Genomic DNA, 67,735 nt, shown 5'->3' on the forward strand with positions numbered 1-67,735 from the left:
CGGCGCCGGGCCCCGGCGGGCAGGATCAGGCAGGAACATGTGTTCGGATGCGTTCGGGGCGGGAGGCTGCAATTTGTTACGCGGGGAGGGGCCCTTGCGCAAGCGGCACGGCCGGGAGGGAGCCGGGCTCCGCGCCCAGGGGCCGTGGGAAGGGCAGCCCCGGGTGCTCCTGGAGCCCACGGAGGAGCTGCCGGGCTGCTCCCGCCCCCGGGCATCGCCGTGCCCCTCCGGTGCCACCCAGGCGCCGGGGCGCGGCCGCGTTCGGGGTTTGGCGGCTCGAGGTTTTGGCCGGAGCGTGAGGTTTACCGAGGGGGTTGGAGGCAGGAGAATAAGCGGGAAGATAAAAGTCCGCTGCACCCGAGCGCGGTGCGCGGACAAATCTCTCCCAGGATGTGAGAAGGGAGGAGAACCAACAGCGCTCCGGGCTGGTTTTTTTCTCTCCCGGGGATCTGGGGCGACGGAGAGGACGACAGGCAGCCGGAGCAGCGCCGCGCGCGCCGGGGGCGTTGGAAATTCGGGGTGGGAACGGCACTTGGGCTCCGTCCATAAAGCCTCCAGCTCCTCACCCTGCGCCCCTGGGCTCCGAGTTGAGCCCGACCTGCTGGAGGTGGCACCGGTGCAGCCCGGGAGGGGACACGGCGAGGTCCAAGGCTCAGTGTGGTGGCACAGCCCTGCTGATTGTCCCAAACAGAGCCCTCAGAGACACCCAGGCCACCCCCCCCCCCGGGCTCCTTTCAGCCCAAAAACGACACAGGAGGTGAGAAAACCTCACCTGAGGTGGGGACAATCTCACACTTTCCATCCAGGAGGCCGCACGTGTCCAGCAGGACACACCTGCCAGCTATGGCCAGGAGGACCAGGAGGAGGAGGAGGAGGAGGGTGGCCGAGGAAGGACACGGACCACTGCGAGTACTGCCTCCCTGCCCCTCCTGGTCTCCTCCCTTCCCAATCCATCCCCAGAACGCTCCGCTCTGCCTGGGGGAAGGTCGCGCTCCGTAACCCCACACCCAGGCACGTCCCCAGCCGCGGAGTTTATCCTTCTCCCTGCGAAGCTGTGATCCCTTGAAGACACTTCCCCGTACCCTCCCATCCTACACAGCTCTTCGCTGCCAGCCCGGGAGGTGCTTTGGGCCGGTTTGAGCGGAGGATCAGCGGCGCGGGCGGGAGCGCCGCGGTGGGGAAGTGACAAACCTCCCGTTTTTCCCGGGAGCAGGAGCCTCAGAGCGAAGCTCCTCTCCCCGGAAAAGGGAGAGAAGGAAAAGAGCAGCGCTTCAAAAATCAGAGCTGCCTTCGCAGGGGCTTAAAAGGGAAGAGATGCAGAAGACGCCGCAAATCCCCCGCTGTGCGAGGCAGAGCTGCGGAGGCGAGAGCCCAGGAGCAAGCGACAAGGGCAGCACGGCACAGTCCCCCCCTCTGGAACAGGAGCCTGCAGATCCGCTCATCTCCACGCTGGAGACAGGAATTCTCTGAGAGCGTTGAGGGGATGACATCGGCTCCATCCAAAACCCCTGGATCCCTCCGGAGCTGCCGGGAGCGCTCAGCACGGCCTCCCCTCAGCGCGGCGCCCGGGGCAGCAGCAGCGGCTCCAGGCTGTGAGGAAGGAGCCAAGGGGCTGGAGGGGTTGGGAAGTGCGACTGGGATATGCAAAGCAATCACACCAGAGACGAGAGATTTCACAGGGCAGAGTTGTTCCTCCGAGAGAGCCCAAGGCGGAGAACCAAGGCCGAGAACCCTCTGCCTGTTTATTTCGTACTTTTTATACATTTGTGGGTCTGGCTGTGGATTGGCTTCTGGAGTTATCACCTCCCAGCCCAATGGCCAGAGCAGCTGTCAGTTACAGTTGTTTTCAGGTTAGAAATATGCAAACAAAGGACAGAGAATGAAAAACAAAGGGTTTGTTTATGTTACATCTGTGAGAAAAAGGTAGAAACTGCTCCTAATATTGTGCAGTAGCTAAAAAGTCTGACTCCATCTTATGAACAATCAAAAGGCTTTAAAAAACTCAGAAAGACCCAGGGCGACAGGGCAGAGCTGCTGGGATGGGCTGGAGCACCCCCGGCCCCCAGCTGAGCTCTGCCGCCCGTCACACCCGGGGGTGACACCCAGGGACAGTCCCGGGGGTGGGGACACAGGGAAGAGTCACCTGGAGACCCCAGAAGCCACCCTGAGGGTGGGGCTGCAAGGGGCCTCGCTGCCCCTCTTCAGTTTTGCATCCCGAGCCAGCCCAAGCCACGCTCCCGGCGGGAATGGGGCTGCCCCACATCCCCGTCAGCCACCCCTCTGCAGGGGAGGAAAGGATTTACAGAAATCAGGAATTCCAGCCCGGGAATAATGTATCAATCAACAGCCTCTTCTTTTGGGCTCGCCGAGAGCCATTCAAAGCGCTCAGGGAAAAAAAAAAAAAAAAAAAAAAAAAAAAGCAGTGATTCATCTGCGGCGTTATTGTTAAAAATCCACACCAAGGTGCTTTTAACAAATATCAAGTGCTCCGAGGAAGAGCATTGGGAATAAAGACCTTAAAAAAAAAATTTAGTATTTCTTTCAAAGGAGAGCTGATTTCTCACATTTGAATCCTAACAATCCATAGCCAGAGAATCCAGAGGAGGCCGTGGGCGGGCCCTGGCACAGAGTCTGGATCCCTGGAATGTCCAAGGCCAGGCTGGACGGGGCTTGGAGCAGCCTGGGACAGTGGGAGGTGGCACTGGGTGGGATTCCAGGAGTCCCTGCCATGACAGGGATGGCACTGGATGGGATTTCAGCAGTCCCTGCTGTGGCAGGGGTGGCACTGGGTGGGATTTCAGCAGTCCCTGCCATGACAGAGATGGCACTGGGTGGGATTTCAGGAGTTCCTGCCGTGGCAGGGGTGGCACTGGGTGGGATTCCAGGAATCCTTGCCGTGGCAGGAGTGGCACTGGGTGGGATTTCAGCAGTCCCTGCTGTGGCAGGGGTGGCACTGGGTGGGATTCCAGGAGTCCCTGCCACGACAGGAGTGGCACTGGATGGGATTTCAGCAGTCCCTGCCGTGGCAGGGGTGGCACTGGGTGGGATTTCAGGACCCCAACCCACTGCAGGATCCCGGGGGCTCCTGTGAGCGCTGCCCGGCTGGCAGCAGCAGGGGAGGGATGCAGGGATTGCTCCTGCGCCTCGGGAGCTGCTGCTGAGCCCTTGGCACAGCCAGGAACACCCAGGCTCTGGGATCAGGCCCAGAACCCGGCGCTGCAGGAGCCTTTCGTCACCCCTCCCTGGGGCCCTGGGGGATCCTGGAGCCGCTCGGGGCGGGCACAGGAGGGGAGCCGCGGGCAGAATCCAGAGGGGCTCCAGGATCCTTCCCCCATCCCCTCCCCAGCAGGAGCGGCCCCAAAAGCTAACGCAGACGCCAAACCCTTGCAAAACGCCCGCTGAATTCTGGGGAATTAGGAAATTTCCATTTCAATTCAAATACAAATTAAACTCCAAGTTGTCATCAAAGAAAAGAAGAAGATGAGGATCAAAGTGATGCAACACTCTGGGAAAGGAAAAGATTAAAGAAAGTAAATTGAACAAGATTTTAAAGAGATATTAAAAGGTGTTAATGCAAGCTAATGCGGCTAATGAAGAGAAAGGGAGGCAATTCAATTAACATTTGCAGCAAGGAGAGGAGAGCTTTCTACACCTCCGCTACAACATCAAAGGCTGGATGCTACCTCTTATTAAAAGGGAACATGGAATATTTAAAAGGCAGAATAGATTAAAATAGATTTCAGATAATTACGTCTACCTCCATAATGGCAACAGTTTATCATTATATTCCAAAAACAAATCTAATAATACGTGCCACATACTGCGGTTAGAAACGTTCTTTGAAGTGTTCCAGGGAAGCGGCAATTACCGCCGAGCACAGGCGGGCCTGCGGTTTCTCGGGGCACTGGGAACCTCGGGATGTCCAGCCGGAGCTGGGAACGGTGCCGGGCGGGATGCTCCGCTGCGGGACGGGGCCGGCCCGGCCTCACTCCGCTGGAATCGGGGCTGCCTGCTGTTCTGGAGAAAAAGAGAGTCAGCGACAGAGACTTGCTTTTTGGTATGTTTCTTCATTACCAAGCCTGGCCTTGGGGGAGAGCTTGCTTGCTCTCTTGGCAACGCGGAGGAGGAGGTACACACAGCTTCGCTTCACAGCAAAGCTGGGGACTCCCACCCCCCCTCACGGGCTTTTTCCCCTTGCCGGGGAGTCCGTTTCGCTTGGCTGATGAGGGGTCATCCAGCGATGGGGGACTCCTTCTCAGGTCACGGCGACTAAATAAAGCTGCTTCGGCGGACCCCCGTACCTTTTGCACTAGTCTAAAGTGAGACTTCAGTCCTGGATTTTACTTTAGTTTTCTGCTTTTCAGAGTCTCTTGTTCTTGAGTTGTTCCCAGAATCCCAGTGTTCTTTTTATTGGCATATTCAGACACCATCCGGTGAATGGGAGCAGAGATACAGGTAATAAGGTGAATTCTTAATTAACAAACAAGTAAATAAGGTGATGAATCAATATTAAAACAGGAATAAGGCAAATTCTTTATACAGAACTAGCATTAACAATCTTAATGGAATTACCTAACAATTAAGCAACTAAAACATGGATTATTTGAATAGAATTTATTTATAACACCTGCAATCCCAAAAACACCGTCCCGCGCATCCCGCTGCCCTCCTGCTGCGGCAGGGCGTGGGAAGGGGGAGAACCCTTGGAGAGCGCCCACAGCCGGGGCCGAGCAGCCAAAACCTCCTCGGGACGGTGCTGCCGGCAGCGGGAAGCGCCCCTGGCCCGCAGGGCAGCGCTGGCTGACCCGGGAGAGGCGGGCTGGGCGGCTTCCAGCAGTAATTAGCCATAATTGGGGTGTTCGCAGACACCGCCAAAGCCAAAGGGCGCGGCCCCAGCGCGGCCCTGTGGCGGGCGGGCGCTCCCAGGGTTGGGGTTTCACCTGCAGGCATCTCCTGCTCGCATTCCTGCAGGGATCCCCGTCCCACAGCACGGCCAGGGAGAGAAATGGCAGAGCCGGGTGCTGGGAAGAGCAGGGAGCCGCTGACGGGGGGAAGAGAGCCCCGAACGCGGCCGGGAGCAGCCAGGGCAGGGCTGGAGAGCACACGGGGGTCTGGGGCCTGTCCTGGAACCAGCTCCGAACCGGAACCTCCTGGAGAGGATACAGGTGTGGGCTGGGCAGAGGACAGGCCCTGAAGCCGTGCCTTGTCCCCCCCCGTCCCCGTGTGTCTGTGCTCTCCATGCCGGCTGTTACCCTGGTATTTCTGAGCCTTTTGATTTTCTTAAATGGAGTCAGATCTTTTTAGTTATTGTACAATATTAAGAGCGGTTTTCTACCTTTCTCACAGATGTAACATAAACAAATCCTTTGTTTTTCCATTCTCTGTCCTTTGTTTGCATATTTCTAACCTGAAAACAATTGTAACTGACAATTGGTCTGGCCACTGAGGCTGAGGGGTGGAAACCCCAAAAAGCCAATCTTCTGCTAGACCCACAAATGTATAAAAAGTAAGAATAAACAAAGGGCTCTCTTCTCTCGGCTCTCTCAGCTGGGAGCTGGATCGGAAGGACCTCTGCCTTGTGAAATCTCGTCTGCATGTGACTGCTTTGCGTGTCTCGGTGACAACCGGGCCGCAGCCAGGAGGAGGCAGGGGGATGCCAGGATCCCATTGATCCCACTGATCCCATTGATCCCACTGATCCCATTGATCCCATTGATCTGATCCCATTGATCCCATTGATCCCATTGATCCCATTGTTCCCATTGATCCCATTGTTCCCACCCCATTGATCCCATCCCATTGATCCCATTGATCCCATTGATCCCACCCTATTGATCCCATCCCATTGATCCCATTGATCCCATTGATCCCATTGATCCCATTGATCCCACCCTATTGATCCCATCCCATTGATCCCATTGATCCCATTGTTCCCACCCCATTGATCCCATCCCATTGATCCCACTGATCCCTTTGATCCCATCCCATTGATCCCACTGATCCCATCCCATCCCACCCCACCCCATCCCACCTGCCCTTGAGCACCTCCAGCTCATCGATCTTGCCATGGAGAGGATTTATTTTGTCAAAATCTCCTTCCCAGGTAACTCTCCTGGCTCACACCGCTGTCCATCTTGGAGCCTCCATCCAACGGGTGTGATGCCTTCAGTTTTAATTTCGTGTATTTCGTGTTCTGCGCTGCCCAGGGGCACAGCTCTGAGCTCACACTCGGTGTCACTCAGCTCTCTGCACACAGCAGGGACACAGAACAAATCCTTCTGCTGAGGGACAACTTTCAGCCCAAAAGCACAAACAAGGGCGGATGGAGGGAGGAACGGGAAGGATGGGGCCTCACAGCCTGGGGATGGAATGGGACAATTAAACCCCAAGGTGCAAATGGACCAAAACTTATCAAAGTGTGAGACCTCGTGACCGGGCAGCCATTTTGTGACCATTTTGTGTCCATTCTGTGACCATTTTGTGACCATTCTGTGACCATTTTGTGACCATTTTGTGTCTTTTGTGTCCATTTTGTGACCATTTTGTGACCATTCTGTGACCATTTTGTGACCATTCTGTGACCATTTTGTGACCATTTTGTGTCCATTTTGTGTCCATTTTGTGACCATTCTGTGACCATTTTGTGACCATTCTGTGACCATTTTGTGACCATTCTGCGACCATTTTGTGTCCATTCTGTGTCCATTTTGTGACCATTTTGTGGCCATTTTGTGGCCATTTTGAGGCCATTTTGTGGCCTTTGTGTCCATTTTGTGACCATTCTCTGTCCATTCTGTGACCATTCTGTGCCCATTTTGTGACCATTTTGTGTCCATTTTGTGACCATTCTGTGTCCATTTTGTGACCATTCTCTGTCCATTTTGGGTCCATTTTGTTCCCATTTTGTGTCCACTCTGTGACCATTCTGTGACCATTTTGTGCCCATTCTGTGACCATTTTGTGCCCATTCTGTGCCCATTTTGGGTCCAGCCCTGGCCAGGCCCTATCCTGCCCAAGGTGAATCCTGGAGACCTCTCAATGAACCCCTCCTTTATTCTCCAGCCCTGCCTGGTCTCTGTTCCAGCCCAGCCCTCCCAAGGCCTCGGGTGCAGCAGTGGGTCCAGACCCAAGGGGATCCCCCAGGGCAGGGACACCGAGGACCGTGCAGGGATCTCTGGGAATCTCCTGCTCCGATCTCTGCACGGAGAGGGAGGAGGCGAAGTCACGGAGCTCCCCCGGCGCTCCGCTCGCTGCCGGCACCCCGAGCAGGAGGGAAGCGCTCCCGCCCGCGCCGGCTGGAGGTGTCAGTGCCCATCTCATCCGCTCCCTCGCCCTTCCAGGACCTGCTCCTGCCCGTCGCAGCCGCTCAGCCTCAGCCGCGGCGCTGGCCCCGGAGCGGGAGCAGAGTGTGCCACGGGAGCGTGGGGGGCCGGGGAACCCGGCACGGGGGTGAGAAATGCTCCTGGCACCGGGGTGAGAAATGCTCCTGGCACTGGGGAGCTGCTGCTCCTGGCACCGGGGTGAGAAATGCTCCTGGCACCGGGGAGCTGCTGCTCCCTGCTCCTGGAACCGCCAGAGCCCGGCTGGAGCCCGGAGAGAGGGAGGGAGGGAGGGAGGGAGGGAGAGAGGGAGGGAGGGACATCCTGCTGCTGCACGGGTGTCCTGCACTGCACAGGTGCTCTGTACTGCACTGCACGGGTGCTCTGTCCTGCACAGGTGCTCTGTCCTGCACTGCACAGGTGCTCTGTCCTGCACAGGTGTCATGTACTGCACGGGTGTCCTGCACTGCACAGGTGCTCTGTCCTGCACTGCACGGGTGCCCTGCACTGCACAGGTGCTCTGTCCTGCACTGCACAGGTGCTCTGTCCTGCACAGGTGTCATGTACTGCACGGGTGTCCTGCACTGCACAGGTGCTCTGTCCTGCACAGGTGCTCTGTCCTGCACTGTACAAGTACCACGCACTGCACAGGTGCCCTGCACTGCTCAGGTGCCCTGCACAGCTCAGGTGCTCTGTCCTGCACAGGTGCCCTGCACCAAAGCTCACCTGCGCTCCGCAGGACCCGAGCGTTCCCCTGAGCTGGAACCAGCCATCCCCGGGGCCGGAGGAAAGGCGGGAGCTCTCCCTGCCAGCCGGGGCGCGTGAGGCGCTCAGCAGAGCTCCTTCTGCCACACGCCAGAGGGTTTGGAGATGCGGCAGGAGCTCAGCATCACCCCGTGACCGGCCCAGCCCCATGGGAGCCTCATCCCACAGCGCCAGCACCCCCAAGGATGCCCCTGCAAACCCCACCATCACCCGCAGAGCCTGCGCAGACCCCACGCCGGAAACCCCTCTCACCCCTGCTTGGAGAAACCCCCCGCTTCGGGGAATCGCTCACAGGCAAATGTCAGCTCTGCTGAAACGTTTTAATTTTCCCATGGGAGACGTCTAAACAAAACATTAACATTTTGACTTAAAATGTCATTTCATTCTGGTTCTTCAATTAAAAACAAAATGACATTTCAAGTCAAAACGCTGATTTGAAACGGATTTTTTATTTTTTTTTTCCTGTTGTTTTACTTCAGACACCAAAATTCTGTTTCAAGTGAGAGAGACAAGAAAGGCTTGTTCAGAGCTGGTTCCTCCCAGGTCTGCTGAACAAACGCCCCAGGAAACCCAGATTCTGGGAACAACCTGTTTTAAGGTTTGGGCTTTTTTTTTTTTTTTTTCTTCATTTAAAAAAGATCTGACAGGAAGAGGCTGGTTCCTGGGCTAATTCATCCCACGGAGGAAAGCTCAGCGAGGGGGGTTGGGATTGTCCCCGTGTCCCCAGGGATTGAGGCACCACCTGAGCTCCAGGAGAACCGGAGAACCCCTCACCTCCCGCAGCCCCCGCTGCGCCACTTGTCACTCGTGTCACCCTGGGACCGCGGGCAGCCTTGGTTCGTTTCCTTGGCGCTCAACATCACCACCACGGCAAGATTTTCCCTCTGGTAAAATCCGAGTCCAGCAAAAAAAAAAATCCCCTGAGCAATTTACTGCAGGAATTCAACATCCATTCCCTGCCTGTTTTCTTCTCTCTTGCACACGAAATGTTCTTTTCCGCGCTACAAAAATGCTTTGAAACCTCTTTATCCTTAAGTGCTACAAGGGCTTTTTTTCTTCCAGCTGCGAAAACATCGCGGAGCAGGTCGGGCTGTCCCCCAGAGGCCGTGGCCCGGCTCCGTGGCAGCTCGTGGCACACTTGGAGAGCCGAGGGAAGGCTGTGGCAGCGTCCCAGGGAGTACCCAGTGCTGTCGTTTGGACACGGAATGAGCAGTTTCCAGAAGAGCGGCTCCGCCTTGGAACCGGGTGAAGTGTTCACGGCCAGCCCCAAACCCGCCCAGAGCCCCTCGGTTTTGGGGCTGGGGGCAGATCCCAGCTCGGGGTCTGCCCAGGGACCATCTGAGAGCCACCCCAGCCACGGGGGGGGGGTTGGAATTCTTGGCTCAAGGGGGTTTCACTGCGGGGGGAAAAAGGGGAGGAATTCAGTTTTCACCTGAAATTCAGCCACCTGCAGCCACTGGGGCTTCGGGGCAGAGCCAGAGCGGTGACCCCACAGTCCCCTGGCAGGGACACGGGGCTGGGGACGGCCCTGGGGAGGGACAGGGGTGGAGGATGCTGAAGGTCGTGAGTCCCATCCTCACACGGGGTGTGTGAGGTGTTTGTGACAGTTCCGGCCTCTTTTCCTCCGCCAGGGTCGGGATTAACACACGGGAGTCGCCGTTCGTGTTCGGAGCCGGACGTTTTTTATTTCTTATCTATTTACAGACTCACCAGCCGTGAGCTCTAACTAGCAAGCTTGAGAAATGAGCTGAAATGGAGCGCCTCTGACTCTTTCCAAGGTTATTTAAGCGCTAATCACCCAATAACGAGGTGACACCGGGATTATTTATATTTCTGACCCAATAATGACCACCCAAGGCCCGCAGTGCAAACCCTTTTCACCCAATTACAGAAAACCAGCTGAAACCAGGAAGCAGAAGGAAGAAGGAGGAAGAAGGAGGAAGAAGGAAGAAGAAGGAAGAAGGAAGAAGGAAGGAAGAAGGAAGAAGAAGGAGGAATAAAGAAGAAGAAGGAAGAAGAAGGAAGAAGAAGGTGAAGAAGAAGGACTCAGACAACACCCAAAGTCCTCCACCTTAACTCACACGTATTGCCGCATACTAAAATCCAAGTTTCCGGAATTCCAGCGGAGGATGGCCTTTGGGAGCACCTCTGGCTCCCGCCGGGCCGTGGGTTTGGTGAGAAGCCCACGGGGCTGTGCCCCACGGCGGCACCGCCCTGTGTGAGCTCTGCACAGCCAAACCTCCCCAGGCAGGGCACTGAGGCACCTCAGGCTGGACCAGTGAGCCCCGTGGGTCCATCCCAGCTCGGGATACCCCGGCTCCAGCCGCTCCAGGGGTGTGTTCCAACCTCTGTAAGGGGGGACTCTCCACCTTCATCTCTCCTGGAAGCTGCTCCAGGGGCTGCTCTGGCCCCCGCGGGTCTGGAGATGAACACGTGGAGGGTGGGATCCCACGTGGGCCAGGACCTGCCTTTCCCATCTGGACGCTCACAGGAATAGCAGGGCCGGATTTAGATGGCCGAGTCATTTTGGGAGGGAGCCGACGTGGCTCCCAGCAGGACCCAGGCCTGTTACGGGCACACAGACGTGGTTCCGCTCCAAGGAGGTCACTCACAAGGCGAGGCTGGCAGAGAGGAGGAAAAGCAGCCCAGGGCTGAGCAGAAATCCGCTGGAGGCCACTCCAAAGCGGTGCCAGAGCAGGGAACAGCATCCAGGGCTCAGCTCCCAGCCCGGGCCCTCGACACACAAACCACATCCAAGGGCTTCCCGGAGAGGAGCCAAACCCAACCACAGACCCGGGCAGCGCTCTCAGCTCCCTTTGTCTGAGGCGAACAAAGAGACGGGGAAAGTAAAATCCACCCTTTCCCTCTGATCCCTCCCAAAGCTTTCTCCCGACAAGAGCCAGCGCAGCCAAGCCCAGAGGAAAGGGAGGATGAGGTTTTATGGATTCACCACCCCTGGCAGCGTCCAAGGCCAGGTTGGATGGGGTTGGAGCGGCCTGGGACAGCGGGAGGTGTCCCTGCCCGTGGCAGGGGTGGCACTGGAAGGGCTCTAAGGTCCCTTCCCACCCAAACCATTCCGTGACCCCCTGGGCTCCAGCCCCCAGCCCAGGGCCGTGCTCCAGGCGCTGCCTCCGGGAGCCTCTGGAGGTTGTTGGCACCGATCTCCTGCTTCCCACAAGACTTCCAGCCCCGGTCCAACACCCACAGCCCCGTTCCCACATTCCCACATTCCCAGAGCCTCCTGCAGCCCGAGTCCCTGCAGCCGGGGCTGAGGAAGGACAGGGCCCTGTCACCCCCTGTCCCCTGCACGGTGGGCGCTGGCAGCCGGGAGCTCTGCGCTCACACCGTGTTCCTTCTCTGTCACTTGGCTCTAATTAGCCAATTAGGCCCCTAATTAGCTGATGTAATTGCTCGGAGGAAGTGATTTCATGTAAGAAAAACCTCGTTCCCGAAAGCAGACGGAGCCAACCCGGCACCAGCAGGAGCAGTGGGGGACAGGATGGGGACAGGGATAGGGACAGGGATGGGGACAGGACAGGGATGGGGACAGGACAGACATGGGGACAGGATGGGGACAAGATGGGGATGGGGATGGGGACAGGACAGGGATGGAGATGGGGACAGGATGGGGACAGGATGGGGACAGGGATAGGGACAGGGATGGGGACAGGACAGGGATGGGGACAGGATAGGGATGGGGATGGGGACAGGATGGGGACAGGGATGGGGACAGGACAGGGATGGGGATGGGGACAGGATGGGGATGGGGACAAGATGGGGATGGGGACAGGATGGGGACAGGGATGGGGACAGGACAGGGATGGGGATGGGGACAAGATGGGGGAGGGGGACAGGATGGGGATGGGGACAGGATGGGGATGGGGATGGGGACAGGATGGGGACAGGGATAGGGACAGGGATGTGGACAGGACAGGGATGGGGATGGGGATGGGGATGGGGACAAGATGGGGATGGGGACAGGATGGGGATGGGGATAGGACAGGGATGGGGACAGAATGGTGTGGAGACAGGACAGGGATGGGGATGGGGACAGGATGGGGATGGGGACAGGATGGGGACAGGGATAGGGACAGGGATGTGGACAGGATGGGGAGAGGACAGGGACAGGGACAGGGACAGTGTAGGGACAGTACAGGGATGGGGACAGGACAGGGATAGGGATAGGGAGAGGGATGGGGACAGGACCGGGGTGGGGACAGGATGGGGACAGGATGGGGACAGGGATAGGGACAGGGATGGGGACAGGACAGGGATGGGGATGGGGACAGGATGGGGATGGGGACAGGATGGGGAGAGGACAGGGATAGGGACAGTGTGGGGACAGGACAGGGATGGGGACAGGATGGGGATGGGGATGGGGACAGGATGGGGATGGGGACAGGACGGGGATGGGGACAGGATGGGGAGAGGACAGGGATAGGGACAGTGTGGGGACAGGACAGGGATGGGGACAGGATGGGGATGGGGATGGGGACAGGATGGGGACAGGGATGGGGACAGGATGGGGAGAGGACAGGGATAGGGACAGTGTGGGGACAGTACAGGGATGGGGACAGGATGGTGTGGGGATGGTGGCCAGGGGGACAGGACAGGGATGGGGATGGTGGACAAAGGGGACAGGACAGTGTAGGGACAGGACAGTGTGGGGACAGGGCCAGGATGGGGATGGTGGACAAAGGGGACAGGACAGCGTGGGGACAGGACAGCGTGGGGACAGGGCCAGGCTGCCCCAGCTGCCTGCAGGGCCGGCGGAAGCGGCTCCGCGTGCGGGAACGAGCCCGGCGTCATCGCCGCCATCCCCCAGCCCGAGCGGAGTCAGAACCCACAAAGCGCTTCCCACCAACAATTTGTTCTCTCACAGGAGATCAGATAAGCTAATCAGCGCGGCTCCATCTGCCGAGAGCACGGGGGGAGGGGGGAAATAATACTGCTTATTTACATTTTTTTTCCTTTTCTTGATGTAACTCCTAGATCTAATCAGCGCCAAGCTGCGCTTTAATTGGAATTATGGAGCAGACGTGCGTTTCTCCACAGCTCGTTTGTGTCTCCTCAGCACAAAAAGATCCTCAGCCCCGTGCCCAAGGTGGCTCTGGGCATCCTCCTACCTGGCCTGGGACAGGTGTGGTGGGAGCTGAGGGAAATCCCTGCCTGGCTCCTTCCGGCTCCTTCCACAGCCTGCGGGAGGCAGGGGATGGATGGATGAGGGATGGATGGATGGATGGATGGATGGATGGATGGATGGATGGATGAGGGATGGATGGAGGGATGGATGGATGGATGGATGGATGGATGAGGGATGGATGGATGGAGGGATGAATGGATGGATGGATGGATGGATGGATGGATGATGGATGGATGGATGATGGATGGATGGATGATGGATGGATGAGGGATGGATGGATGGATGATGGATGGATGGATGATGGATGGATGGATGATGGATGGATGAGGGATGGAGGGATGGATGAGGGATGGATGGATGGATGGATGGATGGATGGATGGATGGATGGATGGATGGATGATGGATGGATGGATGATGGATGGATGGATGATGGATGGATGAGGGATGGAGGGATGGATGAGGGATGGATGAGGGATGGATGGATGGATGGATGATGGATGGATGGATGATGGATGGATGAGGGATGGAGGGATGGATGAGGGATGGATGAGGGATGGATGGATGGATGGATGGATGGATGGATGGAGGGATGGATAAGGGATGGATGATGGATGGATGAGGGATGGATGATGGATGGATGGATGGATGGATGGATGGATGGAGGGATGGATGAGGGATGGATGATGGATGGATGGATGGATGGATGGATGGATGGAGGGATGGATGAGGGATGGATGATGGATGGATGGATGGATGAAGGATGGATGAGGGATGGATGGATGGATGAGGGATGGATGATGGATGGATGGATGGATGGATGATGGATGGATGGATGGATGGATGGATGGATGGATGGATGGATGGATGGATGGAGGGATGGATGAGGGATGGATGAGGGATGGATGGGACAGGACGGGACGGGGATGCTGGAGGGGACTCCGTCACTCGGACAAACCCTCCCCGAACGGGAAGAGCTCTTTCGGTGCGACGCCGCCACCAGCCCGGCTCTGCTCTCCCGAGTGCGACCCGACACGCACAGCATCTCCCGCAGCCCTGCAGCAGCCCGAGCTGTAAAAGTCGCTGCAGATATCGTGACCTTTTGAAGGAGGCTCGGATCGCGCACGGCGGCGGCTCCCGGCAGCCGCGCAGCTCCAACGCCACCATTTCCAGGTCAGCAGAGACGGAGCAGCCCCGTGTCCCCCCCCCGGCTCCCCGGGCACCCCGTGCTGGAGGAGCCGCCCCCGGAACGGCCCCAGCCCGGGTTGTCACCGCCACACGAACGTGGCACCGCCCCGTTCGCCGCCGCCGGTTTTTGAGCTGCAAATTAGCCGTCAAAAAGTGTTAAGCGCTTCAATTGAAGCAGGTTAATCAGAAAGGGATGGGGACAGGGACGAGACGCCCCGTCTGCTCCCCAAAGCGCCCCATTAAGGCGGAATTAAAGCGTGCGTGCCAGGCGGGTCATTAGAGGACGGGGATGTTTGCACTCCTCCTTTCCCACAGCCCGGCTGGTGGCTAAGCTGGAAAAAATCCCCGAGATGGGCAAACGCCAGCAACGCTAAACCGCGGTTTGTGTCACCTAGAGCGTTCCGCAAAGTCTGGGTGATCCGCAAATAATTACAGGAGAAAGCAATCAATCTTGTTGTTCAAAACAGCGATTAGCCCGGCAGAGCCCGGCGCTGTAATTGCGCCGGCACCCGGGGGGAGGATGCCGCACGCAGAACGAGAGCTGCGAGTCCTCACAAGCTCCGGGGCCGCGGGGCGTTCTCCGCTCCTGACGGGAATTTCCTGCGCCTCTCCGCCGCTGTGTCACGCGTGTTCCACAAGGCCTTGAGCCGCAGGAGCAGGGGAGCAGCTCTGCCCTTTTCCCAGGATGGATGCGGGTGGGATGCAGGAAAGGCGCGGGGCCACCCTGAGGTGTCCCCGAGTGGGGGACAGAGCCCTGGGAGAGGCCGGGAGGCTTCACCTGGACAGCTCTGTCCCTTTTTAGCTCGGAAACCCCCCTAAGGTCAAACGCAGCTGTTCCCCCAGCGCCGCCGAGGCCGCCACTCATCCGTGTCGCATCCACGGGGCAGTGAAATCCCCGCGGGGACTCCAGCGCTGCCCGGGGCCGCTCCAACGAGGGCATTTCCCCCAGCCCTGCCCTGGCACAGCCTCTCTCAGGGCTCACAGAGCCGCGCCCTGCCCTGCCCTGCCCTTGTCCCCACGCGTGACCGAGGCAGAGCCGGGGCAGAGCCAGGCTGCATCCAGCCTGAGAGCCGGCGGACGCGGGCAGGGACACGGCTCTTCCCCGTCCCGGACACGGTGACACAGGCTCCTCCTGCGCCGCGTTCCAGGCAGGCCGGGAGGGCTCTGCCCGCCCGGGGCTCTGCCCGCCCGGGGCTGCGCTGAGCTGAGCCGTTCCGTTCCGTTCCGTTCCGGTGGTTTCGCAGCTCCCACCCCGCCTCACCACCGCAAGGCCAAGAGGAAATTGCAATTACTTTGCCGATGGTTTTTCGGAGCCCTCATCCAAGCAGGCTGCACGCAGCAGCCGCCCCGAGCCCGGCGTTTTCCCCCGGGGCTGCCACAGGAGCCGACCTGCTTCCCCCCGGCGCGGGGAGCTCCTCTGCCAAGCAGCTCCCGGGGCGGCTGTGGGAAACCTTGGCTTGGGGAAGAAGTAATCTTTCACAGCCTAAAAGGGAGAAAAGCAGAAAACTTTCCCCTCAGCACCCCCCTCCACACTCCAGAGCCGCTGTGGCCAGGAGGAGACCCCGGCTCGGAGCAAGGAGGCTTTCCCTGCTGGGATGAACCTCTTTGTGCCCAGATCTGGCCTCTGTGGAAGTCAGAAGAATTCCCGGCAGCTTTTCCATGCAGAGCCCCGAGTTCCTGCGTCCCCAGCAGCCCACGGTGCTGCCCCAGGAGCAGGGCACTGATGGGACATGGGGATAATTGCTGTGAGCTTGGGTCTGGTCTGCCACGTCCCTCTGGGGAGTTTCCTCACGGAGCTGCAGCGTTTGCTGCTGCTGGATTGTCCCTGCCAGGGCAGGGCACGGAGCCAGAGAGTGGAAAAAACCCCTCAGATCATCCAGTCCGGCCATAACTACGGACCCAGCACAGGCAGGGCTGTCTTTGGGACGAGGGTCTGCCCACAAAGGGTTCCTTCCTTCTGCTGCACGAGGAGCCATGAGAGAGGTCCAGAACTGATTTTACCTCCCAAACACCCAGGCCCAGATCAAATAAAGGTTTGGACGGGCTGACGCTCAGCTCCAGGCGGCCTCTGGAAGCACCTGCGGGTTGCTGGAGGTGACATGAGCAGGAGGTGGAAGCAAAGGCAGAGCAGCGGTTTGGACTGGAGCTCGGTGGCTGAAGCGCCTGAGCCCATCGCGTGCTCGGGGCTGCTGACACAGAGCCAGAGCCGGCGCAGGAAATGCTCTGGGCAGCAGAGCTCCTGCTCCCTGCAGATCTGAGCCAGCCCAGGGCCCAGCTCAGAACCGCTCGGGGCGCTCAGCACGTTCACCACGCGCGGCCTCTCGCTTCGGGGTGGACAGCAGCAGGAATCTGCCCATGGAAAGGGTGCTCAGGCCTCGGCAGGGGCTGCCCAGGGAGGCCTGGAGGTGTCCCAGGAAGGGCTGGGGACAAGGTGGGCACCGCTGGGACTGAGAGGGATTTTCCATCCTGGGTGACCCCGGGGTGCTGCAGCAGCCCCGAGGCCTGGTTGCAGGGGTGCAGGCACTGCTGGCTCTGGGGAACATCCCCAGCTCTGCCCAGACCCAGCTCTGCTCCCGGGCAGGGCCCGGCCCTGCGGGAGAAACGGCAGGGAACTGCAGGAGAATGAGGAGGGACGTGTAGGAGAACCAGCAGGGATCTGCAGAAGGAGCAGGGATGTGCGGGAGATGCAGCGGGGATCTGCAGAACCAGCAGGGATCTGCAGGAGAATGAGTTGGGATCTGCAGAAGGAACAGGGATGTGCAGGAGATCCAGCAGGGATCTGCAGGAGATCCAGCAGGGACCTGCAGGAGATCCAGCAGGGATTTGCTGAAGGAGCAGGGATGCGCAGGAGATCCCGCAGGGACCTGCAGGAGATCCCACAGGGACCTGCAGGAGATCCAGCAGGGATTTGCAGAAGGAGCAGGGACATGCAGGAGATCCAGCACGGATTTGCAGAAGGAGCAGGGATGTGCAGGAAATCCAGCAGGGATCTGCAGGAGATCCCACAGGGACCTGCAGGAGATCCCACAGGGACGTGCAGGAGATCCAGCAGGGATTTGCAGGAGATCCAGCAGGGATTTGCAGACGGAGCAGGGACGTGCAGGAGATCCCACAGGGACCTGCAGGAGATCCAGCAGGGATTTGCAGACGGAGCAGGGATCTGCAGGAGATCCAGCAGGGATGCGCAGGAGATCCAGCAGGGATTTGCAGAAGGAGCAGGGACGTGCAGGAGATCCAGCAGGGATTTGCAGACGGAGCAGGGACGCGCAGGAGATCCAGCAGAACGAGCAGGGATTTCCATCTGCGGCTGAAACCTGTGGGAGCGGCGCTGGAGCCCCGCGGGCGGCGAGCGGGGCCGTCCCGGCCAGAGAGGCCGGGCTGCAATTAGGGAGGCAATTTGGGTAATGTTTAGCTTGGGAGGGGTTCACATGCCGGTGGTCTCCGGAGGCAGAGCTCCTGCCTGGGGGGGTTTGCCGCCCGGCCCATCCCTTTGTGCGGCGCTCAGCCCGAGCCGCATCTGAGAGAACCGGCCTCGCTCATTATCAAAGCCGCAAGAGCATCTGGTTCCACTTGGCCGGGGAAAGGCAGCGAGTGGAAATCTGGTTTCACTTGGGTTTTCCTTCCCGGGGTTATGGTTTTGCTCCGTGTTTAATGTTGTTTCTGCAATTCGATAGCTGGGCAGTGGGTGGCCCGGTTCCCCCATTTGAAACTAATTTACAGCTTTGTCTGGCAGGATTGTTGCTTCCAATCAATTAGCGCTGACACCGAAATTAAACCGTCCCGGGGTCTCGGCGCGCGAGGAAGCGGGTCCTCGGGGTTATTTTTTGGGAGAAATTTGCTCTTCGGAGGGGAATCTGGCGGCTCCCCCTTCCCCCACGCCGAGCTGGGTTTTTATTTTTGAAGATCCAGCCCGCGTTTCTTTCCAGGAGGTTTAATAGGGCAGGCTGAGATCCCCGGTGGATGCTATTTTTGTTTTACAGCCGTGACCTTGTTAAGGAGATGGACAAACAAGCCAGAAAAGGAACATTAATAAATAAAGCCCGAATCCATCAAAACCTCCGTCAGCCCTGCAGAAACGCTCCGAGCGCTCCCCGGCCCCTTCCCCTGCTTCCCCCCCAGCTCCTGCCCCTCACACCCCACACCCAGGCTCTCTGCAGGGTTTTATTGTCCCCAGAGCCCCCCGAGGGTGGGGACACCTCAGCGCCGCTGAGCCGCGGCCGAAGCTCGGCCTAAGCCCACCCAGGCGAGGTTTAACCCACGGCCCAGGCAGCGGTCCCAGCTCGGGGGGGCTGGCTGCGAACAGCGGGGTTTCAGAGTCCCCAGAGGGGAGGACAAAGCCAGGGACAGGGGCGAGGCTGCACGGGGTGCCCGGGAGCCGCAGGATTTGGGACACTGCGAGTGGTGGTTTCTGCAGCCAGAAGCCCGGAATTCCCTTGGGAGGGGGATTTGGGAATCCCCAGGGCGGGGATGCGCAGGGCCTGAGCGCAGAGCAGCGCTCCAGAGCCCCACATGGGGCCTGTGCCGGCCCCACAGCCGAACGAGGGCTGGCACCAGCCACAGCCGGGCACAATCTGTGCTCTGCCCTCGGCTCCGGGGTCACAGGCGGGGCAGGGACAGGTGAGCCCGGCCCGAGTCCCTCTGCCGTCCCTTCCGCGGGGGCTGTGACCGCCCAGCTGTGCCTCCCTCCTGCCTGAGGGCTCCTGGGACCCTCCCGACGCGGGGACGAGGACGGAGGATCCGTGCCGCAGGAAATGCAGCCCTGGCACAGCAGCAGCAGCACGGGCCCACGGGACGGGCAGAACCTGCCCAGGGCTGCTCGCTGCCGGCACAGGCACCGAGCCCCATTTCCTGCAGCCCTGTCGGGGCAGAGCTGGGCTTTGCTGAGCCCCGGCCTTGCTCTGAGCCCTTTGCTCCCCGACCCTTCCCCTGGCTCCCGCCAGAGCTCAGCCAAAACCTTCCCAAAGCTTCCCCCAGCGCGAGGACCCTCAGCAGAGCTGGGCTCTTCAGAACGAGCAAACGCCACTGAAACACAAAAAAAAAAAAGGAAAAAAAAAATGGAACCTCTCTCTCTCTCCCCCAACAGGAAGAAAAAAATTTTTTAAAGCCTTGAAGTTTTTACAGCTGGTGAGAGGCAGCACGGGGAAGGCTGGAGGGCAGCCCTGGCCAGCGAATTCCAGCCAAAGCAGGAGCATGGGAGAACACGGAACCAGACGGGAAGAAAGAGATGGAGAAGAAGAAAGGAGATGAAGCAGCTGAGATAAAAACGAGCTCGCTGACAGGCTGGTGCCCACGGAGCAGGGCACCGGAGCCTCGCCTCTGAAGATGCACCAGCTAGAGCTGGGAAAATTCCCTGGCTTTGAAGACCGGGTCTTCCTGGAGACAAACAGCTCTAATCCACACTCCTGAGTAATTCTCTCTTTGGCAGCACATCATACCAGCATCGATTTAAACCTCGGGGCAGCCGCGCTGGCTTTAATCTGGGTTTTATTTTTGTAAACTCCAGTTTCAAGGAGCTGCTCACGGAGCGGAGCGGGGCTGGGTGGCAGGAGCGGAGCCAGAATCACTCAGGGCTGCAGTGGAAAACACTTGAGCTCCTTCAGGAACAGCGACCAAATGTGCAAAGCTTTGATCCTAAAAAGGTAACAGCCCCTTCAGGGAGGGGGGGGGAAAAGGTCAAACCTGCTCCACTTGTGCTGGGGCAGCTCCCTCTGCTGCCCGGCTGCTCCCGGGGAGGCAGGAACAGCCCCCGACGGGCTCCCGGCAGGGCAGGACAGCCCCCGATGGGCTCCCAGCAGCGCAGGAACAGCCCCCGATGGGCTCCCAGCAGTGCAGAGCAGCCCCCGATGGGCTCCCAGCAGGGCAGGGCAGCTCCCGATGGGCTCCCAGCAGTGCGGGACAGCTCCCGATGGGCTCCCAGCAGGGCAGGGCAGCTCCCGATGGGCTCCCAGCAGTGCCCCGGAGGCAGGGCAGCCCTCGATGGGCTCCCAGCAGTGCCCCGGAGGCAGGGCAGCTCCCGATGGGCTCCCAGCAGTGCCCCGGAGGCAGGGCAGCTCCCGACGGGCTCCCAGCAGTGCCTCGGTCACACGTGCTCGTTACCCTCCCTGTAAAGTTCTCACCTCCCAGCAACCAGAGCCCCAAGCTGGAAGGGCCCACGCCACCCCCCGAGCTGCCCCGCTCGGGAACCGGCTGGGGAATAAATCACATCCCCAGCTGCTGCCGCAGAGCGGGGCCAGCCCTGCCCCAACGGCCCGGGGCTCCCCCCAGTTCCCCCAGTGCCAAACCGGAGCTCCCCAGGGAGAGGGGCCGGCCCTGGGGGACGGCCAGGAGACCTCACCCGTGTCGGGAGAGGAGGGCACGGGCCGGCAATCCTAATTAGAGCCCCCAATTAACGCCTCCCGAGGCTGTGCCCAGCTCAGCAGGAGCTCCGGGGCCAGCGCAGCCCGAGCCAGGGGGGAGCAGGAGGATGGGAGAGGAGCAGGGGAGCGCAGAGGGGAGCAGGGGGTGCTTTTATCAGGACCCGGGCTGGCCCCAGCTGCGAGCAGCTCCCGGTGCCTGCAGCGGGGAGAGGAGGAGCAGCGCTGGGGATGAAGAGCTCAGCACTGAGCCCTGGCAGGCTGCGGGGCTCGGCTCTGCCCCCCAGAGCAGTGGGATCCCCGTCCCCGCCTGCCTGCCCCGGGCGGTTTCAGCCCGTGCGGAGACGGATGGAAGCGCCTCCGAGGGTGTTCCAAAGCAGGGGAGACGCTGTGGGACAGCAGAATGGCTGGAGGGGCGACCCTGGCCCAGCCGACGGAGACGGGGTGGAGCCGGGACCTGGCGCGACCCCTCCGGGCACAGATTTGCTCCCCGATTCCCGGCGTTACCCCCGGATTCCCCCGGAGCTGCAGCTCCGCGGCTCTGCAGAGCGTTGTCCCCGTCTCTGGCACCATCTGCAGGAGGCAGCGCAATTCCCTCCCGAAGGATGGAGGCGTGGGGAGCAGCGGGATCTGCATCTCCCAGGATCTCCCAGGATCTCCCAGGATCTCCCAGGATCTCCCAGGATCTCCCAGGCCCGAATTCCAGCTCGGCTGAGCCCTCCCAGCCCAGCATTTCCCGGGAATGGTCCCTGCACTCCCCGGGGAACCCCCGGGGAACAAGGGAGAGCCTCGGGAAGGGCAGTGGGTTTTTTTGGGGGGGGTCAGCACAGAGCTGTCGCTCAGCCTGGGCCAGCCCAAAGCTCCAGCACAGCCCAGGGTGCACAGTTTATCCTCCTGAGAGCCCCGGCTCTCATGGGGAGCTCCGAGAGACCCCGGCACCGACCCAAACCCCTCGTGCAGCCAGGCCAGGAATGTCCCTCCCAGAAACCCTTCGGGAGAGAGCCACGGGAGCCCCGCAGCTCCTTCAGCCGGCAGCAAATGAAGGGTTTGAAAGCCCCTGAGCTGGAGGGGAGGTGCAGGAGCCGCCCAGGACGGGGGATGTGACCCCAGACAGCTGCCAGCAGGGCTGGGCAGGAATGGGCACAGCCCTGGAGAGATCCAGGAGGGAGGGACGGGGGGACAGAGCCTCAGCTCCCAAATCCAGCCAGTGGGGCTCTTCCCCTGCCCCAGAACCGCCCTGTTCTCATCTGGGAAAGGAAAGGAAAGGGAATTTCAGGGAGAAGGTGCCCGCCCAGAGCCGGGCTCAGATCCCATGAGCTGTGCCCGGCCTGGAGTCTCCCCCGCTCCCTCCGGGGCAGGTGCAGGGCTCAGCCTCTCCCAGGAACGAGGGCTGAACAAGGTGGGAAGCCCCTCCCGAAGCCCCTTCCCCTGGCTGCCCCTCGCCTGCCGCAGCCCCTGCTGTCGGCGCTTCCAGCGCTGCTCAGGTCGTGGCCGCAGCTCGGGGAGTTTATTTCTCTTTCTTTGCAGCAGGAAACAGCTGGGAGAGCTCTGGGGAAGGAGCTGCGGTGGAAAGGAAGCGCGGGCACAGGGCTGGAGGGTTCAGGGGGCTGGGAGAGCCGCTGAGCTGGGTTTTTCGGGAGGGTGCTGGGCTCCACCTCGCACGGGCAGGGAGCAGCCCAAGGATCCCAGCTGCAGGCACGGATCCAAGCCCTCTGCGGCAGGAGCATTGTTCAGAGCCCCTGGAGCCGGGCCCAGCTCCCCTTCCACGCTCCGGGGTGGGAGCGGGGAATTCTTGCCCTGGCAGCGGGGCTGGCGGCGCTCCCAGCCCCGTGTCGGCCAGCCAGCACCTCCCACCGGGAAAAACAAACAGCCGGGCAGCTTTTGGCTCCGGATGGATCCCGGAATGTGCCGCGGGTTGAACGCTCCTCCTTCCTCTGCTCTGAACACCTGGAAGCGTTTCCTCAGGTATCCACCCGGCAGAGCTTGGCTCTGAGGAAATTCCGTGCCCCTGAGCCGCCCGTGTCCCTCAGAGTGCCCAGCACTGGTCCCTGAAATCAGCAATCACCCCCGGCAGAACCCAGGCAAGGAAATGGAGAAAGCCTTCATTCCACAGCCTTTATCACCAGAGAGATTCCAAACACGGCGTTCCCAGCACGATGAGAGATGCCGCGGGACTGGCATGCTTCCTTCCTGAAGAATTTGCAAAATATCCTTTTTCTTTCTTTCTTTTCTTTTTTTTTTTTTTTTTTTTTCCTGCAGCGAAATGAAAGCCAGACTCAGCCTCAAATGATTAAAGGTTAACGAAGACTTCAAACAATCTCACGCGATGGGTCGTTCTCCCAGGAATGATGGGACATAAACTGGGCTGGGCTTTAATATCTGCCTTTAATTAGGGCCGTGTCAGAGGGCGATGAGCAGGAAGAGAGGCTCTGGCACAGATGGGAGGTTCGGCTGCTCTGGAAATTCTTCGGAAAGAAAAACATCGCTGCACCTGTTCGGGGCAAAACCCTGCCCCGGGGAAAGCGTCCCGGGCTCGGGGTGAAGGGGAACCGGAGCTGGTTTAAAACGAGATTCCACTGAAACACGCCGCGGTTTTGTTCTCTGGAAAACAAGGTGAGCTGGCTGGGGATGTGAGGAGGCAAAGGCAGCGCGGGCTGGAGCCAGCTCCGGGAACTGGTCACGTTCCCAAGGAATTGGTCACGTTCCCAAGGAATTGGTCACGTTCCCAAGGAATTGGTCACGTTCCCAGGGCTGCCAGAGCTCCAGCAGCGCCTGGACAGCGCAGGCACAGGGATTTTGGGGGCCCTGCGCAGGGCCAGGGGCTGGATCAGTGATCCCTGGGGGTCCCTTCCAGCCCTGAGGTGGATTCTCCTCCAGGAATCGGCCGCTGGAGCGCTGGAGCAGCGCACAGAGGGACACGAACCCCGCACTGGGAACCAGCTCCAGGCACCACCTCCTCTCACTCCTCGCCGCAGCCCAGTCCCAGCAGCGTTTTAATTAAAAGAGGTGGCTCCGTGCACCTTTTTCCTATTGATCTGCACTCAACAAGAGCCCATAAACCAAGAAATTAAAGCCATAATTTACAGCCCTTGGCCGGGGCTGCCTGCAAGCTCTGGTTGCCACATTGTACACGATGGTTTCCTGCCTCTGCCAGGACATCAACAGCTCCAAAAAGAGAGAGAGAAAAAAAAACCAACCCCAAAACCCTGCCCCTAACCCCCCCAGCCTTCCAGGGCTTCCTCCAGGAGCCAGCTCCGAGGATGGTTTTCAGCTCCCCGTGTCTGATCTGGGGCCAAGCCGTGGTTCCAATCAGAGCAGGGAGCTGGAGATGAAAGGCCAGCCCGTGGTTCTCCAGGTGTGCAGCTGGCACCCGCAGCCTCCCGGGGCGCTGCTCCAGCGCAGACATGTTAAAGCAATAAAAGGGAAACGAGGAACATGTGGCCAAAAACGGCGACTCGTTTGGCGGATTTTCTGCGAATGAGTTTTCCCAGGGCGAGGTCCGGGGTTTCTTCCACACGAGCGTGACGGGGGCTGCGGCGCTGCCGGCCCTGGGAGAGGCTGGGAAGGCGCTGGAGCGGCTCTCCGCCCGGCAGCCTCTTGTTTCCAGCTGTGAGGGCTCCAAGAGCTGCCTCACACCTCCAGGTGACGCCGATTCCTCGGAGGCAGGGTGCCGGAGCGGAGCCGGCGGTTTGCAGGGAACGTTGAGCGCGGGGGAAGCCTGGTGCTGGTGCTGGAGCCGCCGCGGTGTTTCCAGCAGGGTTCCTGGGTTCCAGGGCTGCCGAGGGATCCGACAAACCGCGGCCAGGGGAGCAGGGCTGGGCTGAAATCCCCTTTGCTGTGGCTCGTTGGACAGCTGCTGCCTGGTGCTGCTGGCAGAGAGCACAGGAGCAGCTGCTGCTCCGCTCCTTCCAGAGCAGAACCCGGAGCCCAGGAGTTCTGAGGGCTGAAGAAATGGGTTTGAAATGAAATCTCTTCACTTTATGGCACTTTAGGAGGCACAGGACGAGGGAATGGCCTCAGGCTGAAGGGAAGGAGGTTTGGGTTGGACATCAGGGAGGCACAGACGGAGATGAGGCTGCTCCAAGCTCCATCCAGCCTGGCCTGGGACACTTGCAGGGATCCGGGGGCAGCCAGGGCCTCCCAGGGAAGCGATTCCTTCCCCAAACCCCACCCGTCGCTGCCCTCGGGCAGTGGGAAACCATTCCCTGTGTCCTGGCACTCCGCGCTCCACACTTTGCCCCCGGAGGCATCCACCTCACACAGGTAAAGCTGCACCTTCCTGTAGCCCAGGGAAAACCCCTGAGCAGTTTGTAACCTCTCCTGGGCATCTCGATCTCACCGGGAACACGAGGCTCCCGCCCCAGCTGGGAGCACAGCGGATAAACTTCCTGGGGAGGGCTTTGGGGGCAGAACCAGAGCCCGGCGCTGCCTCCCCTGCCCTGGTGCAGTCCCTGACTCGCTGCAGGGCGAGCTCGGCACTCAGGGATGGGAGCTGGGGGAGGCACAGGACAGAGCAGCAGCTCTGGAACTCAGGGATGGGAGCTGGGGGAGGCACGGGGCAGAGCAGCAGCTCTGGAGCTCAGGGATGGGAGCTGGGGGAGGAACAGGACAGAGCAGCAGCTCTGGAGCTCAGGGATGGGAGCTGGGGGAGGAACAGGACAGAGCAGCAGCTCTGGAGCTCAGGGATGGGAGCTGGAGGAGGCACGGGGCAGAGCAGCAGCTCTGGAGCTCAGGGATGGCAGCTGGAGGAGGAACAGGACAGAGCAGCAGCTCTGGAGCTCAGGGATGGCAGCTGGAGGAGGAACAGGACAGAGCAGCAGCTCTGGAGCTCAGGGATGGCAGCTGGAGGAGCTGGAGGAGACATGGGACAGAGCAGCAGCTCTGGAGCTCAGGGATGGGAGCTGGGGGAGGCACGGGGCAGAGCAGCAGCTCTGGAGCCCAGGGATGGCAGCTGGAGGAGGCACAGGGCAGAGCAGCAGCTCTGGAACTCAGGGATGGGAGCTGGGGGAGGAACAGGACAGAGCAGCAGCTCTGGAACTCAGGGATGGCAGCTGGAGGAGCTGGAGGAGGCACGGGACAGAGCAGCAGCTCTGGAACTCAGGGATGGGAGCTGGAGGAGCTGGAGGAGGCACGGGGCAGAGCAGCAGCTCTGGCAGAGCCTGCAGGCAGGAGCCAGGGGGTAACAAAACAATTAAATGCCTCTGAAACCACTCAAGGAACCTGCAGCTGCCAGAGGAGGATCTGACAGGAGCTGGGAAGAGCCAGACCCTTTTCCCCCGCTGCTGGAAGAGCAGCTTTGCTAGGTCGGGTCTAGCCCCCTCTAGTTCTGATCTTTCCTAGAAGATCACAGAGCCCCTCCTGGCCCCAAAAAGGATCTGGAGACAATGGGCACCTGAACAGCCCAAACCTGCACAGAAACGTCACCTCAGAGGGCTGAGAGCAGAAATCAGAGCGGATTGTGACACAACAGCCAGAGAGGGACGAGCCTGGAGTGCCCTTGTCAGTGTTTTCATCGCCTTTGTGCCAGGAGGTGTCTGACCCAGGATGGAAATGCTGGAAGTGGAGCCCAGAAGCGCTGATCAAACTCCCCGAGCCAGATCAAACACATTCCCAAGGCTTGGCACATCAACTTTGCCCAGGCAGGCCCCGTGCCAGGGCAGTGACCTCTGTCCTCACTTCTGTCCTCACCCTGCTCCAGACAAGCAGGGACCTCCTCTGCCCCCACGGGCACTGCCCCTGGCAGCTGCTCCAGCGAGGCACCGACGGGATCCTGCGGGAGAGACGGATTGGACCCAGGTGATCCCAAACACAGAGCCAGAAATACCTGGAACAGGGCCCCAAACACACCTGGGACAGCCCCAAACACACCTGGAACACAGCCCCAGACACACCAGGGACAGGGCCCCAAACACACCGGGAACAGAGCCCCAAACACACTGGGAACAGAGCCCCAGACACACCTGGAACAGCCCCAAACACACCTGGAACACAGCCCCAGACACACCAGGGACAGGGCCCCAAACACACCTGGAACAGAGCCCCAGACACACCTGGAACACAGCCCCAAACACACCGGGAACAGAGCCCCAAACACACTGGGAACACAGCCCCAAACACACCGGGAATAGAGCCACAAACACACCGAGAACAGCCCCAAACACACCGGGAACAGAGCCACAAACACACCTGGAACAGCCCCAGACACACCGAGAACACAGCCCCAAACACACCTGGAACAGCCCCAAACACACCTGGAACAGAGCCCCAAACACACCGGGGACAGAGCCCCAAACACACCGGGAACAGAGCCCCAAACACACCTGGAACAGCCCCAAACACACCTGGAACAGCCCCAAACACACCTGGAACAGCCCCAGACACACCGAGAACACAGCCCCAAACACACCGAGAACACAGCCCCAAACACACCTGGAACAGCCCCAAACACACCTGGAACACAGCCCCAAACACACCGGGAACAGGGCCCCAAACACACCTGGAACACAGCCCCAAACACACCGGGAACAGAGCCCCAAACACACCTGGAACACAGCCCCACACACACCAGGGACAGGGCCCCAAACACACCGGGAACAGAACCCCAGACACACCAGGGACAGAGCCTCAAACACACCTGGAACAGGGCCCCAAACACACCTGGAACAGAGCCCCAGACACACCTGGAACAGAGCCCCAAACACACCTGGAACACAGCCCCAAACACACCTGGAACAGCCCCAGACACACCGAGAACACAGCCCCAAACACACCGAGAACACAGCCCCAAACACACCTGGAACAGCCCCAAACACACCTGGAACACAGCCCCAAACACACCGGGAACAGGGCCCCAAACACACCTGGAACACAGCCCCAAACACACCGAGAACACAGCCCCAAACACACCGGGAACACAGCCCCAAACACACCTGGGACAGAGCCCCAGACACACCGGGAACACAGCCCCAAACACACCTGGAACAGAGCCACAAACACACCTGGAACACAGCCCCAAACACACCAGGGACAGAGCTCCAGACACACCAGGGACTGGGCCCCAAACACACCGGGAACACAGCCCCAAACACACCTGGAACACAGCCCCAAACACACCTGGAACAGGGCCCCAAACACACCAGGGACAGCCCCAAACACACCTGGAACACAGCCCCAAACACACCTGGAACACAGCCCCAAACACACCTGGAACAGCCCCAAACACACCGGGAACACAGCCCCAAACACACCTGGAACAGGGCCCCAAACACACCTGGAACACAGCCCCAAACACACCTGGAACAGCCCCAGACACACTGGGGACAGAGCCCCAAACACACCTGGAACAGAGCCTCAAACACACCTGGAACACAGCCCCAAACACACCAGGGACAGAGCCCCAAACACACCGGGAACAGAGCCCCAAACACACCTGGAACAGGGCCCCAAATACTCCTCCAGGGCAAGGGATGGAGGGACAGGACACAGGGAATGGCTCCCAGTGCCAGAGGGCAGGGATGGATGGGATTTTGGGCAGGAATTGTTCCCTGGGAGGAGGTCAGACCCTGGCACAGGGTGCCCAGAGCAGCTGTGGCTGCCCCTGGATCCCTGGCAGTGCCCAAGGCCAGGCTGGGTGGGGACAGGAGAAGGGGACAACTGCCCAAAGTGGCTCCAAAGTGACCTTTCCTTGCTCTGGGCCAGGGCCCAGCTCCAGGTGCCCCCAGGGCTCAGGTTTGGGGCCAGCAGAGCCTTCTCCAAGGGGTATTTGGAATGCAGGGATTGAGCACAGACTGCCCCAGGCAGCCCCCGGTGCTGGGTGGGGTTTGTTCAGTCGACCTTAAGGAAAGAAAGACAATGGGATGGATTAAAATATAAAATACCCTTAAAGATCCCCAGCAGTCGGTGAGTGTGGGTCTTTTCAAAGGCACAGGAGCGCTTTGGGAACAGATTGGTTTATTTGTTCCATGTAATTTACTTCCCAATGTGTCCCTGGAGTCCCCATCCACTGCACTGGAGATACTGCAAAGGTGACAGGGGAGGTTTTGTCCCTCCCCAACCTCCCATCCAACCCCGTCCTCTGGCCCCAGGGTGTGTCCTTGCCCCTCTCTGCTTGTGCATTCCCCTGTGGATGCGCCCCAGGGAATCTCCAGAGCCCTCCCCCTGCATCCTCTCCCTCAGGCTCTCCTGTCCTCACTCAGGAGAGGAAAAAGCAAAAGGCAAGCTGCCTGAATTCTTCAAAGCTGCCAAATTACTGCATCTTCACACCCTTCCCTGTCTCCAGGTGAATCCTGCCAGCCTTTCCTGCCCTCCCTCCCCTGCCAGGCTCTGCTGCTTGCCAAGGAACTCCCTCTCATCCCAGCGAGGCCCTGCTGCGGTGCCCACTGATTCCTCTCCCTTTTCCACCTTTTAGCAGGAGTGGGATGTGAGAGATGTCACAGGCACAGGGGATTGCTGTGGATGTCGTCAGGAGCACGGGGGAGCAGCAAGGTCCCAGGGCCCCGTCCCACTCGGGCTCTGTGTGGAGGATCCAGCACAGCACCTCCAAAACCTCCGACAGCTCGAGGCTGGAGCCTGACGGGCTGAGATCCACACCCAGAGCTGACTGGATCCGGATTTGGGGGAATCTGACAGCTCCAAGGAGCTGCAGCTCAGAGCAGCTGCCCACAGCCCAGGAGAGGAGACGGGGACATTCCCTTCCAGGCAAGGAAAACATGGATCTCACCCCTGGGAATTCCAGGAAAACACGATCTCACCCCTGGGAACTCCAGGAAAACACAATCTCACCCCTGGGAACTCCAGGAAAACACGGATCTCACCCCTGGGAATTCCAGGAAAACGTGGATCTCACCCCTAGGAACTCCAGGAAAACACGGATCTCAGCCCTGGGAGCTCCAGGAAAACGTGGATCTCACCCCTGGGAATCCCAGGAAAACACAGATCTCAGCCCTGGGAATGCCAGGGTCCCTGCTGTCAAATTCCAGGTCCTGGCTCCTGTAAGAGGAGCTCTTGAAGGCCCTGCAGGATCTGCTGCACTTGAACTGCAGCCAAACCCTTCCCTGCAAGCCCCTGCCAGAGCCTCCCGCGCCCCACTTCTCCCCCCAGCACCCCGAGGTGCTGCCTGGGCTGGGCTGGAGCTCTTCCCAACCCCAGCAGGAGAAACCACTCCCGAATGTCCGAGTTCTGTCCCTCCCCCGGGATCCTGCAGCACTTCTCACCTGTTCATCCGCAGGTGTTACCCTGGTTTCTCTGAGCCTTTTGATTTTCTTAAATGGAGTCAGATCATTTTAGTTATTGTACAATATTAAGAGCAGCTTTCTACCTTTTTCCCCACAGATGTAACATGAACAAATCCTTTGTTTTTCATTCTCTGTCCTTTGTTTGCATATTTCTAACCTGAAAACAACTGTAACTGACAATCGGTCTGGCCACTTGGCTGAGGGGTGAAAAACCCCAGAAGCCAATCTTCTGCTAGACCCACAAATGTATAAAAAGTAAGAAATAAAACAAAGAGGCTCTCTCTCCGCCGGGATTTCAGCTTTTGGGCTGGACGGAGAAACCTCTGCTCTGCAAAACCTCCTGACTGTGTGTGGCTGCTTTGTGTGTCTCGGTGACGCCCGGGGACAGAAGTCAAAACCTCCCAAACCCCAGCGAGCTGCACGGTGAGACAAGGACAGCCAGAGGTGCCTCTGGACTCACACTGATTCTTATCCCGGTCCTGATTCCTCCTCAGATCCCAGCTCCCTCTGAAATTCCTCATTACATTACAAAACCGTAACTCGATGCCCTGCTGAGAATTCTTAAATCTTCTCTGCTGTATTCTTAAAGTACATAAGCAAACCCCCCCCCCCATCACTTAATGAAGTGTAAAACTAATTATTATGAAATAAAACTAGCTGCTCACCGAGTGGAAAACCAGCCCATTTCCATGCCCTATTTTCCTCGGCAGCCCATTCCCTCCCCTGCTCCGCAAATGTAAAAATAAATATCCCCGCCGGCGCGGCGCTGCCTCGGAGGCTGCAGCCCACCAATGAAACCCCGCGCAGTTTAATGGCCCTTAAACGCTCACCATCTTTTTCTCTTCCTGTAAAATCCATCTGACCTAATGGCCGTGACAATTACATGCACGGCCCTCCTATTAAAAGGTAATTTTCTGAGCTGGCAGAGCAACACAGGCACGAGATGACAAAAGCAGTAAACTCCAGCTTCCCAGCATTCCCAGCCAGCTCCTGGAGACAAAAAAAAAAAAAAAAAAAAAAGAAAAAAGGCAGAATTCCCTTTCCAGAGAGCTGTTACACAAGAGGAGCCCGTGCCAGCAGCAGCTCCAGGCTCCATTACCTCGTTAATGCGGCGCTGCTGCTGCTGCTGCAGGCGCTGCTCTGGTGGCATTTGACATTCTGGTGACCTCCCCTCGCTGCTGGCCCTGGGTGCGTGCTCACGCCACGAGCATCAGCCCCACGCCTGCTGGGGAGGATGAAGCCAGAAAGCCCTATAAATATGACTGCTTTTATATTCTGAGAATGTGAGTCCTGTAAGCGAGATGGAATCGAAAGCGAGTTTTGATGTTTGAGATGCCCTAGCTACTGGGTGTCTGGGAAAACAGCGATGTGAGCAGCTGAAGGTCACCTGCAGCCAGACCCAGAGGTCAAAGGGAATGTTCTGTCTCACCCACAATGTATGGTTCATCCCACACCTGTGACCCTCCCCTGAAGCATCAGGTATCTGTGACCCCATTGGCACAAGCCCTGTCCCAGCCCACCTCGAGAGCCCTTATCAGGGGGCTGCGAGGATGGGCTGGTCTCTTTGCTCTTTGCTTTTTGCTCTTTGCTTTTTGCTCTCCCCCACTCCCAACCTCTCCCTGGGCCTTGCCACGAGCTGCAGTCTGGCAGCTCAGAGCAGGGCCTCACATCCCTGACAATAAACCTCATCTTCCAAAACCCAGCTTCAGAGACCTCTCGTCTACATTCATCCACGCCGTCCTGGAGTCCACTCACGCCACGAGCATCACCCCCACACCTCCCCAGGACCGACACAACCCACACCCAGCAAAAGCTCAGAACTCTACACCCCCTTGTTTCTCGACCCTAGAAAGAACTGACCACTACAACGCAAATAAAAAAAAAAGAAAAAAAAATAATAAGAAGAAAGCGTTTTATTGGTGTTGTAATACGGGAGAGATTTAGGGAGAAAAAAAAAAAAAAAACCATACCTAGAACTCGCTGGGTGAGGAAATATGGTATCAAAATAGGCCAGTTAGTACAACAAAACAAATCCTCTCCAGTGAGCTTCAAGTAATGCAACCCTAAAAGAATTTGGCTAAAAAGTAACCCTTCACTCTGAGATGCTTTCTGTAATAGTCCTCTAAGAAACTAAAGGAGAGCAGCAGCAGATCTGTTTTACTACAGACACGTTATTTAGTAAATATATTAAGGGTATTTCTATATAAAACCCGCCCTGCACATCCATCACTGTCTGGAGCCTCCACGTGGCCTCTCCAACCCTACAAGACTCTGCCCAAAAAGGGAGAGAAAAGGGAGATAAACACAACTCTGCCGTAAGAAAAGGAGCCCAAAGAACACAAAGCAGGGAACTCTGACTTCAGCCCTCATTTTTCAGGGGTATGGAGAGGAAGTTTGGCTTTTCTGCATCAGGATGCCACATTCGCCCTTGGTGGTTATCAGCAAAGGCTTTTAAAAAGCAGACTGAGGTCAGCACTCAACTCAAACAGCCCCATTCGTTAACAGGCTCGTTTTTCAAAGACTTCCCTTGAACGCTAAAAACACTAAAAGATTTCATGGGTTTGTTGTTTTTTGGGGGTTTTTCTTTTCTTCATAAAACTTCTTTATGGAAACCATCCTTCAGTTAAAAAAATGAAGCCTCGTGTTTCACGGGGAGACCGCAGCAATTAAAAAATTCCCCTCTCATTAATCCTCGCTACCGCCATCTCCCCACCATAAATTAGATTAAAGCACATCATTGGCAGCTCAGGCTTCCATCAGCTGCTGTTTGAAAATCAGGCAGCTCCCAAAGTGCCTCGGTGGGCTGCTCAGTCCCACCCTGATGAGGGAGAAGGGAATTCCGCAGCAGCAGGACCTCGGATCCGGCTGCTGCTCCCCAAACCAGGCCACCCCAGCCTGCAGGAGTCGGGGCTGACGCACCCAGGAGCAGTCCGGGGCGAGGGAGTGTTAGTGTTCGGATGGAGAAATCCTGATTTTCTCAAGTCTTGTAGAAGCAAAGGCACTAAATCTTAAGCTTATATATTAAATAAAGGCTGTAACTCGGCCAGCCAAGTTACGAGAGACAGGGAAACTCCTTCCGGTGTGTTGTATTACACCTATGTGTGACAGCACATCCTGCTCAGGCCGTGTGACAAACGAGCCACTTTCTCTTAATCGTTACGGGACATGCACAGCTACAGCGCTCAGCCACACTCCTCTGCACAGTTTATTTTTAACCACCCCGTGAGAGTTCAAGTTCAAGGATCAACTGGAGCTCCTGGGTACGGGCCCTGCTTTAATAAGTGGTCAATCAGACATTGAAATAATTCACCTAACCTCCGTGCCATCACTTTTGACAGATGTTCTGCGCCTTTTCCCCACCTCACAAAAAGAGCGTCAGGCCCCGAACGCCGCAGGCCTGATTTAGTGTTTGAGGAGAAGAAAATGCTTCAGCTTTGAGGGGTGTTTCGTGCGGCTGCAGCCGTGTCAGCATCACCCGTGCAGCACCCACGCCGGGGTCCCGCCAGCGGCACGCGTCAGCAGACCAGGCCCTGCCTCATGCGGATGATCTGCAGCAGGGCAGCCTGCACGTCCTCGTCCATGTGGCCCTGGGGGAGCAAAGAGCCGTCACGAACGCGGAGAATCCACCCCGGCACCGCCCAGCCCCTCCCGGCACCGGGGCGCCGCCCCACTTCACCTGGACCGCGCTGAGCAGGTGCGTGCGGTACACAGACACAACCTCCTGGTGCTGCCTCTTGGCGTCCTAGGAGACACAACAGGGACACCCGCTGAGGTCCTGCTCCTGCCCCGAGCTTCAGCTTCCACACCTGCAGGTTCTGCGCCGCCCAGGGCGCAGCTCTGAGCTCACAGTCAGGGTCACTCAGCTCTCTGCACGCAGCAGGGACACAGAACAAATCCTTCTGCTGCACACCAAGGAGAATTTTCGGCCCAAAAGTATAAACAGCGGTGGATTGAAGAGAGAAAATGAGAAGGATGGGACCTCACAACCTGGAGCTGGAATTGGACAATTAAACACCAACGTGCAAATGGACCAAAACTTATAAAAAGGTGAGATCTCGTAGCCAGTCAGCCATTTTGTGCCCATTCTGTGCCCATTTTCTGCCCATTCTTGGTCCACCCTGGGTGCAGCCCTGGCCACGCTCCTGTCCTGCCCACGGTGTACCCTAAAGGTCTTCCAATAAGCAGCTGCTTTATTCTCCAGCTCTGTTTCAGGTCAGCCTTCTTAGGCATCACTCACATCTAGAACCTCTGCTCCTTCCCCTCCCAGCCCTCTGCCCCTGGTTTTGGGCACTGCCAGACCAACCACAGCTGAATTTCCAGGTTAAAGTTTTACACCCTCCGCTAATCAAGGAAAAAAAAAAAAAAGTCCCTGTTCTTTTTGCTGGGAGGCAGCCAGAGCCAGGCAGGAGCTGAGACGACAGAATCACAGAATATCCTCAGCTGGAAGGGACCAGCAGAGCCCAGCTCCTGGCCCTGCACACTTGTTCCATCACCAGCATCAGCTACTTGGTTAAAACCAAGTGTTTTAGAACACTTTGCCTTCTAAGAACCAACCCTGCAAAGTCTTGGTGAATCTGAGCAGGAGCAGAAGAACTCACTTTGCTCAGACACAGCTTTAATAACGAGCTTTGCCGAAGCCACAGAATCCCAGCACTCAGGACGTGTCCCCTGCTCTGTCAGTGCCTCGTGACAAACAGCACACTCAGGGCTTGCAGGCACAGGAACACGAGCCCAGGCCACAACAAATCACCACCTCAGCCTTTCGAGGTGAGCAAAAACACAGGGCTGGAAGGACTGACTGAGCCTGCACTCAGAAATGGTCTTGGCAGGACTACAGCAGAGTGTCCCACAAACACAAATTCTCCTAACTCTGCTCACATTCTTTTTTCATCTGGAAAAGCTGCCAAAGCGTTGCAACTCAAAACGAAGAGGAAAGCAGGAAAAAAAATCACAGAGCAGCAACAACCCAATTAAAGAAACCCCAACAAAATGCTGCAGTTGTGAAGTGGAGCTGCAGCCCCAGCCCCTGCTGCAGCGGGCACACGCAGATTTCCCTGTTTACACAAGCAATTAAGCAATGCTACCGCACGTCAGACAACACCTTGTGCGAGCACTTACAGCCAGCTGCTGCTGGAGTGCTTTCACTTGGCTCTGGAGCAGTTCCACCTGCTGGTTGTGCCTCTTGGAGGGGATCCCAGTGGTGTATGTCAGCTGGGACAAGCCGTTGAGAGCCTGCTTTAACCGCTCCACGTCGTTCAGCAGCTCTGTTATCTTTAAAAAAAACAACAAAAAAAAGCCCCACCCCACAGAAAACACCATTTAAGGATGTCTCACTGCAAACTGCTCTTCTGACGTTCTTTCAAGTCTGATGAAGCCCAACAAGCGCTGCGGGGTCTTTGTCCCAGCTTGCTAAGAGAGGGTTTTACCTCCCTGACGCGCTGGTTCCCACTGTGCTCCCTGGGGCGTGCCGGGCACAGACCCTGCAGGTCGGCAGGGACACGAGGGACTGAGAAAAGGGAGGATCTAAGGATATTCCAGGCCTAACTTCTAGGAAGAGCCTTCAGAAGGCGAGTCAGAGATGCCCAACAAGCACAGCTCTGGTGCAAGGAGGAGCTGATACCCCCAGAAACCTGAAGCTTTAACTGAATTTAAATACTGCACAACGCCCAGACCGTGTAAGGGACTGGAAAAACTTGGTACAGTGTAAAATCAGGACTTGAGCTGCTTTGGGCCATCCCTGGGCACCTAATGCTCAGCACGGCGTGGTGCTGGAACACCTCAGGAGCTGCAGCCCGGGCCCCGAGCGCGTCGGGAGCGCGAACCCCGGGTCTCACCTTGTTGTCCTTGGCTTCCACCTGCTTAGCAGACTCCTGGATCCTCTTCTGCAGGTCAATAATGGTCGTCAGCGACTTGTCGCACCTCTCCTTCTGCTCCTTGATCTCCTGCTCGATGCTGCAGCTCCGCAGCTGGAGCAGCTCCTTCTCGTCCTTGAGGGACAGCTCGCTCCTCCTGGCCTGCAGAGCCTCCTGGCAGGCCTGCTCGTACTTGTGGCTCATGCTGGCCAGGCTGGCAGCCATGCTGCTGACCTGGGCCTCCAGGGCGCTCCTCACGGAGCCGTACTCCTCCAGGGCCGCCGCCTCCCTGCTCTGCAGCTCGGCCAGGCTCTGCCGGCTCAGCCGCAGCTCCTCCTGCAGCCTCAGCACCTCCCGGCCCTTGGCTTGGGCTTCCTCCTCCTTCTCCTCCAGGCTGGCCTTGACGGCCGCCACCTCTCCTTCCAGCGCTTCCTTCAGCTGGGTGTACTCCGCCCGAGGCACCGAGGAGCCCTTCAGCTCGGCCAGCTCCCGCTGCAGCTCCCCGACTCGGAGCCTCTCCCGGCCGTAGCGCTCCTCCTTCCCGCTCAGGGCTTGGCGCAGCTCCTGCACGGTGCGGCCCAGGGCCTCCCTCAGCGCCCGCGCGGGCTCCGCCGGGAGCGGCTGGGGCTGGCGCTGCTCCTCCTGCCCCGCCGCGTGCTCGCCGAGCAGAGCCCTGAGCTGCAGGAGGACGTCCTGCACGCCGCCGGCGCACGGCCGCTCCAGCTCGCGGCCCTGCTCGGCCGGGACGTGGCCGTGCTGCAGGTCGTCCCGGACGGACGCCGCCCCGCCCCTGAGCCGCTCGTTCTCCTCTCGGCACCTCCGCGCCTCCTCCTCGCTCTCTCTGCACCTCTGCTCCTGCTCCTGCAGCCGGGCCCTCAGCTCCTTCACCGTGGCTTCGAAGCTCTGCTCCCTGTCCTCGAAGGAGGCCACTGGGGCGTACGTGGACTTGATGCACTCCTGAATCGTGTCCAGCTCCTTCTTCTGGGCCTCGATTTCTGCGTGCAGCTGTGAGATCTCGTCTTGCCCCCTCTGACGCTCGGCCCTCAGGGCGGCATTGTTCTCCTGCAGCTCTTGCACGCTTTTATTTAAAGTACTTACCGCGCCTTCGTGATCTTTTAAACTTATGTACTCGGTTTTCAGTTGGTTCTGTAAGAGCTTCACCTTGCTTTTCAAAGCTCCATTTTCTTCGTTCACCCTCACGAACTCTTGCTTTATCTCTCCGATTTTGCCCTTCAGATCTGCCAGCTCCCCGTTGGTCTTTTCCAGGGTGCTGTTCAGGGCAGTTTTAACCTCCTCGTGCGTGGTGGCCAGCACGTACTGATCCCTCAGAGTCTCCCTCAGGCCCGTGTTCTCAGCCGCCAGCTTGCCCACTTTCTCCTGCTCCTCCTCGTACCTCTTCTGAAGCTCAGCAAGCTGCTTTTCGAGCTCGATCCCATTAGATTTTAAAGCTTCCACCTCTTCCTTGTGCTGCTCTGGAGACAGGTACACAGCTTGCAAGCGGCTGATGTTCTCACTCAAGTCATTCTTCTCCGCCAGCAACTTCTCAGCTTCTGCTTTGCTTTCGTTGTACTTCTTTGTTATTTCAAAAAGCTTTTTTGTCAGGTCACCCACCGCCAGATCGTTTGTTTTCTTCAACTCCTCATGAATTTTTAAAGGCACATTCTGGCTTTTAATTTCCGTTTTCAGCACTTGGACTTGCTGCTTCAGCACCTTGTTATCAGCCTGCCATCTTTCAAGTTCCTTCTGCAGAGCCTCGTTCTTCTGCGACAGCTCAGAAATCGCCTTCCCCAGCTCCTCTTTCCTCTGCTCAAACCCGCTCCTCATTTGCTCGTGCTCCTCCGGCTTCACCCTCTGTGCCAGCTGAGCTCTCTGGCTCTCAGACTCCCTCTGTAAAAGCACCACCTCCGCCCGCAGCTTCTCGCTCTCCCCTTCCAGCTCTGCCAGCCTCCTCGCTTTCTCGTTCACCTCGTTCGCCAGCGAGCTCTTCACCTTCTCAAACTCCTCGGCGCTCACGGACTGGGCCAGTTTGGCCGCTGCCTCTCCGAGCTGCCCTTCCAGCTCCGCGACGCTCCTGCCCCTTTCCTCTCTCTCCGTCTCCGACCTCGCCAGCTCCTTCCGCAACGTTTTGTTCTCCTCCAGCAGCCTGCCCTCGTCCCTCCGGAACTCTGCCACCAGCAGCTCATTCTGCTTGATCTGGTTCCTCAGTTTCCCCACCTCGGCAGAGGCCCCCTCGTACTTGGCTTTCATCTCCCGGAGCTGCTCCTTGAGCTCCTCCGTCACCTTGGCGCTGCCCTCGTTGCTCAGGTGGTCCTTCAGGGCCAGGAAGTGGCTCTGCATCTGCTTCACTTTGCCCTCCGAGTCGAACATTCTCTTCTGCACGTCCTTCAGGGCGTCCTCCAGCTGCCTGACCTGCCCGTCCGACTCCGCCTTGGTCCTCTCGCACTCCGAGGCCAGAGCTCGGCACTCGGAGGCCTTCAGGGACAGCTCCCTCTGCAGCTTGCTGATCTCCTCCTTGGCCGCACCAAAGCAGCTCCTCAGGCTGTCCAGCTCCTTCTTCAAAGCTTCCTTCTCTGAGCTGGGTGACTGGGAGGGCAGGGAGAGCTCCAGGGGCCTCAGCATGGACCTGGACTGAAGGGAAATGGGCACAAAAAGAAATAAAAGTTCACAGCCCTGACAGGTCACGTGCAGGTGTTTGTTACTTATTAAATAATACGGGAACTGCCACTGTTTAATATGGGACCTGTCTAAAATCCAGCTGATCCGAGCATAACACACGTAAGAGATTCATTTTTCTTAAAATCACACGAAGTTATTCTCGCCCCTATTAGAGAACGGATATTTCAGCTTTTAACAGCAAAAATCTTGAATTTAGCTCCACATTACTGCTTCCCAGTCATGGAATGGTTTGGGTTGGAAGGGACACCTCCCACTGTCCCAGGCTGCTCCAAGCCCTGTCCAACCTGGCCTGGGACATTCCAGGGATCCAGGGGCAGCCAGAGCTGCTCTGGGAATTCCAGACCAGCCCCTCCCCACCCTCCCAGGGCACAATCCCTTCCCAATATCCCACCTAAACCTAGAGGGGCAGGTCTAATGCATTAATTCCACTGCCCTCGCTCTGCATTCATATTTAATCACTCATCTGCTAGAACAAATTTAATTTATTAAGATATTGCTCCCATCCCTCGAGTGTGTGAAAAGAATTTTATAAGGAATCGGAGCAGGGAATGCCACGGTTAACAAACCCTTCCTGCTGAGAAGGCTGAGGAATGCAGTCACTTGGAATTCTAGGAGGGTTTGGGTGGGAAGGGACCTTCAAGACCACCTCATTCCACCCCCAGGGGTCTGCTGGACCTTGTTTATTATACCCAAATTGTTGCTTTTAAAAGGCTGATAGCTGTCAAACAGGACTGTCAGGGAATTATCACCTAAGCAGGCAGGAAAATGAAATCTTCAAATATTGGCTGAATTTAAATTAGAAAAATATGATGGAGACGAATCCCCAGTTTAGAGAGCGAGAGCCCATGACAGAACCCAGCAGCTCCCAGCATTTACAGCCCTGCCACAGACAGGACTCTAGAGGGCACCCACAGTTAAAAATAAACACGGAAAAGCAAGGATTTCTCAAAACTGTGTGTTCAGAAGCAATAAACACACATTTATAAGCACGTTTGGCTTTCCCAGCACGACCATCTCAGAGTTCTTCCAGTGGTAAAATATTTATTACCTGAGATTCCACTGCAAACGCTTGGCCTTGCTTAAGTAATAAATCTTCTTTTCCTGGATTTACAAAGCAAACAGTGTTTAGGCTCTGGTTAAAAACAGTAACACAATCACAAGAACACTGATTTTCCTGCCCAGCTTTATTCTGGTCACTGGGGTCACGCCAGGCTGAAGGGCTGGTGTTTAAGTACTCGTTATTAAAACAACTTCTCCTTAATTAATCCCCACAGGAAGGCTGGCCAAAGCCCTCCTAAGGAGGAGCAGAGGAGTGCTTTGCCAGGCTGGGTTCTGGCCCTGCAGAAGGGTCAGAGCTGGCAGCTTGCCCAGCTCACGTCTGCACGTGGCCGCAGCAGGGAAAGCATCCCCTGCTCTCCACACCCCACTCCTCCTGCCAGGCAGCCAGACACTCCAAACAGCGTCTAACCTGTCAAGAGCCCTCGTGTCACACAAGTGCCAGGCAGGGCTGCAGCTGGGCTGCGCGCAGGAGGGCTCCAGGGAACGGGAACGGGTTTGCTCCTCACACAGCCCGGGGCTCAGGTCGAGTGCTGGAGGTCAAAGCTGCTGCACTGCAGCTCTGACACTGCCACAGCCCCTCACAGCCAGGCAGGGGCAGCTCCACGGGAGCTGGAGCCCGCCCAGCTCGGTTCTCACGTGAGCAGAGCACGCAGCTGAGTCCCCAGGAACACTTCCCAAGGCCAGGCACCCCTGGGAGATCCTGCAAACGCAGCTCTGCTCGGGGGGCTCAGGGCTGGGCACCAGGCCCGGCTGCATTTCACACCAGCGGTGGGGAGAGATGATAAAAAACCCCTTCCTCCCCCTAACACCCATCACCGACAGCAGGCTCTAACAATTCACTGTACTTACTGCTCCCAAGGTTACCTCCAGACCCCGCGGAGTCACCCTGAAATCAAAGAGCAAGAAACAAAAGCAAAGCTGAAAATTCATTCCAGATTTCTGCTCTGTGGTTAACCAGGGGCGAAGGGGCAGGGAAAGCTTTTGCAATGAGATAACCATTCAACAGCTTCAGCAATTTAAAATGCTGAAGTATTTCCTACTGCAAATATCAATTGCTATCTCCCATTTCAAATTACTCAACGTACTTCATAATACTTGAGTTTAGCTTTGAGAGCTTCAATAGTCCTTAAACTTTCTTCCTGCTGCTTTTCCTTGGTAGTCAGGATTTTCTTCAACTCATCTTTCTGAAAGAGAAGGAGTGCCACATAGCCACAGCCACAAGAATGGAGAGGTTTGTAAAACCTCAGGTAACGTTTTAAGGGGTTTAGACAGAACTTCAACCAAGATCAGCACCGAAAGAATCCCTAATTCTTTTGCTTCTGGAGTTCTTCTTCAAGACTGCTCCTCTACAGGAGGAGTCTTGAAGAGTGAGCCAAGAACAGGCACCAACACAAGCTGCTACTGTTTAATTAATTCACATTTGTTAGTCTTGAATTACTGAAAGTCACTACAGAGAGATGCTCGATATTACAGTGTGCTGAATATCCTGAGTGTGCCTTGAAGGAGCCAATGGAACGGTAATTATTTGTGGTCACAGCAGTGCTGTGGAGCTGCAGATAACTCAGAGCAGCAGATAACTCACTCAGCTTTCAAGTGACGTATTTTAAAGTGCAGAGGAAATAAAAGAAAAGAGAGAGTTGCTCCCCCTGCTCCCCAGTCCTGGCACACCTGCAGGCAACCATTCCTACCTCATTCTCAAGACCATCTGCAAACATTTGCTCCTGCAAAAATAACACAGAAATCCCCCCCCCAAATCATTTTCTCAATGATGTTCAAGGGGCTCCCACGGAGTTCATCAGCTGACAAATCCACCCCAGTTCCTACTGCTCCCCCTTCCAATTTCCATCCAGCCTTATTGCTCTGTTTTCTGTTTCTCTGGCCAGGAGTTAAGGATGTCTGACAGAGCAAATGTCTCTGGGAACTAGAATATCTCCAGTTTTCCAGCTCAGACACTGCTGAGGCAGCAGACTGCAGCCTTTCAGAAGAGTTTTGCTGACTTTGGGGAAGTGGCTATGAAGAATTTTGTTTTATAAAGGCAGTGCTTGAAACAGGAGATCAGACAAGCCAGTGACTGCACTAAGAAATATTCTTTCTATCCACAGGCTACATTTAGGAGAATCTGTGTAAACGTACCTCTACAAAAATACAGCAAAGAAACAGCCTCCACAAAGCAAAAAAAAACAACAAAAAAATCCTCTTTATGTTTTCTTTCTACTGGTCACACACCTCCAAAAAGAGGGATTTTTTTTTTTTTTTTTAAATCAGCATTTCAAATTTGGGTGTGAAACTCCTGCTGAAAACCTTTGGCTCTGTTTTCCCGCCAATTGAAGATTTTTATTATTTTTCCCCTCCGTGCTTCCACTTCCAGTAACAGCTGGAAAAATCAGCTGCTGACAAAGCCCTGCCACACACCAGCTACAGTTAACGGAGAGATGGAGTCCAGCAAATCCCAAATCCCAGCCCTCCAGAGCAGCCCCTGGCTCAGCTGCACCGGGAGGCAGAGCCACGGATGCTGCTGCTCAAACGTCTGGGTGCCAGGGGAGGACAGAGCACCAGTGCCCTCCCAGTTCCAGTGTGCTACAAGAACAAAGGCTTTCCCAGCAGGAGATGAGTGACACACGTGGCAGTGATTCCCAGGAAAGCACTGGACACCACAGCCCAGCTCCACGAGCTTTTCCTGGCAGCACCAGGTGTGGTCGTGCCCCACTTCCAGCCAGGTGTTCCAAGCCTTGGTTTACCTCACTCAGCTGCAGCTGTAAGCCACTGATCCTGTCCAGCAGCATCCTCTGCTCCTCCTGCACTTCTCTCATTCGATCCTTCAGGTCTCGGTTTTCCAGCTCCAAGTCCTTCAAAGTGAAATATGAAATTTAAAAAAAAATAAAATAAAATAAACACCTCCCCACGCTACACACACATTGGGAAAGGTAAAGACTCCGAAGCAACAGATTTAACAGCTAACTGAGGACTCCAAGCCCTGCCCAGCCTTTTGAAAGCTGCAAGGACATGTGAAAATTAATGCTGGTTACTAGAACAATTATGACACTGATTACTTTTAGTATGACACAAACGTACATCGCTTGAGAACGTTAAAAAAAAGACATTTCCCTCATTTGTGACTGATTTTACTGCAGAGGCAGAAGGTTAAGAGGTAGGAAAGGTTAAGACAGGGACAATTCCCAGCTATTTATTACCCAAAAAACCTGCAGTTTTTTTCCCTGAAAAAGTTTACAGCTCATCTGCATAATTGCCACACTCCACGTCAAGCAATTAGGCTTTAAGTAAACAGCAATACACGACCTTTGTCGATGGGATCATTAGTGCTCACTTCAGCAGCTCAGCTCTAGTGCCCCTGGCTCATTATCCCTGTGGGAAGCCACAGGATCCTCCCCACGCACCTGAGTGCTGGGCTCCTTCTGGAACACTCTGAGCTCCTCCTGTGCTCCACAGCCCCGGCCCCACTTCTGGGACACGCTGGCGACCTGTCAGGGCAGCAGGAGAAGGTTCCTTCACACCCCTGTGCCCATCCCAGCCTCCCCAGAGCCCAGCCCTCCCGAATTCCCACTGGGACGGGGGTCACCTGCACCCCAGCCCCACACCAACCATCGCCCCGGGAACAAAGGGCCCCAGCCAGTACCTTCTGCTCAGCCTGCCCTCTCTTGATGCTGTCTCTCCCTAAAAAAAAAGGCACCACAAAAGCAGGGAGTTACAAAAGGCATTTCATTCAGACCAGTGCCGGGACGCCAGGCGTTCAGCTAGCCCTGTCCCCTTCCCAAACAGCTCACCACAGCCCCAATTAATCCAGCATGGAGACAGCCACACGCTTTTCTATAAAATACAGGTTATTTCTATAAATAAGGGTAAATAACCCCCCTGATCAATGCTGTTAAGCCCTCGAGGCATCACAGCTTGCAACTCCCTTAAAAGCTTCGCTACAACCACACAACCCCAAAAGCTTTTCCCTCCCAAAGAGGCAGTTTGTGACCTTTGTGGTCAAAGGACCACAGCTGCCCTCCAAAACAGCTCCTGGGGACACAGCTCCACCCAAAGGAAGGTGCTGTAGCTCCCTCCTACCTCTGCCGGAGTCCTCAACGGCAGCTTTAATCAAAGCCAAAATGTCAATATTGTCCCCAATCCTGGCATAGTAAGCGCAGTCGTGGCCAAGGCCATCGGTCAAAGCAACGTCAGCCCCGTTCCTGAGCAGCACCTCCACGGCATCCTTGCAGCCATATTCACAGCCCAGCATCAGGGCAGTCCTGGGATGGGGAGAGAGGCGGGATGGAGAGATCGGGGATCCCGCAGAGCACCCTCCACAGAGCTCACCCCTACACCCGTGTCCAACCACAGAAACTCCAGCTGAAGCACTTCCCTCTGCCCACAGAGGAAACAGCTCCCAAAAGTCACCCCGGCAATGTTTAAACGTTTGGGGAAAAGCGAACAAACCCACCATAATAACAGTATTTCCATGAGACCAGCACAGACGTGCTGCCTTTGGAAGCCACCCCGTGTCCGGAGAACTCCCGTGACTTTGGTTTCCTCTACCAGATACAAATGTCAACAGACACAACAAACGCCAGGCAAGGAGTTCGGAGGAGCTTTGCAGAGGGGGGAGCCTGGGAGCCCCGGCAGAGCTTCCCCAAACACTGCCCAGCTGCAGGACGTGCAGTGTGAGCAGCCAGGCTTTGTCCCACGGCAGCCTGGAGGAATTCTCCAAGAAATAACTGGCAAAAGCAGCAGCTCCAAATAGAATCCTCTCTCCTGACCCCAGGAATAAACAGCTCAAGCTCCCTTGGGATCTCCAATGGACTCTTGCCAGAGCACCACTTTTGCCACGGCCCACTGTGCACGTTGATCCCAAAGGCTGCTTTGGACCTTCAAACAACCAAGTGCAGGTCCAAGAGCGAGCCTGGGAATATTTTGGCCGCGAGCAGGAGCAGGAAAAGAGGCCGGGTTTATCTGCGGCGTTGAATCGGCCGATCCTCTTCCGAGCCAGAGCCCGGGCTCTCCTCCCGCAGACGTGGCACGTCTATTCTGCCAAGGGGGGCAGCTTTCCCTCCCGCCCCAGCTCCTGCAGGAGCTCCAGGCCCAGCAAATTGTGCCTCTGACCTGCTCTGCTTGTCCCTGGCGTTGACATCGGCGCCCCTGTCTATGAGCAGCTGGCACACGGCGGGGCGGCACATCTGGGTGGCCAGCACCAGCGGCGTCCTGCCGTCCTGGGGGACAAAGGGACACTGTTACCCTGGTTTTTCTGAGCCTTTTTGAATTTCATAAATAGAGTCAGATCTTTTAGTTACTGTAGAATATCAGAGCAGTTCTCTACCTTTTCCCACATATGTAACATAAACAAATCCTTTGTTTTTCATTCTCTGTCCTTTGTTTGCATATTTCTAACCTGAAAACAATTGTAACTGACAACTGGTCTGGCCACTGAGGCTGAGGGGTGGAAACCCCAAAAAGCCAATCTTCTGCTAGACCCACAAATGTATAAAAAGTAAGAAATAAACAAAGGGGTTTCTTCTCTCGGCTCTCTCAGCTGGAATCGGAAGGACCTCTGTGAAAATCTCTTGTCTGCGTGTGACTGCTTTGTGTGTCTCGGTGACAGACACGGGCACAGCGTGAGCGGGCAGGGGGAGCCCAGCAGGGAGGAGGAGGAGAAGGAGGAGGAGGAGGAGGAGGATGGGGGCAGCCCCTTACCCCGTCCTTGGAGTTGACGGCGGCGCCGTGGTCGCAGAGCAGCTGGATGCTGGCGGAGCAGTCGGACATGGCTGGGGAGAGAGCAGGGAGGGAGCTGTGCTGGGACAGCAGCCTGGGGGGCTGCAGGCACATCCCCGGGGTGTTATCTGCGCCACCAAAACGCCCACAGCCCAGCGAAAGGCTGGCGAGGCTGCAGGGCTCAGCTCTCACAGCACCCGAGGGAAATCAAACCCGCCCGTGGCAGACACTGCGGCACAGGGAGGGTGCAGAAAACCCAGAGTAAAGGGGTCTTAACCCGCTCTCAGCACTGCCCCAAAACTCTGCTGGTGATACTTGAAGATTTCACTCAATTTCATCTCAGACCTCCAAGCTCCGTAACTGTTTAAGTTCATTATTGAGGGCAAACATCACGTAACAATGTAAAACACCCTCTCCTGCTACAGTCACCAAAATTACAAGAGAAGCGTTCAGCCCATCTGGAAATGAATCCCCTGATTAAACCTTCATTTCCATACAGTTACCAGCAAAGCAAACCCCTTCACCTGCATCATGGAGAGCAGTTCTTCCCTGGAGATCCACATTCTCTGTTGGACAATTGTACTGTTAAAATAAATAATCCCAGTTATCAACCAGAATCCAGACTCCATTTACAGCTTTAGGTATTTCAAGGTTTGAATTAAAGCAATAAAATACTATTTAAGTAAAAAAAATGCAAGTTTGGAGCTACAAATATAGGGACTGACACGAAAGAAAGAGCTCTGGGTCTGTGCACTTTAGGGCTCTAAACATCCACATTTGTGTAAAACAAATGTAAGGCTGTGCACAGAAATTGCACAATTCATTAGACCTTTCACAGTTAATGGGCCATTTATATCTGCACGGACACATGCATCAAATAAAAGTTTAAAAGAACCCATTAAAAAAAAAAATTCAAATGAGCATACACTGACCAGGAACAAATGAAGAAAAAATAAACGTCACACAAACCTAAGACAACCCTCATGTTTCATTAATGAGAGTTTGTGGCTTTAAATGCCCAGCTTTTGATGCAAAGGCTCCTCTGGAGCAGCCAGTGTTATCACTCCTAAACTGCATTCAGACAGGGAACAGCAGTCTTTAAAAGACACTCAGCCCCATTTTCTTCAAGAAGCACAAACTACAGCTTGATTTGACGGTCTTTGAAAAAAATTAAAGAAAGAAAAATAAGTTTATTTTCTTTATTTTAGCCCTCCTTCGGCACCTATGTGGTATTTAACATGAAAAGGTCTTTTCCCCATGACTCAATTATTTTTACAAAAGAGTCTGATTGGTTAAGAAAGAAATCACATATCCCAGTTTTGAATCAGAGCATTTAAAGCCACCTTTCCCCCCTCAGTGTAAGAGCTGTAAGACACAAAGCTGTATTTTCAGTACCTGCAAGAGCTTCTGCAAGCACAAAGCATGGCCATACTTTGCAGCCAAATGCAGGGCGTTCCTGCCTGAAAAACAGAGAACAGCAGCTCAGCCCTGGGGGTGAGCGAATTCCTGATGAATATTCCCATTTGAGGCACCACAATCCCCGTGTGCCACAGAGGACTGCGCTGTGAGTGACACCTCCTGTCGACATCTCACTTTGTTACTGCCTTTTCCTCTTCTGGTCAATCTTCAGTCGAGGATGCGAGTTCATTTGTGAAATTAATCTCAAAATACTGCCTCCACGCAAGGATTTAATAAATAAACTCTCCCGTAAGAGGAGGAGGCCAGGTTATTCTCTGTAAATTGTCTTGTTTTCAGCTTCGTGTAAAACCTATTAAATTCTGAAAATTAGCACCTGTTTTTAACTGTCTCTTCCATAAGACTTTCCACAAACTCTGCAACCACACAAGGCTACCTGGAAGGCACAGATGAGCTCTGAGTTCCTGAGCTGGGCACACAAACACCTCCCGCTTGAATCCTCACCTGGAGTTCCTTTTAAACAGTTCTTACCCCACTGTTCTCACCACCGAGTCTGGGGCACGTTACAAACACAATCACAGCAGCACAAACCCACATTCCTCAGGTTCTGCTGCATTCACCAATTCCACGGCAAGGCCACTTTCCTCAAGACCAGCAACAAGTCACACAAATAATTGGTATTTTGCCATCCTGTGGTTCAGCTTAACTTTATTCCAGAGTGAAACCCAGCTTTTTCAGGTGGGCCTGTGAGGAAACCCACCTGCAGCATCAGTGGCCGTGATATCAACTCCGTGCACCAGGATGGTGTTCAAGCAGTCCAGGTTTCCCTTCGATGCTACAACATGGAATCTAAAAAACAAAAAAACAAAGAGAGAAAAGCCCTTGCTTAGGCACAGCTGGTTTGTACAGGAAAATGGCAATATTGGCCAGGAAAGCCAACAGCTGTGTAAGGGAAGCGTTACAGGGGCCAGCATCCAAAGTTAAGGGCTCTGCAGATACTACCAGAAGGAACAAGGTTACTTGCTTGAGAAACAATCATTATTTACCTGGATCGGCAAACCAGGTGAAATACCAGTGTGGTCTCAGTTTCTCCTTAATATTCAAACCTGGCAAGAGCGAGTCTTTACACACTTGGAAGGGAAGAATTGTTTGAGGCTTTCCCATTCCAGCTTAGTGAAGCTAGATTTAGATGAGGCATTACACAGATTTCTGTACTCAAAAAGGCCTCTAGAGCAGCAGGAATGTGATTTTCAGCAGCTTCCCAGCACCATTCCCAGAGGGCTGGAAGTCACTTACGCGGATCTCCCTTCCACATCCAGCTTCGTGGGACTGACCCCTTTCTTGGCCAGGATGGACGAAACCTTCTCCACATCTCCCCTTTCAGCTGCCTTCATTAACCTGTCATCGTACTTGCTCCAGTCTGGGTTCACCTGGGAGACGGAATCCGAGATGTGAGTTTGTGGATCCCCAAAAACGGGACACAACAAAATCCACCTTGGCTCACGAACAGGATGTTTGGGGTTTCTGTGCAACATCCCCGTGACACTGTTGTTGGTGTTGAACGTGCAGACAGCCTGGGACAGCCTGGTTAAGACACTTTGGTCCTAAAGGAGACCTTGAGGATCAAACTCCTTTGGGTTTTCTCATTCTGTTTCGCTTTGTCTTCGCTCAGTTTTCCTGCTCTGACAACAAATGGATGCTCTAAAAATACGCTCCAGGAGATGGCTTTTCCTGGCTGTGCCAGACTGTCCAGTGGGCCATAAATTAGCTAAGTGTGATACTCGAGGGAAGGACAGCTACTGCAGGAGGAGAGAAATTCAAAGTTGCTAGTTTTGAAATGCCTGCAATTCCCAAAGCACTGCGGAGGGCAGAGAAAGCCCGAGCCAGTTATAATTAGATCAGCACCCATCCGGCCCCAGACAGCCAACACCCCCCACTCCTCTCTTGTTTACTTCAGACTTGGAATTTCAGGCCCCAGGCCAAGCCTCCCACCCCAAATGCGGAGTTTGCTCTCTTCCCTGCCAAAGCATCCCTCTGAATGGCCCAGGGCTTTTCAGGAAACTGGTCTGGGACAGAAACCTCACATGCAAGCTGGACACTGATGGCTTGACATTCAAGGAGCTTTTGACAGAAGAACAACGCTTCCAAAGGTGTATTACACTCAAAATAGGAGTAGTGCATTCAAATCTAACTCTGCACAGCAAAAGAATTTGCTGGCAAGGGTGAGACACAAGCAGCCTGTTGAAGTTACTTTTCACTGTGGGTCAGAAATTCCTCAGATTAAGAACATTAAACCAGGTAACCCCAGCCCAGGGTTTGTTCAAGCAAAAGAGGGTACACAAAAAAGAACAACCCCAAAAATCCACTGCCACCACCTGCATCTGCAGTGGTTTGTAAAAGGGAGCCGCACTGATGATCTGAGGGGATCCCATCAATCCATACACCTCCAAGGGGTGTCAGAGGATGACCCCACACTGTTCAGCGGTACCCAGGACAAGAAGCAATGGCCAGAAACTAAAATACCAGAACTTCCACCTCAACATGAGGAAGAACTCCTTTGCACAGAGGGAGCAGAGCCCTGGCACAGCTGCCCAGGGAGGGCTGGATTGTCCCTCCCTGGAGACATCCCGAGCACACCTGGCCACGCTCCTGTGCCACCTGCTCCAGGTGACCCTGATCCAGGTGCAGGGGGCTGGCCCGGAGGATCTCCAGAGGGCCCTTCCAGCCCTAAGGACTCCGGGTGATTATCTTCACTCCGCTTTCCCACAATAAACGAGATTACGGTAATCACGAAGGCTTAGCAGCAGCTAACCCCATCCAACGCTGCTAGAAGTGACAGGAGTAATAAAAATAGAGCACTAATGCAATTAGCACCAGCGCTGGCCGGCTGAGGTGCAGCACTGACTCATCAATCAATTAACACATCCATTAGCCTGAAAGCCAAGGCCTGAGGAGTCACTGCACGGGTGACATCACCGGTGCCATGTCCCTGCCCAGCAAATCCACCTCCTCATGCAGGGCTCAGCTTTTCATGTCAAACACCTCAGGGACTGTCACATACTCAGCATCGAGCTCTGCGCTGCCTCAATCCTCCCGGCTCCTTCCCATCCCTACGGGACAGAGATCTCACCCCGGGGTGGGATTGCTGGGCTGCACCTCTGCAGCTGATACCTGCCAGCACAGCCCGCCCAAACGCACAGAAAATCCTCCCAAATCCTCCCCAGCCCGTCCTCGCTCCCGTTTCACAAAAGTTCTGATTAACAGAAGCATTGCTTCCAAAAAAACCAACACTTCAGTAACTTGTACCCATGGCCGACGGTGTACTAAGGGACAGGACACAGGGAATGGCTTCACACTGCCAGAGGATTTGGTGGGATATTGGGAAGGAATTCCTGGCTGGGAGGGGCTGGGAGGGAATTCCCAGGGAAGATGTGGCTGCCCCTGGATCGCTGGCAGTGTCCAAGGCCAGGCTGGACACTGGAGCTTGGAGCAGCCCAGGATGGTGGAAACGTCCCTGCCATGGCAGGGGTGGGATGGGATGAGCTATAAGAACCTTCCCAACCCAAACCATTCCGTGATTAAATAATTACATATTTAACAAGAGCATTTCACATCGCGGGAACATTCCCCACAGGAGGAGTTGCTAAGGAGATACAACGCTCGCTAATTAAGCAGAAGTACTACACGACGTTGGCACAACCCCAGCTCTCGCATTTTTGCCGTAAATTACTGCCAGGCCGTGAAAGCTCAGCTAGAGCTGCCAGACCCGCGATACCTACCGCGTCTCTGGCTGCACAAGAGAACCAACAAATCATGCTGAACTCGCGGCGCCAGCAGCGACCGGTTCCCGGCGCATCCGCGCCCGAGCTCACAGCGAGGAACAGGAACGGCTGCTCTGCACGGCCCGCGCCTCCTCCTGCTCCATCCTTCACTTAGCTCGGCTCCCCGAGGGTCTTCTCCCCATCTTCAGCATCATCCTCAGCCTTCATAACTCCGGGAACGGCGGCGGGCCGGAGGGGCCGCGCGCGCGGCCGGAGCCCGGCCAGAGCCGCGGTCGGTGCCGGACAGACGGACTGCGCCCCGGGAAATAGCGCCCAGACCCCCGGGATGCCGTAAGCGATCCGCAGGCGGCCTCACGGGCCCGATCTATTTTCTGATAAGGCAGTGCTCGATAGAAAGCGATGGCTATTAATACATTCCCGGCGTGGCCGCGCCCCGAGCCGCGGTGCGGCGTGTGAACTCAGGGCACAGGCACGTCCCGGCCCCGCAGACGGGCACACGCTCCTTTAAAATAACAAACACGCTCCCCGCGCACCCACACACGCAGGAAGGGCACGCTCAGCACCACTAATAAAACTCCGGGACTGAAATACTCCCAGCAGTAATTTTTCCCCCTCCCCGTTCCGCAGAGCTGGGCTCAGACTTCAGACAGCTACAACCGCGGAGCAGATGGAATGCGTGATCCTATTTTGACAGAAATGTAACCCATTTTAAATTAGAAAACACACATGCCTCTGCTTTTAAAAAAATAAAAAAAAAAATTCTCCTTTCACAGCGCTGAAACCCTTCCTGAATAAAAACCTGGTTTCAGCTTACTGCTGCTGCCAGTCTGTCTCCCAACATGTGAAACGAGAGGAGTCACAGAGGCTGTGAAAACATTAAATAGACAGCGCAGTGATTAACAGGAGGGAGATGGAGAATCCCCTTTCGCAAGTTTTAAATTTAAATGGAGATCTCCCAAGTGCCATATTTAGAGGAGTAGGTCAACAAGACAAGCAATGCGCTGTTTTGTCTGCAGGAGAGAAACCTGGTCCAGGGCCAGGAAAACCACTTACACACACCCTGGAGGACACACAGCAGAGGCTGCAAATAACCTAATAAATGGATCCTCTCAGCAGGGAATTTCAAAACCACTCGCTCAGATTTGGGCAAATTCTCTCTTTCCCGGTGAGTTCTGAACTGTGCCCCGTCCCCTGCGTGAGCACCAGCCTTTGCCCCACAGCACCAACACTCCCCAAAGAATGTTCCAAGACCTCTCTGCAATTAGCATCCATGTGACGAAGCCAAAAAAGCGCAGCGACTGTGTTGTCTTCTGACCACGACCAAGTCTGTCTCCTCAAGCTAAAAATGGCTATTTTTTGGGAGGGGGAATAAATACACCTCCCAAGCGGCAGCAGCAGCAAAGCCCCGCTTCACCAAAATCAGTCTGGTGAGAAATGTAGGTAAGGCCGTGGCTTCCAGGTGTACAGCCTTCTCCTCCAGAGTATTCATCCCAAAGGTTTTCCTTGTGTCCCTTTCATCTGCCTGCAAACATTCCCTGTGCCTCGTGAGCTGCACTCATCCCGCAGCCCCTCCGCGCAGCGCATCCTCCTGAGACAGCCCTGACCACGAGCGTTAGGGTTGCTGAACCACATTCCCCAGCCCTGCCCGGCTCCAGCCGGGCACAGAGCAGCTTCAGGAAACACGGCCCGGCTACAAACCCCACGGATCAATCCTGAATCCCGAGAGGACACCAACTTCAACACGCTCCTCAGAGCAACCAAAGCCTACAGCCCAATTCGGACATTTTTTTCCAAAATTAAGACCAGAAACACCATCAGACCCCAGCAGGGCAGATCTCTGGAGGCGCTGCACCACAGATGGGGGCCAAGGCTGATATTGCCCACTCCGTGTTTTCCCCAGCTCAGCCTGCCAGGAATCCTTCCCAGCTCCGTGTCTCCAGAGGTAAGGAGCGTCCCAGCTCCGCGCTGGGCTAGCAGCAGGAGCAGCCTGGGCGCCAGCAGCCTGTGTGCGGTGTGAGGCCGGGGCTGTGCAGGCTCTGCGCATCCAGCTGGGATCTCCAGAAGGATGCAGAGACATTCCCAGCAGCCTGCTCAGGGGCAGAACACAAACCCACTGCTCCGCGGGAGTGACAAACTTCCTGCGCTGAAAGAACTGATTCCCCCAGTTATTCCCCAAACCCAGGTGAGCTTTGAGCATCCTCGACACCCTCTGCTAAGGAATTGTACAACTCCAGAGCATGGAGTGGCGGGACAAGGAGCAATGGCCTCCCACTGAAAGAGAGGAGCTTTAGGCTGGTTTGGAGGAAATTCTTCCCTGTGAGGGTGGGCAGGCCCTGGCACAGGGTGCCCAGAGCAGCTGTGGCTGCCCCTGGATCCCTGGAATGTCCCAGACCAGGCTGGACGGGGCTTGGAGCAGCCTGGGACAGTGGGAGGTGTCCCTGCCATGGCAGGGGTGGCACTGGATGAGCTCTGAGGTCACCCCACCCAGCTCAGAAATACCAGCTCTAACTCAAAGCAGCTCCTAAACCCTTTGCAGTGAGCTGGGATAAAGCTGTGAAAGTGAGCCCAGCTCCTGCCACCGCAGGGCCAGGCTGATCCTGACCCCAGCACAGCCCAGCGGGGACACGGCCCCTGTAATGCCATCAGCGGGTGACATAAGCCGCCAGGAGAGCAGAGAGCTCTGGTGACACTGCCAGCACCAGCACAGCACAGCTCACACGCTCTCAGCGGCCCTTTACACAACCCCAGGAGCAGTGGGAAGGGATTTAAAGCCCATCCAGTGCCACCCCTGCCCTGGGCAGGGTCACCTTCCACTGTCCCAGGGTGTCCCAATGTCCAACCTTGACACTTCCAGGGGATCCAGGGGCAGCCACAGCCGCTCTGGGCACCCTGTGCCAGGGCCTGAGCCCCTCTCAGGGAGGAATTTCCTCCCACCACCCAATCCAAACCACCTTTCGGAGCCAGGGGCAGGCTCACACATGCACCAGGCCCCACACTTTGAGTCGCTGCCCTTTCTCCAGGGGGCAGAGTACATTTGTCATCAAAACCCGCATGTAGACAGGCACACCCCGCCCTTTCAATGGCACAAAGGGACAAACGCTTCTGAAGTACTTTGATTTGTTTTGAAGCTGCTCAGACAGAATGGAAGGGTAAGTTAGATTAGAAATCTGGCTGTTGAAAACGTTCCCCAGGCGCAGCTTCCCCTGCAGCGTAAGGGCACTTCACTAAACCCATCTGTCCTGAAGAATTTGGCTGAAAAAATACTGCACATACTGGGTTAAACCCCATTGGGGCGAGCAGAAATGGCATTTTATATTTTACAGGCGTATCTTACTGCCCAGGACACGTCTGTCTCCACGTGTAAACGCTTTGGAGTGTCAGGAGTGAGATGTGGCGTTTAGTCTGTGCAAGGGAAAACCAGACACAGCCCGAACACAGGGCTCTTGTTTCACCCAGCACTTCCCCACAGGCAGCACTTTGTGTTACCGCCTCATTCACCAGAAATCCTTCAGAATAAAAAAGCCATTGAATGCCACCAAGCGGGCAAGGCTCAGCCCAACCTGGGATCAAAACCAGCAGCGCCCTTAGGCCTGCCCTGGGTCGGTATTTTGAAAACACTCCCGTCAAAAACTCACCTGAACAGCCGAGCTGTGCCTGGTGCTTAAATGTCATCAGTGCAGGTAACACCTTAAAGCTAGCAACTCAATCTCCTCACAAACATTCCTGATTTTACCCTGTTCTGAAGGCACCTTCCCCCCAAGTCAGCGTATTGATCAAGATTGATTTATTAAGTGTCAAGAAACAATTCAAATTGACTTCTAGCTCTGTTACGTGTCCAAAAAAATCCTCTCTAAATCAGCAGGTCCCCCGCAGCAGTGCCAGTTTCTCTCTTCCAGGCTGTGCCCGGGAAAAAATCCACCAGCAGCAGCCACAGGAGCTCAGAGGCTGCACTGGGAGTGCCACAGGATCCTGCCTACAGCCCCTGCAGGAGGCAAAGCCTGCCCCAAGAATTAAAAACAGACCCAGATTTGTTCTGAAACAACTTTCTCACGGCCAACACACAACTCCAGAGCAGTTTATTGATAAAACAGCCTGGGACTGCCAGCCTTGAGGCACAGCCTGACTTGGACAGCACTAGAAGTGATCAGAGCTGCTGGGGCACTGAGAGCACAAAGCCGTGGCTCTGCGGCTGTGTTTCCAAACTCTGCTAAGGATATTTCATGGTAACAGGGTGCTGGAGTCCAGGGAATTCCTCTGGCTGCCCTGGAGGGTCAGAGACCTGGGCAGAGGGGTCTGGGACCCCAGCCCAGAGCTCAGAGGGACACTGGCTTTGATCCCAGTCCATGGGAAAGGCTTCCTGCACTGCGGGAAGGATTGCAAAGCCACAAGAGTGTGAAAGATAGGAGTTTAGCTTATCACAGGGTGAAAAAACAGTAAATCTAGGTTTCTAGCATTGAAGTGAAGGGGGCAAGATGGAGAATTTGGGGCGTTGTCTCCTGCTTCTTCTTCCCTCACTCCATTTCAGCAGTGACATGGCACAAAGTAGTTTAAGAAGATTGGGTCAAAGCAGAGATCACCTGTTTAGTATTAGTGATAGGCATTGGCAAGTAAGGATAAATAAAGAATACTTAGCAATTAGTATAAAAGATAGAGACAGCCCAGTTCGGGAGGAGTCGTCAGATGTCCAGGCAGCTGCAAACATCTTTGTTGGGCACTGAGAAAATTTTAAGATAAGAAACAATAAACGAAGCATGCAACCTTGAAAAATCAGAACCTGAAGACTCAGTCTCTTTCATCCGTTTGGCACAGAGCTGCGCAAGAGGGCAAAGGACTCTAAAACCACCTGAATGTCGGGGAAAGCCCACGACAACAGGGGCCAGACTCGCACCAACAAAGAACATCCCACCCTCCACAGCTCCCAGCTCCTGGAGAGAGAGGAGCCCTGCAAGCCCAGCTCCTGCTGCAGCCTGGCTTCACCCCACAGGTGCCCAGGAGAAATATTTCCCCTTTAAACAGGGAGAAACAGGAGCAGGGTCAGAGTCCAGCTGCCTGCGCTGCTCCAGCACAGCTCCCGCCTCCCCGGGACTTCAGGCGCAGCTTTAGCTGCAATTGCTGAGCTCTCAGGCAAGGCCCCATTGATTCGTGTACTTCCATTTATGAAAGCATCGGGAAATATCAGGGGTGATGAGACCTGACGTGACTGCTGCACCCAGCACACAGGGACCAGCCCCGAGCGCACGGGGAAGGGAGCAACAAATCCCATCCGTGCTCAGTCACCAGCAGGCCATGAAAACAGGGATCAGCCTCAGATGTTCAAGCATGTGCTCGCTACCATTAATATTTAAATACTGACAAAGCGCTCCGTGAGTTGCTTCTGCACAAAAGGTCATACGAACTCCAAGCAGATACGCACAGAGCTTATCTGTGTAATTATGTCTGCAAATCAGCTCGGGATATTGAACCCGCACCGAACCTCCACTCTTTTAAATATTTTTAATTGCTACATTCCAGAGTCATAAAGCATTAACACTCCTTTCTACGGAGCCTGAAAATTACAATGCACCTGTAAACAGGCTGCACCACAAATTGCCCGTTGTGTTTCTCCAGCTGCACCCCAAACAAGCTCTAATTCCAGTTAACTAAATGCAAATGAATCACAAAGAGATTTTTTTTTTTTTTTTTTCCGAGAACAAACACATTAGCACGCGCCTGAATAAAGCTTCCTGGAACCAAAGAGGCTCCAAGGAACAGCCCCAGCCAGGCCAGGAATGACATTGGAATATTAGAGCGCTGCGGGGGCCTGAGGATGCCACGGCAAAGTCACCTCAGGCTGCCCCAGCGAGGAGGGACGGGACAGAACTGCTCCAGCCAACAGCAGCAGCACTGGGAAAATTCTGCTGATGGGTCGGGGCACCAGGATCAGCCTGGCTGACAAACTGCTCTGCGTCCTTGCGCAGGGCAGAGTCAGGGCACGACGCCACAAAAGCCGTGTTCGTGCTCAAGCTCCGGTGTGCGCCCAGCAGCAGCAGGTTCCTCCTCCGTAAATGATCTTTAAAGGGTTCACATGAGGTTATCAAACACTTGTTTTTCCCTTCACCCCTTCGGTTGCTAACGTGCATTTGACAGCACACCGGGGCTGCAAATCGCTGCCGACGTTCACGCTGCTGCGCGCCCGACGGGAAGGTGCTGCTGGTGAAGGAGAGGAGCCCAGCAGCATCCCTCACTGCCCTAACACAGTGGGGCAGCCCAGAAGGAGAGGTGGCAGCTGCTCTCCCTGCTGCTGGCAGGGCAGAAGCAGATGTTTAATGGTCTACTGGGTCACGCCACAAAGCTCCACTCCTTCCCCAGAGGAAAACTCATCCGCTCAACAGAGCTGGGCAGCGTCCACGGGGAAAGAAGCGTTGACACAACCTTGAACAAGCTCGGCTGTCACTAACTCCAGAGCTTCTTCAGATCCCCAGTTAATAATCACAGCTCATCATACCAGGGCAAGTGCTCAGGTGTCCCTTTGTTCCTTGCACAATGGTTTCCGCTAATTACACGGCGGGTTCGGTTTCTCTTAATTAAACAAAGCCCAGCACCCACTTTTCCCAGAGGAGAAAGGATTGCTAGGGGTTTTCACATGGTTTTTTACATCCCCACCTCCCTGCAGGTGATCCCAGGCAGTGCTGGTGGCTCCTGAACCCACGGGGATCCCACGCCTCGGGATGCAGCTCCAGCTCTGCCCAAAGCACCCCCAGGAACCCCGCGTTCCCCAGTAACTCCAGGGGCCCCTTCCCTAAATTCCAGGCCTCATCACAAGGGACAGCAGGGTGAAAACCCTGCCCGAGGAGATAGCACACCTGAGACTGAGCAGAGCCCGTGCCCAGCTGTTTCCCCAGAGCTACAGCAAGAAGCAGGCGCCTTTTCCCCCCGCAGAGGCCACAGTCAGAACCCACCACAAAGTCCCTCTGCAGAGGTCTGACCCAGAGACCTGGATCAGCTTTGCAGAACAACAAACCGACCCAAATTGGCTTCTCGAGAGGGGCCAACCCATGAGCACCTCGCTGTACGGACACAGTTCCCAACTCTGCTGGAAGAACACCTTTCCTTATCACAATCCAGGTGCCCAACACACATTTATAGTGTCAGGGCGTATTCTGGAATCTCAGAAGCACGGGCAGTGGGAGCTGCTGCGGTCCCAGTGGCATTGATTACATTAATTAAGTCCTTTCTTGTAAATGCTGGCGAACGAGGCACCTCCTCTGACCTCCGTGGCCCACGGAAGCCCACATCCAACTTTCCAGCCTGCCCTCCTGCTAATGACAGGCATTTGTCTCACTATGCAGGGCACTGAACAGGCTGCTCAGATGATTTTCCAAGCACCATCAGCCAGCTGGAGCTGGCAAAACCAGGTAATTCCACTTTCAAGCACAGCATTCAGGATAATCGTGGAATTGGCGATAACGTGTTTTTTACTTTCTGCTGCTTTTCGTGGCTTCCTTCCATCACAAGTGAGTGGAAAAGCCATCCCCAACAGAAGGCAGGTAACTACTACCTTCACCCGGAGGAAAACTTCCAAAAGCAGGCTGGATTAGGTTTCTCTCCACCCCCCAGGAAATAACACTGGGTGGGGAGAGGAGAGAGGGATGAAGTTTCTCAAACAGAGAAACTCCTTTCAAGCAGGATCTGTAAAGCTGCCGCTGGCAGGGTTCCCACCCACTTCCCCTCCTTCCCTGCAGGAGAACAGAGACCCGGCTTCATCCCACCAGCCCCCCTGCGAACACCCACCCACAGGGATGGATCTGTCCCCCCACTGAGAAGAGTAAAAGTTGCTGTTTGATGCGCTGGTGCAGTGAGCACATAACCAAACTATGTCATAAACAGAGGAAATAAGTTTACTACGGACAAAAAAAAAAAAAAACAAACTGTTTTTACGGGATCTTGCTGAAAGCAATTTCCTTTAACGCAATTTAGGGTAAATTCGGCTCTCAAAGGTATACAGGGGGTATTCATCCAAACCTCCTCTGAAGGTTTACTGGAAGCGAAAAATCTCCCCGTCTATTCAAAACCAAACACAGGTGGTGTCAGTCTCTGTTTGAATTTAATTATTGGGCTAATTTGAGAATAACAAACAGCTCTAAAGTACGGGACAACTAATGAACAGAGAGCAGCGCCAGCCCACACATGACAAATCCTCATAACAGCCTCATGAATCACTGCTGAGCTCCGCGGATCCTCGGGCACGGGGATGGGAGCTGTCATCTCCCGGGGAGTTCCAGCTCCTCCCCAGGAGCAGGTAACAGCTTCAGACCCAAGGCAAAAGCGCAGGAGGAGTTCAGAGATAGCCAATATCTCAAAGGACAGCTGATAAAAGCCAGTGTGTCTCGCATTCACCTCCCTGCCCCGCTACTGCACGTAGCCAGCGGCGAGCTCAGCAGAGGAGCACAGGGACGCGCTCAGGAAGCGTTTACACAAATTAAAGATGATTTACAGCGCCAAGCAATTTCCAAGCACAGCTTTCTCCAGTTACAAAGACCTCCTCCCTCAACAAAAGTCATCCGCGGGGATGAATGAATTAAAAAAAAAAAAAAAAAAAAGAAGACCAAGAAAGCCAGTTAAAGGCAGCTAAAACCAGCCTAAATGTTGGAAGCCGGACAAGAAGGCACAGACAACTGCACCATCACAAAGGTGCCTTGCCAGAGGTTCTGCCTCCCCCAGCTCTGCATTCCAGACGGGATGATCAGCAATCACAGCTGCGAGGTCACCAGCCTCCGAAAGCTTTCTGTCCACTCCCCGAGCACATCCCCCGTTCAGGAGCGCTGCGATTTTGCCACGTTAATTCCCAGCGCAGAAGCCGCTCCCGCCCGCGCCCCGCACACGGACGGGCGGCTGCCGGCCAGGGCTCGCACCGGCTCCCGAGGCTCCTGGGGAAGGAGGCGGGAATTCGTGCCGGGGGCAGGAAACAGCAGAAGGGCACCGGTGACCTGTTCGGGGCTGCGACAGGCCAGGGGCGGCCCGGGCACCGCTCACTCCGCGGCTGTCCCCGCTCAGCCCCGCTCCTCCAGCCCAGCCCAGCCTTCCGCACGGAACCCGGGCCCGCGGTACCGCGGCTCCCCTCGCTCCCTGCTCCCAGCGCGGTGTCCCCGTTCTCCGGAGAGCCGGAATCCTCCGTGCTCTGCCCCTCCGGGAGCCGGGACCCCCGAGCTCTGCGTCCCCAAGAGCCGCGACCCTCTGTTCTCCGTCCCTCCAAACGCCGGGATCCCCCCGTGCCCTGCCCCACTCCAGGAGCCGGGATCCCCCCGTGCTCCGTCCCTCCAAACGTTGGGACCCCCATGCTCTGCCCCTCCACGAACCGGGACCCTCCGTTCTCCGCCCCTCCAAACACCGGGACCCCCGTACTCCATCCCTCCAAACACCGGGACCCCCGTACTCCGCCCCTCCAAACACCGGGACCCCCGTACTCCGCCCCTCCAAACACCGGGACCCTCCGTTCCCTGCCCCTCCAAACGCCGGGACCCCCGTACTCCGCCCCTCCGAACACCGGGACCCCCGTACTCCATCCCTCCAAACGCCGGAACTCCCGTGCACTTCCCCTCCACGAACCGGGACCCTCCGTTCTCCGCCCCTCCGAACACCGGGACTCCCGCACTCTGCCCCGCTCCACGAACCGGGACCCCCGCGCTCTGCCCCACTCCGAGCCCGCGGGGGTCCTGCCCGGGCACCCACCGCGCTGCCCCCGATGACCGCTTCATGTTTCTTCAGCCGGGACTTGAGGCTCTTCATGGCGCGGCCGCGGGCGGGGGGCGCGCACCGGCCCCGTCGCGCTCCCGCCGCCGCCACGGCCGGGACGCGCCGGCCGCGCCCCGCCCACCCCCAGCGCAGCCAATCGCCGCCCGCCCTCGCGGGCGTTGCTGCCAATCAGAGGGCGGGGCGGAGGGGAGGGACTTCCTCGTGGTCAAGGGGTGCTGCCCGGCGCGGAGCCGCCCGGCCGGCAGGGGGCGCGCTGCGGGCGGGGCAGGCGCGCGGCGGGCGGGGCGACGCTCTGGCACGGGGCGGCCCCCTCAGGGCACCATAGAGAGGGCGGGGCTGCGGCTGCTGCGGCGTCGGGATAAGGGTCGGGATAAGAACCGGGAAAAGAACCGGGAAAAGCACCGAGACAGGTGTACCTTTTGCCGGGGGGACTCCGTCCTTCCAAGTACAGAGCTCCCGGTGGCTGAGAAGGAAGCTCAGAGCTCTCCCGCTCACCCGCAGCGGGCGATAGGAACCAATGGCCACCGTGCAAACAGTCCCTGTAATAAACACGACATATGTCCACAAAGGAATGAAGAGGTCACACAGCAGAGGCCCGAGCTGGGCATAAGGCAGCGTTTTAAACAACACAACTCCAGCCTTGGCGTGAGCGTCTCAGTTTGAGTTCAGTTCTCCTCATCCCAAGTCTTATTTACTGTCCCCTTCTCACTCCATTTTCCTCACAGCCCCGTCACACCGCACTGATGACAAAAGGCTTTAAAGCTTATTTGAGACTTATTTAATTACAGCCCATGTGTTGGGTTTAAGACCTTGCTTATCAGAGCTGGAACGGGGCTGTTTGATCAATGGATGTCTAATACAAGCAAGGCTGGAGGTAAATGTCACCGCCTTTTAATCAATCTGGCCAAACCCTGTTCAAACTTGGGTTACTCTCTAGGTGGCCTGTTTAGAAGGGAAGAAAATGGTGCCATGAAATATGAACTCATTTTGTGCGCAGCAGGGTGGCTGGGGGAGTCCAGCGAGCTCCGAAATGGAAACCTTCCCCTGGGCACTCTGACCCCTCATCCAGCACGGATTAGTCCCAGATTTGGGCTCTCTGGAGACACACTGGTCATGCCCCAAATGCTGTTTAGAGTTTGTGGTGTTTTTCTCCCTGGAGAGCCGTGTTTCAGGCAGCATCTCTCCTTTCATTCCCCCATGGAAGCCTCTGTACATCCAGGGCACCAACGGAACTCCACGTGTCCTGGAGCAGAAGCCACAGCTCCGGACACCTCTCACCAAAAGTTTACCAAAAGTTTCGGCTTTACAAAAATCTCGTCACATTCTCAGGACCAAGCTAACACCAGTAGCTTTCAACTTTTCCCACCAAATCTGTGCTTTTTAGAGGAAGCTCCTTCTGAGTCATTCCAGCACGAGGGAAGGCAGAATCTTAAAAATAACTCCTTGCTCTCGAGTCAGTGCCGAGAAGCCGCACGGAGCAGTTCCAAGTGCTCGGCCAATTCCGGCGCCATTCCCTGTCCCCTGATAATCTCACACATCCAGGCGTTTGTCCCAGCCAGCGGAGCCTCTGCTTTGCTGAGGGCTCAGCCGGTGCTGTGCCCAGAGGATGGCACCCAGCCTTGTGATCCAGCTTGTCCCGCTGGAGCCCGTCCCGGGGGAAGAGTGGCCCAGCACACCACGCTTCTCGCCAGCCAGCTCTGTGCAGGGCAGAGCCTTCAGCCAGAGCAGCTGGAGCAGAGCCTTCCCGTTTTTCCCCTGCTGTCAAAGCAGGAAGTTCCCTATCGGAGCACCATCTCCCAGCCCGATGTGTCAGCACCAGAACAAGATGTTTCATGTTGAATTGCTGGAGCCCGACTTGTCGGTGTGAGTGGCAGCTCCGGGAGCCCAGCTAACCAACCTCACCTCACAGTCCCCAGGCCAAGCCGGGCTGCTCCAGTGCAGTCCGGGCAGATTCCACGTCTGGCCCTTCCCTGACCACACTGCCAGGACTATTCCCTCATCCTGGACACTTCTACAGGCTTTTTCTCCAGACTTCTCACTTTGCTCTTCAAATTAATTCAGGCTGCTGCTGTCAAGATTCTTGGCATGTACTTCTCACTACATCACCCCTCTGCACATCCCATCCCCTCTAGATGATTAGCTAGATGATATGTCATGGAATCATAAAATTCTGGAGTGCTTTAGGTTGGAAGGGACCCTAAAGGCCATCCAGTTCCAGCCCTTGCCATGGACAGGGACAGCTTCCACAGACCAGGTTGCTCCAAGCAACCTCTTTTTTGTTTCTGGATTTTGTTTCACTTTCGCCATCACTCCATTCCTGGTTCTTGGCTCCCGTCCCTCATTGTCTGGCCAGCCATTCTCCCAGCTCTCTTGGAAGTGAGACGAGCCGGGACAAGCCAGCCCGCTGTGGTTTGTGTTCCCAGCGCGTGGGCACCAAGAGCAGAGCACAACCCGAAGGCTGGTGAGATAAGGTCTCTTCATGCTTTCCAGACAGAAATCTGGAGCTCCTGCTGTAGATCCGTTCCCCGCTCCCCCCAGCCCCATGGTTTCTCTGTCTGTGATTTTTTCCCTTCAGAGCGCAGGTTTCCTCGGAGCAGTGGCTGACGCTGCACATCTCTGTGCACTGACTCAGGGCCTGGTGGACGCTGTGCCTCAGCAGCTCCGAGAGCAGGGAAGCCGTGTCCTCAGGGCCGCGGGGAGTGCGGCTGCCGGCGCTGACACACGCTTAGTGCCATCCCAGTGCCCAGCGCTGGCGGCTGAGCCAAACCATCACCCCGCGTCTGCTCAAACGGCTCATTTTTGTGACAACCTTCGCTTACAGCAGCACAACAAAGGGGAGATTTAGCCCGACAGTGTTTGCCCGATAAGTGCCGAGTTAATGGCACACGAAATGTGCTGGCTGGTCCTCTGCAGGCCTGGGATCTAATTAATCTCTGGCAAGTCCCCCTGAAATAGAAGCGGTGTTGGCCTGCACATGTAGCAGTCGAGACCAACTAATTGGAGCCAAGCTGTACAGCGAGGCAGGAGGAAGGAATTGCTGCAGCACGGTGGGATTTCCAGAGTTACAGTGCCAGAGCCTGGGTTTCTGCTCCTTTGGAAGAGCATTTGTGCCACTCTCTTAACCCCGTCAGAGCTCAGAGAGCTTTTGAATCAGTCACAAAAGCTGCACACAATGAGGTGGTACCGACTGTCGGGGCGGGTGAGGCCCATGCCCATAGGGATGTGGCTCCAGGACCTCCACCTGCGCTCAGTGACACCTTCCTGCAGCCACACACGGGCTGGGGAGCCTCCTCTGCACGAGCCATGGCAACATCTGTCCCCAAAAAGAGGCTCAGCAAGCTCTGGTTCTCAGCAGCTCCGTACGACAGAGAAGCAGATCAGTGTGAATATATTGCGCGTCTCCAGGGGGTTCATTTATCAGTCCATTTGTAACAGGACATAAAAATCAAACCCCAGCATGACTGAAAGGGAAACATGCTCTGGGCTTTTTATTTCCTCCTGGGTCATTAAATCACCCGGCCACCTCCTGCCTCGCTTGCTGCCTTAATCATCCAGATAAATTAATCCCCGTGCCAGGCACACACACGGAGGAGGATGTAATTTTACCTCCCTTTGCTCTTGAGCAGGAAGGGTCCCAGTGTCCGCTGCAAGGACAGAGCGGGGCCTTGTTGCTGTGGGGTGTGTGACACCCCGCTGGGTGCTCTGTCCCCAGCAGGACACACACGTCTGTCCTGTGACCCGGGTCCCAGGGTCACAGCAGGCACATCCTGGGAGCAGCGATGACCTCGTGAGAGGAGCACACACACTGTCACTGCCAAACCCAGCAGCCCTCGGAGCCCGGCTGAGTCCCACCTGCCCCAGGGCAGCTCCTGCCCGTCCCCAGGAGCACCAGGCAGGTGTGCACAAACCTGCACTGCTGGATGTGGAGGGGACACGGCCCCAGGGATGTACAGACGAGCAGTGGGGAGGTGTAACAGCACACAGCCAAAGCAAACCAGCGTCCAAGCTCTTGAGCATCATGAAATTATGGAACTGTTAAGGCTGGAAAAGACCTCTAAGTTCATCCAGTGCAGCTGTCAACCATGCAACACCACCACGCTCAGCAATAAACCTCGTCCTTGAATGTCATATCCACGCGTTTTTTTGAACACTTGCAGGGATAATGACTTCACCACTTCCCTGGGCAGCCTCTTCCAAAGCTTGAAAACCCTTTCAGTGAAGAAATTTTTTTTAATATTCAACCCAAACCTCCGCTGGCACAACCTGAGGCTGTTTGCTCTTATCCTATGGGTTATTCCCTGACCACCTCCCTACAACCTCCTTTCTTCTTACTCCTTTCACCCCCATCTTGTCCTGGGTTCCCAGAAAGGGAGGAGGAAGGGAACGTGTTTAGACGGCAACCTGCGCTCAGCAGTGTTTGCACACTGAGCTCTGAGCCCGCCTGGCCTGAGGCCGAGCTCGGGAAAAACAAAGCGTGTGCCAACCTCTCGGGAGCCGAGTGCGACGAGCGCCCGCTGCCAACTTGGCTGCTGTCCCTCGCTCCTCACGGCTACTCCAGAGCGGTGCCCGACAGGCACAGGGAGCGCTCGCCCTGCGCACGGAGCCGTGCCCGGACCCAGCGCCAGACCGTGCCTGGCAGCAGCTCCCGGAGAACTGCGCTGGGAACGGGAACAGGTGGGAAACGGCTCTCCAAAGCTGTATGTCAGGTCAGAAGTGGGTGTAGAAACCAGGGCTGCTGCCTGCTGCCGAGAGAGCCAACAGAACAGACTGTCCTGCGGATTCATTACGGATTAAAACGCATCCCAAAAGAGGAAAACGCCCCAAAGGAAGGGGATCTGTTTTGGCAGCAAAAGAGGGTTAAGCTCAGGTTGTGGCTGAAGACTGAAAACAGTTCCTCGGTTTTTCCCCACTCGCACGCGGAGTGGTGAATTTAATTTTCTTGACTGTAGTAAACTCTTGTTCCAGATGCCAGGAGAACGTTTTGGAATGTCACTGGGGGAGGTGTACAGTGAAGGCACCTTTACTTGGGGCTCCAAGCCTTGCTGAGCACTTTGCTGCTGAGAGAGAGCAAATTCACTCTCAGAGGAGTGGAATCCTTGCGCTGAGGCACGGAGGGACAGCCACCGAACCCGTGTTCACTGTGGTCACAGTGTCTGTGTGATAAATGGTGTTAATTAAGCAGCACATTCCGGCAAGTGTAAGGGAGCCGGGTTCCCGAGTTCCCAAGTGCAGCATGTCCCACACAGACTGAACTGTGTCACACGTGCTGCGGTCGTACCCGAGGGTGGGAAGTGGAATTAGAAACAGAAGCGGGTGCAAGGAGCATACCAAAAACTTCTCACGTTCCCGTCAGGACGTTGTTGCCAATAGGTTCTGGTTCCTCTCACCTCAAACAGAAGGGAGGTTTGCTGCTGCCTTGGTTTGTCAGCAGGAGCAGGCAGGCTTTCAGTGGGATTATGCAACTCCCGCAACATGGGAGCAGAGGCGAAAGGGGTCCCGGACCAGGGCTCCTGGGGCTGCAGCAGGGGACAGAGCAACCAGGAGAAACCCTGATCTCCCCTGGACTGGTCTGATCCTGGAGATAAAGCCTTTCCATGGACTGTGGTAAATGGGAGGACAGACAAACAGCAGGGATAAGGAGGAGTGATAAGGAGCCAAAGGAATGTAAAGATCAAAAGGAACTTAACCAGAGCTGAATGCCTTCCTGCACAAAGCAGTCTGGCCAGGGAGTGACCATGCTGCAGTTTAACTGTTTCATTTGCAGCAAAAGAGAGAGAAAAACGGGACTCTGCGGCAACAGAGCGTGCAAATCCATGAGAGCACTGGCAGAGCTGCAGACAGGTCTTCAGGGAGACAATGCTCTATCTGTGGGGAGCCAGCCCAGCTCAGGGAAAATCATCTCAAATAGCTGCTGTCATCAGCACATCTTCCTCCATCCTCGCGGATGGGCTGGCTGGAAACCAGAGCTCCCAGGCAACCACAGCGCACTTTCCAAAGCTTTAGAGTCCGTAGCAAAGGCAAAGCTCTTCCTGAGCTTCCTATCCTTGTGTGTGTGTGATGTCTGGGGCTGGACCATCAACAGCTCGGAGCCTTGTTTAAGCTCAAATGGATCAACAGTGAAACTGGAGCCCCGTGACCTTCAGTAGTTCCCTCTCCCTCTGTGTCTTCTTGGGAGCTCCTGTCAGCACCGGAGACATCCTGGATTCATTTTTAGGTTGATGAGGGGCAAAGCAAGCAGGGTCCCAGGTCAGCAGCCACCCAGGCGTGCAGGATTTGCAGTGTAATAATAGCAACCCCAGCGTCTCCCACAGTAATCTCAACCAGCAGCGTCCCCTGAAGCCAGAGAAACCCCACACAGCTCCCCGAGCCTCGCAAATTAGCTCCATTATCTTGGCCGTGCCTTCCCTGCTCTCCATCTGCTCTGAGCAGTGGGAAACCAGCGGGGTTTGAACTCCTGCCTGCTCGGAGGGAGCAGCTGAACCTGCAGCAGCCAAACCAGCCTGGGCCCACAGAACGGAGAGAGAGGCCAGGGCATGAACACCCTGGGGTGGCACAGGAGAGCAGGGTGACAACTGTCACTCACACCAGTTCCTGCACCCCCGAGTTCATGGCACTCCTGCGAAATAAATCCTGTGTCTGCTGGTGCTGCTCTCTCTTGGATGCTGGCCGATGGCAAACGGGGGCTGAATTTCCTGTGAATGGGATTCGTTCTGGAAAGGAGCTCCGGCTCCTGCTGGGCAGCAATCTGTGCACAAATCCGGGAGCTGATCTCGCTGTGGAGCGGAGGCCTCAGCCCTTGGAGCAGTCCTGGGAGAAGGGGCAGGCACGCTGTGTCCTAATTCCACTGGCACCCCACAGCTTGCTGGACAAAGCCCTGGGGCTGCCCGAAATACCTGCTGGATGGGTTCGGCAGCTGGGAAACCTGAGCCGGCTCCCCGCGGATCTGCGCTGCCCCAGCTATTCAAGGATGGGTTTTCTCAAAGTCTTGTCATTTCCAGAGAAGGGAAAAAATACCCGTGGGCAGAGCACCCAAACAGCCTGGGAAGCTGTCTGGGGGTGCTGTGCCGTGCCCTTGTGGTGCGGTGAGTGCCCTGAGCAGGCTCCAGACGCTGTCCCGACACCAGCCCCTCCCGGGATGGCTCCTGCCGCGGGGCATCCCACCTGGGAATGCTTCCCTGGCTGCGTGGGCAGCTCCTGCTCCGCAGTTCAGGCCTTCCCTTAGCTGGTGAGGCTCCAGCCCCGCTAAAGGGTGTCAGTGCCCATCGCTCTTGGATTCTGTTGTTTGAACACACTTGTCTGCTCAGTCCCTCAAGTACAGAGAGCAATCTGCAAACTCCACGGAGAAAATAAACTCTGTCCTGCTACAGGGCAGCTTCCACACTCAAATGCCACCTCCCATCCAGTCTGGGATGCATTCCAGAGTGGTGTCTGCTGCAAGAGCCTCTCAAACAATCAGCTGTACACAGAGATCACAGCGTGTGTGATTGCACAGCTTCGCTCCCTCTCCATC

The 67,735-nt window shown here is 56.2% G+C and overlaps 1 protein-coding gene across 2 annotated transcripts; it reads right to left on the bottom strand.

Moving 5' to 3' along the window:
* Positions 1-31,894: 31,894 nt before the first annotated feature.
* Positions 31,895-60,305, bottom strand: UACA (uveal autoantigen with coiled-coil domains and ankyrin repeats). Of its 2 annotated transcripts, XM_040077479.1 has the most exons (19): positions 60,202-60,305; positions 48,008-48,141; positions 47,472-47,560; positions 46,691-46,755; positions 45,820-45,877; positions 45,278-45,348; positions 44,690-44,796; positions 43,658-43,839; positions 43,221-43,258; positions 42,982-43,065; positions 42,325-42,432; positions 41,275-41,307; positions 40,672-40,770; positions 40,436-40,472; positions 39,576-39,628; positions 35,834-38,479; positions 35,118-35,270; positions 33,676-33,741; positions 31,895-33,586 (listed from the first exon to the last, which is right to left on the bottom strand). In XM_040077479.1, the coding sequence occupies exons 1-19, from the start codon at positions 60,256-60,258 to the stop codon at positions 33,515-33,517; spliced, it is 4,152 nt and encodes a 1,383-aa protein (XP_039933413.1). In that variant the 5' UTR covers positions 60,259-60,305; the 3' UTR covers positions 31,895-33,514. The 2 variants fall into 2 exon arrangements, with proteins under 2 accessions (XP_039933413.1, XP_039933414.1); XM_040077480.1 differs by lacking the exon at positions 41,275-41,307.
* Between the last annotated feature and the right edge of the window lie 7,430 nt (positions 60,306-67,735).

The sequence above is a fragment of the Hirundo rustica genome, chromosome 13 (genome assembly GCF_015227805.2).
Source record: "Hirundo rustica isolate bHirRus1 chromosome 13, bHirRus1.pri.v3, whole genome shotgun sequence".
NCBI classification, from domain to species: domain Eukaryota; kingdom Metazoa; phylum Chordata; class Aves; order Passeriformes; family Hirundinidae; genus Hirundo; species Hirundo rustica.

Bases quoted from the DNA above. Each gene is read 5' to 3' on its own strand.
- UACA (XM_040077479.1), bottom strand. From the start codon at position 60,258: ATGAAGAGCCTCAAGTCCCGGCTGAAGAAACATGAAGCGGTCATCGGG. The intron at 40,771-41,274 runs GTAGGAATGGTT...CTTCTCTTTCAG, and splicing joins CAGATGGTCTTGAGAATGAG to AAAGATGAGTTGAAGAAAAT. The intron at 33,587-33,675 runs GTGAAGTGGGGC...TTGCTCCCCCAG, and splicing joins ACCTGCTCAGCGCGGTCCAG to GGCCACATGGACGAGGACGT.